The sequence below is a fragment of the Lissotriton helveticus genome, chromosome 6, assembly GCF_964261635.1.
Source record: "Lissotriton helveticus chromosome 6, aLisHel1.1, whole genome shotgun sequence".
NCBI lineage: Eukaryota > Metazoa > Chordata > Amphibia > Caudata > Salamandridae > Lissotriton > Lissotriton helveticus.
In genome coordinates, this window is record NC_136067.1 from 2,125,509,342 (window position 1) to 2,125,581,430 (window position 72,089).

Sequence of the window (72,089 nt, forward strand, 5' to 3'; positions counted from 1 at the left end):
GGACAGTCTTGACTGAGATGCGCCTGGGAAGATGACCTGCTGAACTCTCAAAAGGAAGTTATATTATAACATTGTATTGACTATTAGAACATCCATTGTTGGGTGGAATAAACGTGCATGGGAAAATAAAGTTATGGGAGGGAACGCTAATTTCAATATTCTAAAGAAAAGTTTCATTTTGATATGGTGTGATGACCTCTCCTCGTCTTTTGTCCAATCAAAATTAGGGATCCTTACACTTGCAACATTGGGGGGGGGGGTACACTGCCCTGAAAAATAGTATAACTAGAGTAGGCTTAGCTAGTTAGTTTTGTTCGACTTGTCTGAATAGCTGACCTGTCACTGACCCAACGCCAGGCGCGGTGCATCCATTGGGGCGTAGCCCCGCTGCCCGCAGCCGCCCGCAGCTCCGACGTTTCTGAACTTAAGTAAACTGAATAGTTTACAAGTTCAAACACCGACGCCGTGGGAAAACTGACAATGCATGCCAGTCAGCATGACATCAGAACGCCCACACCCTTCACAGTCTGAAGGGGGTGGGCGGTCTGGCGTCATGTTGACTGACATGCATTGCCAGACATGGGGGCAGCAGGCAACAGCACAACACAAGTGCGCATGAGTGGGGACGGAGGGTGAATTTTCGCACCGTGCCCACTCATGCGCACTTGTGTTCTTACTTGTTAGCGCATGCCCATTAGTAGCCCCTCAGTCTCCTAATGGGCGTGCTGCGGGCAAGGAGTAACTGTGCCCTGGCGCTGCAGATTGGCTATGGGGTTGCCACTCAGTGCTGCTGCTCCTGTTCTGGTTCCTGTTTGAAGATGAGGCGCCAACGCGGAGCAGAGGCGGTCAGGTAAGTTTTCTCAATGTTATTCTCCCTTGGCGCACCCCCCACCGTGACCCCCTCCCCCCGCAACCCCCCCGCCATCCCCCTCGCGAGTACTGCGAGCCGTGACTGTTTGAATGGTTTTAATTAACTGTGAATAAATTAGCACTGGGCACACTACAATCATTGATAATTCCTCTGTACCCCTTGCACTGGGTCTTGGGGGCACACTTTAGTTACTGGGCAGCGCGTGTACTCTACTCATAAAGCAGTAGGCGTCGACTGCTGTCACCGGACTGCACGTATTCGTTTATTACTGCACTACCGCTGGCAGTGATTGCACATTCAGATTACTGGCCAGCCATTTAACCGAGGGACAATGCGCTTCACTCGCTGTGCATGATGTGTGCACTGGTAGCTGCAGCGCGTGGACTCTATAATCGCTCGCTCGTACTGGTGTTCTGGCGCCGGTCCCCGGTGAGGCAGACTGTATTTATGGCAGAATTCAATGCTCAAGCCTTAATGTGGCAGAGATGTCTGGGTTGGGAGCGTGTTCAGGCAGCGCTAGGAAGGATCCTAACAGAAATAGTGACACAAACCCCAAATACCTCCCGGAGGTGAGCTTCTACCTCTGGGCACGAAGAGCTCACATCACTTCTTTGTTCCACTTGGGTACAAACCTGCCAGATAGCAAATCCCTTATTACTAGAAAGCGGATAATAAATCCCTGGGGCAGCGATTTCAGCCAAGACCCATAAAAAGCATCACTGACAATAGAGCATGTGGCGGGTCTGATATGAGAATAAAGCTCGCAAACGAACGAAATTAAATTTGGGCAGAGCGCGAGCAGGCGCATTGACCCACGGTTCTATTCTGACTGGTGCATCTAAACCCACTTTCCTTTGCAGTGAAGGCTGTTGCAGTGACGAACATCCTACAATAACAACACCAGTGTCTGTGGGGGGGCTGCTTGCATTCTTGGGTCTGTGCTGAGCACCCCCAGCTGCTCAGAGGCCCCAGCTGACGTGGTCTTATGTACTGGAGTCTGCACCAGGCAATGTCAGGCCTAGACAGGCTGAAAGACATGAAACCAATTGAGTGCAGTGCATTGAAGGGTGAGTGATGTCTGTGTGAGTGCAGGGTGAGCAGTGCGCCTGTGTGAGTCCAGGGTGAGTGATGTCTGTGTGAGTGCAGGGTGAGCAGTGCGCCTGTGTGAGTCCAGGGTGAGTGATGTCTGTGTGAGTATAGGGTGAGCAGTGTGCCTGTGTGAGTCCTGGGTGAGTGATGTCTGTGTGAGCGCAGGGTCAGCAGTGTGCCTGTGTGAGTCCAGGGTGAGTGATGTCTGTGTGAGTGCAGGTTGAGCAGTGTGCCTGTGTGAGTCCACAGTGAGTGATGTGGATGGGTGAATGCTGGCTTAGTGATGTGTCAGGGAAGGGTGAGTAATGGGTCTATGAGTGTAGGGTGACTGTGCCTATGCGAATGCAGGGAGAGAGATGTATCTGTGCAAGTGCAAAGAGACTTGTCTGGCTACTCCCACAGATGTATTGGCCAAGATATCTCTTTCTCAAATGTGCTTGAGAATGCACCATTTGCCCACTCTTTTTTCAAAGTGTTCTCGTGGGAGAACCCCTGAATCCCCCATAGGTGGTTGGGCCTCGCTCGCTGCGCGCGCTCGCCACAGTGCAGTATTTACGCCCACCACTTTCAAATGTCACCAGCCGCCCCTGCCCAACGCACTCTATAGGCGATCGAGAGCAGAAGTGCTGGCCGAGCACTCTGTCAGAAAAATCGATAGCAATTTCGGTGTTTCTAAGGGAGAAGATTTGATGACCCAATTGGGGTTCGACTGTTAGCTGTAGAGAGGGTTGTAACGCTGGTGGAGCAACTTTAGCTGTGGGTGTCGGTCTTAACCTATGGTGGTCTTGTCCTGATTCAATTTGGCTTTACCTGACCTGATTCTGGTCTGCACCTGTTTTATCCTGGTGGCACCTGTATATTCGGGGTTCTGTCCTTTATCCCAGCCCGTTGCTAGGGTTGGTCTTCACACTATTTCAGGTAAATATAAATAAATGTGGGTATGTTATCGTCTGTCATCCCTTTTCTCTTCCCTACCTTTGTTTAAATGGCAAAATTACGTTTCACAACTTCTTTGCATAATATTGCTTTCATCATTATCTTCCTAATTGAAAGAGCTTTGATCTTGCATATTTGGACTGTGACATTTAATAATTTTCATAGATAAAGAGTTCAAATCGTCCCTGAGTTTGTGGTTATTTAAGGTAAATGAAGTATTATTGTTCTACCTATTTTCTTGCTAACTCCCTTGATCCCTTAGGACTTTAGGTACAGATGATAAGGATTGGTAGGACAATGGTATAGGTCCTAAAACGAAATTCATAAATCACTGATTAGAGTTGGCGCCAAGGTCACCTGGTGGTTATTAGGCTTAGTCATGCGTATGGGCCCAGGTGAGGATGGTAAGACTAGTCGGGTTACCTGCGCGCTCTATCAGCTTCACCAACCTCTGATTGATTGATCACCTGCTCCCTGATCACCTCCTGCCCCTCCCCCCCAGGGGGCCCCATAGCATCCTTTACACCTGCCTCCACCCCAGGGGGGCCCATAGAATCCTTTACCCCTGCCCCTCCCCCCCCAGGGGGCCCAATAGAACCCTTCACCTCCTGCCCCCCCCAGGGGGCCCCATAGAATCCTTCACCTCCTGCCCCCCCACCCCAGGGGGCCCCATAGAATCCTTTACCCCTGCCCCTCCCCCCCCCCAGGGGGCCCAATAGAATCCTTCACCCCTGCCCCCACACCAGGGGGCCCCATAGAATCATTTACCTCTGCTCCTCCACCCCCAGGGGGCCCCATAGAACCCTTCCCCTCCTGCCCCTCCCCCCAGGGGGCCCCATAGAATCCTTCACCTTTGCCCCCCCCAGGGGCCCCATAGAATCCTTTACCTCTGCCCCCCCCCAGGGGGCCCCATAGAATCCTTCACCCCTGCCCCCATCCCAGGGGCCCCATAGAATCCTTTACCTCTGCCCCCCCAGGGGGCCCCATAGAATCCTTCACCCCTGCCCCTCCCCCCCCAGGGGGCCCCATAGAATCCTTTACCCCTGCCCCTCCCCCCCCCAGGGGACCCCATAGAATCCTTCACCCCTGCCCCTCCCCCCCCCAGGGGGCCCCATAGAATCCTTTACCTCTGCCCCTCCCCCCCCCAGGGGGCCCTGTAGTGTTGGGGCCCTAGGCCCACATGGTGAGTAAAGGATGACACAGGACACCAGTTAGGGGATAGTAGATCTGGCCACGAGCACGTGCGCTCAGGGTCTTTTATTAACAGCGTCACCTGACCCAGTGACGTCTGTGGTGGGTGGGTGTTTAGTGTAGGGTTACACATGGAACAACTAGACTGTGTCCTAGCAGGACACTACATTCCTCCCAAACTTTAATGAAAGGAAAACGAATGTCCAACCTGCAAGAAAACAGAACAATAACATTTGATAGCCCCAACAGATCTTCTTCAGGCGATCAGCTGGGAGAATGTTGAAAGTTCCAGGACTACAAAGTCAGTCAGATGAGCTTCACCTCGGCGGTGTACTTCAGATCATCCTTGTCTTGCTGTGTTGACGCTTATATACAGTGTTCATCACTTGAGCATTGGGAGCAGTGGATGACAACGCTTGTTGGTTGTAGGAGACGACTATGGCACGAGAGGTCTTTCCTTGGATTTGCTGATCTTGATGCCTTCACACCTCCGTCCGGCCAAGTAACTTCCGACTTGCCTTCCTTGCCAGACTCCTCTCTCACTGGAGCCTCGAAGACAGGCCTCTCCTGCTTGGACTCTTCTCTCACTAGAGACGCTGGGAGGACCCTCTTGCCGGACACGATGGGACCGGGTGGGCCGTGCGGGCTTCGCATGAGCCGCGCAAAGGCGTCGCTGCCGAACTGCCAACGGACTCACCGCCAAGTCTCTCATGATGTCCTCGGGGGTGTTGATGTCATCCACCAGGATGGTCTTGCCGTTAGGACATGGGTTCAGTGTCTTCAACAGACCGTTTCTCGGTGCCAGGTGTTTACCTGGGGCCTTCATGCTTCCTGTTGCCTGTCGTGGAGCTGCCGCTGCTGCACCTCTCCCATCCGGATTCCTGTCTCACAGGACATGCGGCCGAGGCCCTTGTCCCCTGGACTGCCACTTGATCGCGTGGGCTGTGCGGGTAGCTGCGGAACTTCGGACATGGCCACAGTCGAGTCTTGTGTAGTCCACAAGGGTTGATTGTCTAGTGCTCGGGTATGCTCTGCTTCGGCAAGCTTCAGGCTCACGGGGCACCCATGCGGTTCTTCAGTGGTTGGTCTCCTCTAATGCAGGTTGTAGGGATTACTGGGATCCACACGGATGTTGCGATGTTCCTTGGACAGCAGCGATGTTCCTGTGTGCTGACTGTTGCAAAGCTCCTTGGACAGCACCGATGTTCCTGTGTGTTGTGGTTCTCTCTCTTCCTCTGTGGAGTGATGTTGTGATTCTCCATTCTTCCTCTACGTTCTCTTCCTCGACGCGGTCAGGTCTTCTTTCTTGCTTTCTCATGCTAACCAGGATTCTCCATGTAGCGGGCCCACTACATGTCGTCCCCGTGGTCTTGTCCATGTGGTAGGACACTGTCTTCACTTGGCTTGGTGACTAGACCTGTCGTCGTATCTTCTCTGTTGTTGCTTTTCTTTCCTTGGTGACCAGACTGGGTGGTCGGTTTTCATCTTGGGCATGAGTTGTCATGCTGTGCTATTTTCTTTGTGGTCGCTATTCACCGTCACGGTGTTTTGGCGTTGGCGCGCTTTTGTCTGCGCGGAGGAGGGTTGCGTCACCGCTCCTGGTGCATGCCGCCATGCGTGCTGACGATGGCGTTCTGGTTGCTGTGAGACATCGCTGTCTCCGTTGGGGACTTTTGTGCTCTGTCCCGTGGCGTTGGTGTGTCGCTGTGCAGCGTCACTCTGGCGCTCCTGGCACGTTCCGGCGCAGTGCTGCGCGATCCTGTCGTGCGGGTGTGGAGTTCTGGCACTCCTGTCGCGTTTCTCGCGGCACGGTTCCGTGCTTTTGGCGCGTTCTTGCGTGGTCTCCTGATGTGTTCAGGAGGTTGCATATTGACGTGGCGTCATTCGGGCGTGGCTGTGTCCTTGTGCTTGGACAGATTCTCCTTGTGCTGTTGCTAACTTGCTTGGCTGTATGGGCGGTTCGCCGGTGGGTGCCTTCTACAGGGAGTCTGTTGTCCTGAGGTACACTTGGAGCTGCTAGTGTAAAACTGCAGTGGTCACTCGCCTTGTTGATGGAAGGCCACTAGATGGCAGTGCTGACTTTGGAGCAGGCTCCGGTAGTCTTTCTCTGATTTCAGGCTTTCCTGGTTGTTGCCGGTCCGGGGCTCGGCGCTGCTGAACACCGAGGTGCAGAGCCTCTCCTCTCGGTGAGTGTCCCTTTCTCTTCTTTTAACTTGGGGGCAGTAGGCACGACTTGGGAGCTGTGCCGATTGAAGGTGGAGCCCTTTTGTGTCTGTGTCGTGGAGGGGACAGAGAGAGACGCCGGTCACTTTCAGAACCTGCACCCAGTTTTGTATGCCTGCTGGGCGCGTTCAGGCAAGCTGGCCTCAGTCATCATGGGCTGCGCAGGGGGGTCCTGGTGCAGCATGCCGCTCTGTCTCCTCATGATCTTCGCTCGCAGCAGGGTAAGTGCGGTCTCCTTCTGAAGGGCTGACTTGGATTGCGCTTGGGCCACACCTTGGAGCACTTTGCCGTAGTGAATGTTGAGGCACTCTGTGGTCAGTGCTGGGCCCTCCTTGCTGCCTCTTGACTGAGGGGGGTTCATCAGAGGGCTCTACCGGCTGGATGCAGCCTTTGTCTTTTGCACCCTCGCCTCCGTAGCTATTCACTCGTTGCACACTGCGCGATGGGGGAGGGATGTCGGCGCTGGTCTCCGGGCCGTTATCTGTCCCGGCCACGCATGCACGGATGCGGTGGGGCGAGGCAGGCGGCCACTGCCTGCTGGTTTCCCCTTGAAACTCCGGTAATTTACTTTGTCTCGGCTGCGCCGAGATTGCTGGCTTCTCACTCCTCCTCCCCTACCGCCGCAGTCACACGCTATACGGGGTGAGGAGGTGTTCGCATTTCTGTGCGGGTGGGCTCCGCTTCATTGAAACCGGGCCCGGCAGCTCTCCACACGCTGCGGGCTCCTTTCCCTACCGCCGCAGCAGCTTCAGTTAATCGCTGCGCGGCGGGGTCGCTGAAGGCAGGCCGCGGGTGGGCTCCGCTTGGTTTGCTTAATCAATGGGCCACTAGTTAATGTTCACAGCGGGTGGGCTCCGCTTTATATGTGGTGCTGGTGGCGCTAGCTGGCAGCCGCCATTGGTGCCGCTGTGTGCGTTGCGGGTGGGCTCCGCTTACGATTACAGTCACGGGGGTCGCTTCAGGCTTGCCGGCCCCCTCCGCTCACCTTCGGCTGGCTGGCATCCGTCCTTCACGAGGGTGGGCTCCGCGGAGGTCGTAGTGCTTGGCTACCAGTCCTGGCTCGGTGGCGGTCGATGCAGGTGGGCTCTGCACGGCTCGCTTCTCCAGCGCTGGGGGTCACTTTCGGCCGGCGGGCCTGATGCTCTGTCGCGGTCGTGGCGGGTGGGCTCCGCCCGGCCGGTGCACCTCTCCGGTGGGGTCTCTGCCTCGCGGCCGTCGCAGGTGGGCACTGGGCGGTCCGCTCTTTCTTGGTGGCACTGGATGGTGGCGGCCGACGCGGGTAGGCTCCGGTCGGCTCGTCCTTCAAGGCTGGTGCGGTGGGCCTCCCGGTCGCTGCAGGCTGTGGGGCTCAGACGTGCCCACCGGCTTTCCGGCGCTTTGCGCCCTGCTACAGGGGGTGCCCTGCAGGCGGGCAGCTCTCACCCCCTTTTTCCGGGATGTTTGGCAGAGGCACGCGTGGGCCTCACTACCGACCTCGTCGCCAATGTAGTTTTGGGGCCCTAGGCCCACAGGCCCCATAGAATCCTTCCCCTCCCCCCCGGGTGTCCAGTGACCCCCCTCACCCTGGGTCTGGTTCAGCCCTCACTGGTGCTCGTGAAATCCCATAAACACAAACAGTGATGACGCAACACTCACCCCTGACCCGGGGATCCTGCTCTGTCTGCAGCAAACCCTGAGGTCAGGGGTCAGCTGTCAGGACAATACACTGGTCCCTCAGCGCATGCGCAGACCCCTATGGGCAGCAGTCAGGGTATCATACTGGTCTCTTTTCAAGGTATCTTACAGGCCGTGCTGCGCATGCGCAGACCCCTAAACTGAGTACTCCCTCTCAATTTATAACTGAAGGTGCGCGCATGCGCAGTTATTAACAGTCGATCTTTTCACAACCGCGTAGCCCGAGTTGCGCATGCGCAGATCTACACTCACTACCTGCACTGCGCTCACTTCCCCATAAATCCGTAGCCAGTGGGTGGCGCATGCGCAGATCAGCATTCACTACCTCCGGAAGTGACGTCCTCTGTAGCTGCTGCCAGTGAGTCTGACTCGCAGACAGTGGAGCTGCAGCCCCAGGGGCGCCTCGAAGCGGAGGCTTCATCTGCAGGCGCTGTGAGGCTGGTGAGTCAGAGGGGAGGGGAGGAGGGAGGAGGTGGGGAGGGGAGGAGGGAGGAGGTGGGGAGGGTTCACCCCTGTCATCGACCCTCCTCCCTCAGCATTGACCCCTCAGACCCTGTGTCTCCTCCTCCTGGAGGCGCCTCGAGGCCTTTACAAGCCTCAGTTTATGATCTGCATTTCTATCAACCGTTCGTGAACTCTGTATCTATGTCCTCAGAGCACAAGTCCTGAACAAGCATTGGCAAAGCCAAGAGATTTCACCCATGCACAATCTCCTGGCTTTGCCAATGTTTGTTTAGCCATGCTGCACAGCTCAAAGCAGAGCAGAGCGCTGACACCCCAGAGTGCACCGCGGCCTGGGACTGTGTTACTCTTTGTCATGTTCACAGCAGCTCGCGAGCTTTGCATTATGTCTAAATAAGCATTGACAAAGCCAAGTACCTCTCATGTTATCTGAGAGCTGTTTGGCTTTGTTAATATTTTTTAGTGACGATGCAAGTGCGCTGGCCGCAACATTACTCCAGGGCTTCCAACACCTGGGAAATGTGGGGATGATTTAATAAACACAGTCACTCGTTTAATTACAATACCACGCAAGCAATATTCCCTCTATTTTTATCCTCTGTGTGCGAGAGAGTAAGGTCTCTGTGTGCTGCAGCCAAGGCTATGTGCTCCAAGAACCTGGCCACGCGTGTAGACCAGGGGTTTAAGTGAGATGAAAAAACTAGGGTGTCTCACAAAAAGCCTGACCAATGCATTTAAGGACGTTGGTTAAAAGCAATTAAGATAGTTTAGCATAGTGTGCCACCCAACTGATATTTCGCTTCTTCTGTCATTGCATCCAAATATATAATACAAGTATCTTTACACCTACAAGAAGCCAGGATTATTGGCTTTGTCAATGGTTGTTCGTTGTATAAAGTTGTATATCATATTGTAAATGCTTCCGGTCTTGTGGTAGAGGTTGTGGCTTAATGCTCGAGCTGCCAACTTAGGCGATGTGTTTTCTGTCTCGGGTTAGACTAACATTCTGTGATTCTCTGCAAATCAATGACTCTCCCCATACATTCAAAAAGAAAATCAGGTAAATTGCTCCAATGCCTTTGGGTTGAGTTCCCACTATATAAAACTTGCTACATTTCTTTTCTAAATGCAGGGTTGATGGTTTGCCTTTTGAAAGAATTTATGTTAAATGCAGCCCATGACGTACGCTGTGATCAGGGGAGCAACTAGACTCGACCTTCGGGAGTGGGCTAACACTCCCACCCAGGGATAGCCCTAGCACTGGTCGCACACTGTGCAACAGTCTTTTTTGGCGCCCTATCTCCTTCTTCTCCATGAATTCCATCACTACCACTCACCAACATCCAGGACCATCTGAAAGCACACGTTGTGCTTTTAAACGTCCTGCATTCCTTTTCTTAAAGCAGCACGGCTGCAGGGCTGATTGCGGGCCTTTTGAAAGTATTTATGTTAATCACAGCATCCGTCATGGGCTGCATTTAGCATAAATACTTTCAAAAGCCACACAGCTGAGCTGTATTTAGAAAATAAATGCATCAAGTTTAAAAGCACGTACTTGTTCTTTCAGATGATTCTAAAAGCACACCTCATGTTTGTAGACTTGTTGCATTTCTTTTCTAAATAGAGTGCAGCTTTGAGGTTGATTTTATGCCTTTTGAAGGTATTTGTTAAATGCAGCCCTTGACGGGCACTGTGATTAACATAAATACTGTCAAAAGTCCCACAATCAGCTGAGCTCTAGTTAGAAAAGAAAAGCAGGAAGTGCATGTTATGTTAATTAAACTTTTAGAGTGCAACGGTTACCCTGAGGTGTCCTGGCGCTATGCACTGCATATCAGGAGAAATTATGTCACTGAGTAAACAGCCATGTTTTCAGCCCCCCTCTAAAAGAGAGGAGATCTGCTGAATTTCTCAAATGGAACTGCAGATCATTCCAGGCCTTAGATGCACAGGCGATGAAACTCCTAGCTCCCCAACTGGCTCTTTTAAATATAGGAACTAGAACTTGTTTTGCTCCTGTGGACCAAAGAGCCTTCCAGGAACATACCATTTGAATCTTTGCCTCAGATGGTCCGGCCTATTCCATTGAGGGCTTTAAATGCCGTACAGAGGGCCTTAAAGCGTACCTTTTGTTTCACAGGAAGCCAGTATAGTTGTATTAGTTCTTTTTTGACAAAATTCAGGTGTGCCTGTCAACAACCTGGCCGCCACGTTTTGCGCGATCTAAAGTCTGTTAATGTGCTGTTTTTGGGCGTTCAGACAGAGGCTGTTGCAATAATCCAGAAGTGCCATAACAAGTAAATGTAAATGTACAGGAATTTATATAGCGCAAATCACCAAGCGGTCTCTAAGCGCTTGCTTAGGGAACCCGTCCTGGTATTCCCCTGTGAGATAACCCCGGCAGGGTATCCACAAGGTGAAAGCCAGGCATCCCACCGCGAGGGGCCGTTGTGGAGATTAAGCAAGCTATTGCCCAGAGTCGCAGAGTGTGAACCCGTGAATCGAGTAGGCACCGGAGCGAGAATTGTCGAGTCCATGGACATTTTAGGACTCAAGACCCCGCCGAGCCGGGAATTGAACCCTGGTCCCAGGCTGACCTCTGCTTCCAGGTCTGCCTCCTCTAACCAGTGAGCCACACTTCTCCTCCAACAAGTGCAATGACCACCGTCCTGAGACTTTCTTCTGAAAGATAAAGCTTTATTTTTTGTACGATTCTGAGTATCAGAAAACAAGCTGACACCACCGTGCTTATGTGGTCACTAAACGTAAGTTTGCTATGCACTAACACCCACAGATTTGTTGCTTTCCCGGTGGGGGCAGGGCAAATACCAAAATCTTCTGGCCGTCAGTCTGGTGTCCATAGGTGTGGGTAATTCCCGAATATGATGACTTCTGTTTTGCTTGAATTTAGTTTCAAGCAGTTGGTCGATATCCACCCTGAGATGGCATTCATACAATCATGAAAACGTGCCCCAGTTTCCTTTTCCTCCCCTTCTCTAAGAGATAACACAATTTTAGTGTCGTCCGCATAGGAGGTGAGTTGGAAGCCAAAGGATCTTATCAATCATGCCAGAGAAATCACGTACACATTAAAAAGTGTACTACTACACTACCAACATTCCGAATGGGCACCACCCTTGTGGCTCCTGTTCTGTGTGCCCTCTCACAAAAAAGTGTAACAGTGTGATTTTGGCTTCAGGCAAGGAGTGGTTTCTTAATCAGTTCAGTAATTGTAACACCACCAATGTGGTATACCGTTTGCTGTGTGAATGCAATTTGCAGTATCTTGGATTAACATCACGTAAGATCACGGTCAGGGTACAAGAACATCTAAGTACCATAAGGGCAGGCAAGCTCACAACCAAACTGGTTCAGCACTGTTTCAAGGAAAAACACAATTTCACCTGGACAGTACTTGAAAAAGTGAAGGGTACTTCGCATAATATTGAGAATGTACTTTTGTCCAAATTATAGAGTGGAATAGGGTTAAGTGACACAGATGATGGTTTACCCCATAAAAATCCTGTTTTGCTCTTTGGTGTCCACCGGGGCTCCGAATGGGTGACAACATTTCTTTAAACTCTGGCCTTTTGAGCATATGTTGGATATAGCTTGCCCCTGTCACCCCATGGCATTAGAAAAGACCCTCTTTGTAATGGTGCCTATCATCAGTTTATTGATATTGGGTATGGAAAGGCTGGCGGTTTTAACATTATGGCTCTAGATCCACACTGCCAACTATAGAGCTAATATCTAGATGCATAAGATGTGGTATTAGGAATGTGGTGCTTTTAATGAATTAGTGCCCCTTTTTTTTTATATCTACCGCCTCTATATTTACCATTTCCATTGTATTTGGGAAAATGTTTGCAAAAACATCAGTTTTGGGCCCATTATTCAATGAAACCAGGGAGGGCCCTCTAAGCGCACTCTGTAATGGCACCTGTTGTTAACTTTTGAAAATCGGGTGCGAAAACGTCCGGTTTTGAATATGCAACCCATTACTTTAGATAGGGTCAGTCAGTTTTAAATTCCCAATCAATTATGGCGCCTAACGTCGAGGGCGCTGGTCACGCGACCAGCGTCGAAAGACATCACACGCCAAATGTGTTTTTATCAAGGGCGGGTGATTACGAAGACCACAGGAGGAGACGCAGAGCTCTGTGCAGCCCGATACGGTGAGGAGTGGGGGAGCCGGGTTTGAAAAGCAAGCAGCTTTGATTTTGTCAGGACGTTAGCAACAAGTTTGCCGTAAAGCATGTCATTTTACACGGCAAATTATTTGGCAGCACGAAGAGAGAGAGAGAGCTGAGCAGTGGGACTAGTTTGTTTGTTTTACACGCATGGGGTGCCCGAAGTTTGGAGAATCACTAGAAGGAACCCCTTCATACTATTACATCACAAGTGAGTCTAATTAAAACATGAGGGCTCCATGGCTTTACAGCGCTTTCAGGTCCTTGTAAGCGAGTGGCAAGTTGTGGAATGGCTGTTACCTTATTTTTCTCTCTTGGACATGGCACTAGCGAGTGTAAAGTAATACTTGTGGTATACGCTGTATTCCTCTCACCATATTGATGAGACAATCACAGGAGCAAACCATTTTAAGTACAAGCTCACAATAGGAGTGAATTAATTCACCTCTTCAGCCGGTACGAGAGAAAAGTGCTGGCAGAGGGTAATTATTTTAAATTTCTAGTATGACTCTCTGATAAGGTGTATGGGGAGAGGTGCGTCTGGGGGTGTTTTTCAATGAATGTCAGGGGTGTGGAAATTTTACAAAAATCTACTTGGCCAATGGACAAAATGTTACAGAAATCTACTTGTACTGGTAAGATATCTGCTTGCCTCACCTATTCCATAAATCACTGAGGTGTGTCTGCACGGATATAACCTGCACGGCAATCAGTGCAACATACTTTGCAATATATACTTTCAATGCAAGTCCAATTATGCAGTGCATTGTCACACCCTTTAATTCAACTATTGTACTGGATGGATGTACAGCATGTGTGCAGATGTGTCAGTGTGCACTGCACTCAATTATTAACCAGTATGCATGTGACAAATTTTCAAATTTAGAGAAATAGTACCTAAAAGCAGAGTGCAGGCTGGTGAGACTACATTTCTTGAAGCGTATTTGGCATAGACTGTGCCGGAATATGAACCTGTAGGGCAAAAGGGTGTTCTTCATTCTAGGGACAATTCATAGCTGTAGTGTAAAAAATACTCACATGTGATCATGCTCTGATAAACTTGTGGAGGGGAATAACCACTTCCTGGCAGAGCTTATGAATTGTTTATGAGGTAGCAATTATCACATAGCAGAGGTGCTTAGTTCACTGAAGCAGTATCCACAAGTACGAATACACAGGAGAAAGTAAAGGCCAGTTAAATCAATCTCCCCTTTTACACTCCTGGGCAGGTGTGGTGTCATTATATTATTGTGCACTCACTGCTACATCCCCATATTCTTCTACCACACAAGGAGCATATGCAACACTGGCAGTAGCAGTACAGGGTTCTCTTGTGCACAGTAGTGGTTAGTCATGGCACCAGCAGAGTAAGCTTCCCTAACATGAAGGGATGCAGATCAGCAATGGATGTGCAAGTTTGTCTCACTGAGATTTGTAAAGTACTCTCTTTTTTCATTAAAATCCAAGATCTCTGCCACTTGTCTCTCTCCTTCCAGTGTCCCCAGCCCTCCACTGCCCACTGAAATGTGTGTTATCTTCCGGGAATTCCTGTAATTCTGGTTTAGGATGCTGATATACGAGTATTGGGAAGCCTGGTGAAGGAAACGGTTTTAATGTTGCCGCAACTTGTGCAATCCGTTTCTTTATTTCAGAAGCTGAGCATCCTGAGGGTCCAAGGGATGATACTTGGATATTTGAAAATGGGCACATGCATAAAGAAGGCACAAAGACAGGACCCACATGAATAACACCCATTGGCAAATCATGTAGGGAAAGAAATGCAAACCTTTATGTCTACATAGGACACATATTTACACAGGCGGAAGAGTCACTTTTCCTTATATCTGGTATGGGCTATTTTTTACTGCTGACATAATTGTGCAACAAAAAAGCAACACTACAGCGGTTGCATAAAATTCCGAGGTAGGAACATTGTATATTATCATCCAGTTGTGAATAAAACATGATTGTGAGACCTACAAATGCATATTTTGATAATTTCTGCTTTATATTGAACTTGCTTCTTCAGTTTTTGCCATTTTATATCGTTGCAAATGAAATATGGCCCCCCACTGGTAACTGGTCCCTCGTGCTTTATATACAGAGCAACTCTAATTATGAGATTCTACATCTGAGGAGTTTTCCATATAATTTGCCATATAATCAACCGATGCTGCCTAAACGGCATATTTTAACAAAACAATGTTTATACTAGCTCAAACAGATCAAAAGCTACTAAAAAGGGGGTAACATGTCCTGGCACACAGTGAAAAGCCCATCACAAGTAGTGACTGGTCTCTTTTACATTGCTATTGCTGTATTTGGGTCTTAATCTGAGACTAATGAGGCGAAACATTTATAGAGTGTTAACGTGTACAGATGTCAAAATAATGAAGTAATACTATCAACGAAAATGAGCTGCATTATGCTACATAATTCTCATTTTTGTGGCAACATAATTTAGTCAACCCTGCTGCGTAATTTAGACCTTCCCTGCCGCATAAATTAGACTTTCCTTGCCGCTTCATTACAATGGCTCTGCTTATTTAGCACAAACAATAGGTACAGGAGACGAGAAATTCAATCAAATAAAGGTACAGGCTAACAGAAACGAGCCCTAAATGTGGAGAAAAATCTGTTTCTTGATAGGATTAAGCCTGCAAGTATTGACACGGACGTGAGGCTTTTCCTCTGCAGCAGTGGCTAGATTGAAAGATAAAGTGTGGGCACTGATTAAGCGAGAAGCCGTATAGCAAAGGGGGAGGTAACGGAATAAGGAAAAGGCAAAAAAGACTGTAGAGGAGAGTATTGGTAAAGGAGAACTCATCTTGGGCAAAAATGTGGACATTGCAACGTTTCAAACGCCAAGAGTGGCCCACATCTCCGTGAATAGTGTGAAATACGCTGCACATTTCCTGGATTACAAAGATACTTTCTGCCTTCCGCATACTGTGGTGTTTTCTTTATTCAACTTTAGCTTGATTTGCTTAACACCAGGAAAACAATGCAAATTAAAAAATGCTTCCAATAACAGCACACGCATAATCCTCCAAGGCTGCATTTTCTGTAAGCCTGCCAGGTGTTTGAAGTATTATCGTTTTCTCCGTGCCCCCAAATGCGACCTTGTCCATAAAAGCAGAAACAAAGTAAAGGTCAATATCCCTCTATTAAACTTCGTTTTATCGTGTTTTCACTCCTTACCAACGATGTACTGGCTCCATTGCTAGATTGTAAAAGGAGAGGGGACGACTTATTGTAAAATGTTAACGTGCCACACATTTGACCTGACCCTGCTCCCACGCTCACGGACTCCAGATCATTGCGTGCATAATCAATCACAGTTAACAAAATTTTCTTAAAGTTCAGACCTCTGCAAAACCCATTATCAGACGACTCACCTTCTGGGGAGGCATAGTGTGTCAGACGCCGACTTGTTGCTCCCGATTCCAGGAAGTGCGCAGCAGCGCACCAAAGATAAGAGGCCTGCCTTGGACGGATCCCACTGGACAGGGCGATCGAGCCACGCAGCATTAAGCCGCAGACAAACCACCAGGTCACTAGGCCAACAGCTCTGGGTCCTGGCAGTGGAAAAGTGTTTCCTGTCTCGGCGCCCGCCCTTGCACGTCCGGCAGCTGAGTTCCAAGAGCAGGTGGGCTGCACCAGTGAGGAATCCGTGCTAGAACACGGACGTTTAGCGCAAGACTCTCCCAGCCAATCACTGGCTAGATAGCGCCCAGTCATGGCCTTCCAGCCAGTCAGTGGCCTCCAAAAGCATTCTAGCCGCACTTCTAATTGGCTGTGAGCCCCAGAGGGCCCACAGCTCATATATTTTTAGTGATTCAATGTCTACATGTCCGTCGGACAAAATAGACAATAAATCTTCTTGCCCATTATAAAAATCTACTTGGTTTGGGCGTCGGGCGATACGATTTCCCCACCCCTGAATGTGTTCTTTCAATTTGACAGTCACAGAGAACAAGGTGTCCAACACTGGTGCGGTGACAAGGTGTCCAGCCCTGATGAATCTGTCAAAATTCTAGAGGCAGAGAAACATGCTGGCAATAGGTAATGGTATGCAGAGCTAGCTACCAGCCTTTTTAGTTCAACAGATCACGCCTGATAATCCAGAATAAAAGTTGCGTGCTAGGTGTGCCTGTTGATTTTAATCACTGTTTATCACAAAAGGAGTGAATATTAATTACTCCTTTGCACCTCACATATTTGTTTTTCTTTATTTTGGACACTGGTATTTTTGAAGAAAATGACTACCTATGATGATAAAAGGGGTGCAATCTGGTGAGTACCTGCCAGTGGCCTCGAGGGTGGTGCGCCCGTGACGGGTCATTTTGTTCTCCACACATTTTTTCACGTTTGATTGCCGATGTACTGTGAAAATTGTGAATTCAGACATCATTTTGTGTTCGTGTTGACTGTCCTCTTGAAAGTTCACAAGGAAACTCTCTAGGTTTTAGAATAGGACGAGACATGGTATCACACCCGAAGATTAAGCTGGCAAAGTCTGGTGGAACAATAGTAGAAATTGACATGTAGCCTCTCTATTGTTGAAAACGGATACCCATTTTGATCGTCCAGGGACAGGGTTTGTTTGAATTGAATTGTTTATGAGTGGAGGGCAACCCTGGTTTTCCCTTTTTCCCTCTTGGCTCCTGTTTGGAAAAGCTGGTGGATCAGTGCCAGGATGTCATACCTGACCTGACAGGAGGGAAAGTGGACCAAGGGTGCTAAGCACCTGGGGCTACCGCCCCCCGCTCTCTAACGCCACAGAGGTTTGAGAGCCCTGAGAGGCACAAGGTGTGGATCTCATCCCTGACTACTGTCAGTGGCCACTGTGACTTGCTGTCTGTCTGTTGGGACACACCTGTGAGCAAGTTAAGGTTAGATGCTACCCAGGTGGTGTCCACAGGTGAAGAGAAGAGTTCCCCACGGATTAGCCTGGGGGACCCTGAGAGTGTGGACAGAGGATTTGAAATGGGTTCAGATTGGCATAGAACTGGACTATGCCTCTGCTGTTGCGGGCAAGGTCCATGTTCTATCGTCCTAAGCAGGGAAGCCCATCACGGTAGTGATAGGTCTACCCTGCGTTTTGGCTGGAAGCGGGTTGTGTTGGACTTGGCCCTTTCTGCAGGGTCATCCTTGAACTTTTTGCCTTCCTCCTACATTCTCTCTGACCTGTTTTTGTTGGTTTAATGACTCTGGGCACTTTACCACTGCTGATCAGTGCTAAAGTGCATATGCTCTCCCTACTATAATTTAATGCTATATTGATTGGATTCCATGATTGGCTTATTTGGTTTACTGTCAGACCCCAGTAAAGTGCACCAGGAGTGCCAGGACTTGTAAATGCAAATGCTGCTGGTGGGCTTGCAGCACTGGTTGTGCCACCCACAGAAGAGGCCTGGTAAAATGTGTCTAAGGTCTGCCATTGCAGAACCTGCATGCAGTCTGGTACTGTCATGCCGACTGGGCAAGTGCACCCACTTGCCAGTCCCTAAACCTTCCCTTAACTTCATATTAGTCATCCTTATGGTAGGCCCAAGGGCAGGGTGTATTGTAAGTATAAGGTAGGACAAGCCCTCATGTGTGTGGCATGTCCTAATAGTGAATTACAGACATTTCCGTTTTTAACTATTGTAAGGCTACCTGTTCTCATAGGCCAGAATGGTCTGTTGGAATTGTTACACTCTATGATCCCAACAGACTCAGGGTACATGGTAGCAATTCGAGTTTAGTATGCCCGAATTCAGAATAACAAAATACATCTTTTAGTAAAGTTTTTTTAATGTTCTGTGTTTGCAAATACCCCTTTTAGAAAGTTGGTATTTGCTTGCCTAACCATTTCAGCCCGCCTCTTCTAGGATGTGTATCTGCTGTCTGGTTTCTGTGTGTGACAGGGCTGGGTAATTCCAGGAGACAGGCTGGGCAGCCATGTGGTGAATAGAAAGATTACACCAGGATGGGCGGGAGGAGCGCCCCTTGACTCTGAATAGGGCTGTGCTCTGCCACCACCATGCTGGCTCCACCTCCTGTGGTCAGACCCAGTCGCTCCCTCCTCCCGCCGCGTGGCCCGCCCCGAGTGTGCCTGGCATCCTCCTGCTGTCTCCGAGCTCTGAGACTGGACCCTGCCTGCCCTCTGTACCTGCTCGTTCCAGGTACCTGGATCGCCGCCCTTTTCTGCCGCTCCGTTAGTCGTTCCACCGTCCTTGTGTGAAGTTGTGTTATTGTACTGTGAAGTTTTTCTCCTGTTTTGTTCTTAATTGGTAATTTTGCTCGCTTATTGTGCCCCGCTTGTCCCCGCTTGTCCCCTGTAGCTCCGTTAGTCGTTCCATCGGCCTTGTGTGAAGTTGTGGTATTGTACTGTGAAGTTTTTCTCCTGTTTTGTTCTTAATTGTTAATTTTGCTCGCTTATTGTGCCCCGCTTGTCCCCTGCCCCACCCCGCTCCCTGCCGCTGCTTTCCCGCGGCCCCTCCCACGCTCCGTCCAGCATTACCGCACCGCTGATCCCCCCTCCCACCACCCCGCTCCCGCCTCCCAGCTGCTCCTCCCTCCCACTAGGGTAGATAAGGCGCGGCTCACGGGCGAGGAGCTGTGACCTGATCTGACCTGGTCAGACCCGGTCGCTCCCTTCTCCCGCCGCGTGGCCCGCCCCGAGTGTGCCCGGCCTCCTCCTGCTGCCTCCGAGCTCTGCCCCTGCCTCTGGACCCTGCCTGCCCTCTGTACCTGCTCCTGCCAGGTACCTGGATCGCCGCCCTTTTCTGCCGCTCCGTTAGTCGTTCCACCGTCCTTGTGTGAAGTTGTGGTATTGTACTGTGAAGTTTTTCTCCTGTTTTGTTCTTAATTGTTAATTTTGCTCGCTTATTGTGCCCCGCTTGTCCCCTGCCCCACCCCGCTCCCTGCCGCTGCTCCCCGCGGCCCCTCCCACGCTCCCTCCAGCATCACCGCACCGCTGACCCCCCTCCCACCACCCCGCTCCCGCCTCCCAGCTGCTCCTCCCTCGCCCCTCCCCCCCACTCTCCATTTATGGCAGAGTGCCTGCGTGCGTGCAGCGTTGTCGCGCAGCTGGTGCGCCGATTGTGCGCCGAAGGCGCGCCAAAGGCAAGCCCGTCTGCGCCTGGACCGCGCCCAGCGCCAGAACCCCTGGCCCCCGCCGATGCCCGCCCGCCGGACCTACGACTACGCCACCCTCAGCGCACTCAACACCGGCCGAACCCCCGGCTGTCACCGAGCCACCCCAGGACGCACCCACGGACCCTTCACCTGCCAATCCTGCAAGTTCTCCTGCATCCGGACCTGCACCGCATCTGCCAAGACGAGCACCAGCAGCAACCACCTCAAGTGCATCCTGCTCAACACCTGCTCCGTCCACAGGCACGCCGTCGAACTCTGGAACCTGCTATACACAACAGCACCAGACGTCGCCTTCCTCACGGAAACCTGGATGAACGCCTCCTCAGCGCCCGACATCGCCATCGCCATCCTGCATGGATACAAGATCACTTGGAGGGACCGCATCAACCAGACAGGAGGAGGCATCGCCATCATCCACAAGAACACCATCCGCATCACGACCAGCCCCGACGACACCCTCACAGCTGCCGAACACCTGCACTTCCAGATACACACCGACCCCAAGACCACCCTCAGAGGCACCCTCATCTACAGACCCCCGGGACCACGCACACAATTCAGCGAAGACATCGCCGATTTCATCAGCCTGCACGCCCTCCCCTCCGCTGACAACATCCTCCTCGGGGACTTCCACCTGGAGAACAACAATGACCGCAACACCACCACCCTGCTGGACAACCTCGGACTCAAGCAACTGGTGACCACCCCCACCCACTACGCCGGCCACAAGCTTGACCCCATCTTCTCCTCCAGCAAGGACATCGCCTTCAGCCATACCACCGGACTCCACTGGACGGACCACAGCTGCGTCCACTTCAGCTTCAGAAGGACCACGACCCACCACCGCCCACAACAGGTCCCCCGCAGAAGCTGGAACAAGATCACAGCCGACCAGCTCGCCACATCCCTAAACCAGAACCCTCCCGCCAGCTCAACCAACCCCAACCAAGCCGCCGACAACCTCATGAGGTGGATCAGCTACAGCGCAGACAACCTCGCCCCATTGAAGACCCCCCCCCCGCCAGACCCGGCACCAAGAAAGCATCCTGGTTTACCGACGAACTCAAGAGCTCCAAGAAGAACTGCCGAGCCCTCGAGAAAGCCTGGCGCAGAGACCCAACTACAGACAACATGATCACCCTCAAGCTCGCCACTCGAAAACACCACCAGCTGATCCACACCACCAAGAAAACCGCATTCAAGGAACGACTTGACAATAACGCCCACAACAGCAAGGAACTCTTCAACATCGTCAAAGAGCTCTCGAACCCTAGCGCCGGAGACAACAACATCACCCCATCGCAAGAACTCTGCAACTCTCTTGCCTCGTTCTTCCACAGCAAGATCGCAGACATACACAACAATTTCAGCACGCAGCCGACGCACCCTATGCCCGCACCAACGCCCCCCACCACCACCATCCGCGCCTGGACCCCGGTCAACACCGAAGACACCATCCGCACGATGAACTCCATCCACTCCGGATCACCAACCGACCCCTGCCCTCACCTCGTCTTCAACAAGGCCGACTCCTTCATCGCACCCCACCTGCGGGACATCATCAACGCCTCCTTCGACACCGCCACCTTCCCAGAGAGCTGGAAGCACGCCGAACTCAGCGCCCTACTGAAGAAACCATCAGCGGACCCCACCGAACTCAAAAACTACAGACCCATCTCGCTCCTTCCTTTTCCTGCCAAAGTCATTGAGAAGACCGTCAACAGACAGATGGCCGCCTTCCTCGAGACTAATGGATCCCTCGACCACTCACAGTCTGGCTTCCGGGCCAACCACAGCACCGAGACCGCCCTCATCGCAGCCACCGACAACATCAGATCCCTGCTCGACAACGGGGAAACAGCGGCCCTCATCCTCCTGGACCTCTCCGCAGCGTTCGACACGGTCTGCCACCGCACCTTAGTACAACGCCTCAGCAACATCGGAATCCAAGAGAAGGCACTGGAGTGGATCATCTCCTTCCTCGCCGGAAGAACCCAGAGAGTCCGCCTCCCCCCGTTCAGATCCGACGGCACCGAAGTCATCTGCGGCGTACCCCAAGGGTCATCACTCAGCCCCACGCTGTTCAACGTCTACATAAGCCCCCTTGCGGCCATCACACGCCAACACAACCTCAACATCATCTCCTACGCCGACGACACCCAGCTGATCCTCTCCCTCACCAACGACCCCACCACCGCCAGAACCAACCTCCATGAAGGGATGAAAGACGTAGCCGAGTGGATGATGAACAGCCGCCTGAAACTGTACTCAGATAAGACGGAAGTCCTCATCCTGGGATCTTTGCCCTCCGCCTGGGATGACTCCTGGTGGCCCCCTGCCCTGGGCAGCGCACCCAAGCCAACAGACCACGCACGCAACCTGGGCTTCATCCTGGACTCCTCCCTCTCCATGACCAGACAAGTCAACGCCGTCTCCTCGTCATGCTTCAACATCCTCCGCATGCTACGTAAGATCTTCCGGTGAATTCCCACCGAAACCAGGAAGACGGTCACCCAGGCCCTCGTCACCAGCCGTCTGGACTACGGCAACTCCCTCTATGCCGGAACCACAGCCAAACTTCAGAAGAGACTCCAACGCATCCAGAACGCCTCAGCACGCCTCATCTTGGACATTCCCCGACACAGCCACATTTCCGAACACCTGAGAAACCTGCACTGGCTCCCCGTCAGCAAGAGAATCACTTTCCGACTCCTCACCCACGCACACAAAGCTCTCCACAACCAAGGCCCAAGATACCTCAATGACCGCCTGACCTTCTACACTCCCACCCGCCAGCTACGATCGACCAGCCACGCCCTCGCCGCCGTCCCCCGCATCCGAAGAGTCACAACGGGAGGAAAATTCTTCTCCTACCTGGCTGCCAAGACATGGAACTCCCTCCCCATCCACCTCCGCCTGTCCCAAGACCACCTCTCCTTCAGGAAGCAACTCAAGACCAGGCTGTTCGAGCAGTAGCGGACCCCCTTCCCTCAGCGCCTTGAAACCCTACGGATGAGTAGCGCGCTATACAAATGCTTTGATTGATTGATTGATTGATTGATAGCGTCCGATGTCTCTGCCCTGCACCCTGAAAGCAGAAGCCAGCATCATGTCAACAAAGTGCTCAGGAACTGGACTGAACAAGGCAAAGGCCCCCTGGCCTGAAAGAACAAAAGAAATGCAGTGTAAATATAGGAGCCCTTCTCCTAAGAAATCAGATCCTGCTTGAACCACGAAAAACCTCTGCCCGGCAAGAAGGACCTGGAAAAGCTGAAGGACGAGTACTGTCCCTGACCTGTGGGATTGGCCTGCAGTGGGTTCCTTGCTGAGAAAGGAGAGGAAAAGACTGAGAGAGACTTTGCAGAACTTGTGCTTCAACCAAATCTCCAAGGGCTTTTGGGTGAGCTTGCCCCCTGAACGGAGTCCCAGGAATATTGGACTCCTCCTGCCTCAGACATTGCCCAAAACTTGCCCTGCCGCTGGAGCCGCGATCGAAGTGCGACTCGAAACCCTGTTTACTCAGCAGCCGTGGGCGCCCCGCACCGTGTGGCTCCGCTCTGTACGAGTCGTAACCTGCACTGTCCATGCCGGGCCGCCTACACCCCTCTGCACCCTCCCCCGTGAGCCGCACAGCTCGTCTCGCCGCCCCGGCGGCTGGCAGTTAAAGACCGGAGCGCCCCGCAAGGAGAATCTGCCCCGTACGCCAAAGCATACTGGCTCCCCTGGCACCGCACTCCCGAACCCGCAGCCGCGCACTGAAGAGTACGGCTCGTACGCTCGAGGCGTACCGGCCGTCCCGTACTGCGCCACTGGGTTCTGATTGGCATCCCTGCTCCAAGGCACGACGCGCATCCCGTACCGCATTGTGAAGCGGCTACGACCCGGACCGTCCGCTTTGTCCTGCAGCCCCGCTCAGCCCCGCTCAGACGCCCCGAACCGAGGCATCTAACCAAGCCAGGCCCGCACCGGAGAAGAGCCCACGCACGCTCCTGGGACACCTTCACCTGCCGCATCATCCGCGTCGACCCCTACGAACTTCAAGGTACTGTGAGAGGCGCCCCTGACTGTGTGCGCATTGGACCTGCGAGTCCGCAACGTTTTTTTACTCTTTTAAGACAAGAGAGAACCGCGCAGTCAGCGCGACACGCAGAGACCATTAAGACACGCATTTGTGAAGTAAAACTTTCCTTTCTAATAGTATTGTGGCCTAATTGTAAAACGTAATTGGTTCTTATGCTAAGCCTTATATAAAGTAATTATTTTTGATACAAAACCTTGTGTGGTATCCCTTTTGTGGTGTTATCATTGAATTACTGTAGGCACTTACAAATGCTTAACCCATAATGCTCTGAAGTTTAGCCTTGTCTACTCGCGCCACGCAACCTAGAGGGTGAGCAGGGATTATTTTAAAGAGTAAGTCCCTTGCCCTGACTAGAGGAGAGGGTCCCTGCTTGTCACAACTCCTTACCTGTGCCAACCAGAGACCCCCAATTCTAACAGTGGTACATTGCTGCACTCCATAGCCGCTGTCCATTGCTGCAGTCCATTGCCGCAGTCCGATACTGAAGTCCATTGCTGCACTCCATTGCTGCAGTTGTCTATTGCTGCAGTTGTCTATTGCTGCAGTTGTCTATTGCTACAGTTGTCTATTGCTGCAGTTGTCTATTGCTGCAGTTGTCTATTGCTGCAGTTGTCCATTGCTGCAGTTGTCCATTGCTGCAGTTGTCCATTGCTGCAGTTGTCCATTGCTGCAGTTGTCCATTGCTGCAGTCGTCCATTGCTGCACTCTGTTGATGTACTCTATTGCTGCAGTCGCCCATTGCTGCAGTCGCCCATTGCTGCAGTCCTCCATTGCTGCAGTCCATTGCTGCAGTCCATTGCTGCAGTCCATTGCTGCAGTCCATTGCTGCAGTCCATTGCTGCAGTCCATTGCTGCAGTCCATTGCTGCAGTCCATTGCTGCAGCCCATTGCTGTAGTACATTGCTGCAGTTGCTGCAGTCGTCCCTTGCCGCGGTCCATTGCTGCAGTCATTCATTGCTGCAGTCGTCCACTTCTGCACTCCATTGCTGCACTCCATTGCTGCACTCCATTGCTGCAGTCGTCCATTGCTGCAGTCGTCCATTGCTGCACTCTGTTGATGTACTCTATTGCTGCAGTCGCCCATTGCTGCAGTTGTCCATTGCTGCAGTCGTCCATTGCTGCAGTCGTCCATTGCTGCAGTCGTCTATTGCTGCGGTCCATTGCTGCACTCCATTACTGCACTCCATTGCTGCACTCCATTGCTACCACTCCATTGCTACCACTCCATTGCTTCGGTCCATTGCTGCAGACGTCCATTGCCGCAGTCCATTGCTGTGGTCCATTGGCGCTCTCCATTGCTGCACTCCATTGCTGCATCCATCCGTTGCTGCAGTCCATTGCTGCGGTCCATGGCTGCTTTCCGTTGCTGCGTTCCGTTGCTGCGGTCCATTGCTGCGGTCCATTGCTGCGGTCCATTGCTGCTCTCCATTGCTGCACTTCATTGCTGCAGTCGTCCATTGCTGCACTCCATTGCTGCAGTCCATTTCTGCAGTCGTCCATTGCTGCACTCCATTGCTGCGGTCCATTGCTGCAGTCGTCCATTGCTGCACTCCATTGCTTCCATCGTCCATTGCTTCCACCGTCCATTGCTTCCATCGTCCATTGCTGCACTCCATTGCTGCACTCCATTGCTGCACTCCATTGCTGCACTCCATTGCTCTCTTTTTATCAGAGGGTAATGTCAGAAGCTAGATGGTTGTTAAAATGTGTTCAAATTCAAACTGGAGCCATAGTTTAAAGATCTTTAAAGGGTCTGGGGTGCTTGTTTCAAAATGTGGGGCTTGATGCGGGAGGGGGCAAGGGAAAGTGGAGAAGACTATTGGTAATAACCCATCGGGGTTATTGGCGACACCGAATTCTGTTTTCTGTTACATTTAGTATTGAGAATCTGATAAGGAGCGCCTATCACCAAGACCCAGCACTATATAAATTAGAATACAAATACAGTGATTGCGTTTTATTTTAATTTGATTAAAATATGATTTACTGTCCCACTTTCGCATAAATAAATGTCTGCTACGGCTTAATTTCCTTTTTCTTGTGTGTGTTTGCTTGAAGGGAGGGTGGGTGTAGTTTCTCTTGCCTGTCAGTTGCGTGAAGTCAGAGGGGGCCGCATGCTGTCACTGCTGCCTGGGCATGGAGTGTAAAGATGGAATCCATTTCCGCGGTGCTTCCTTTTTGTTTTATAGCTATAAGGGTGTCTAATAAACTACGTATCTCTGGAATCGCCATGGTTCATTTCTGCAGTTATTTTTCGGCTTTAATCCTCTTGGCTATTTCTTGGCCAGAGGCAACAATTGTCTCGTTCTTTATTAACCTAATTGTAGCAGGGAGACGTATAGTGTGTACTCTGTCAACACGTGGACAGGCTAGTCTCTGTGTTGCTTCTCGTCTAAATGCGGTTTTGTTTGGCTTGGTGTACGTTGTGGGAAGCATGGCACGCATCTGATGCCTTGGGCAATATTTTATAAAAAATCAAGTATTAAAAGAACTGAGGTGGGGAAGTCTTGTTGGAGATTCGCGTCTGCTGTGGCGCATCCTTGCAACGTCACTCAGATCTATGTTTACACAGAGCTTCGAGTGATGGGTTCCCTGTCTGTCTCATGTTGCTCTGCTGGTAGCCTCCCCTCACTTTCATATGGGGTCAGAGGGGCATCTGTTCGTTGTCATGAGACTCGGGCGTCCGTGGCTTGAATTCCAAGGCACGTCACTCATTCTGCCAGACTGAGATGCTGCTAGTTGACATCCTTCTCCAGCGTTTCACTCCCTCGAGGGCCTTCACTCACCTTCCACGTGACACATTCCAAACATGCGCAGAAACACAAACCTGCACCCGGCTCATTTTTGGATTCCCCTTCGTTGCATAAACCAGTACATTTCAAAATCTAAGTACTTTTAGTGTGTGTGTGTGTGTGTGTGTGTGTGTGTTTTATTTTTTCACATACACTGGTAGCTTCTCCCAGTGTCGGTAAACACTGGCAAAACAAGATACACACCACTTTGAGGACTAGCGTGCTATGAGGACCGATCTCCCCATGGCATGTGTGTGTGTGATAATTACAGCACCTTCGTAACACATTTGTGCAATCAGCCTCTCACTAACAGGAAAACAACAGTCTTGCAAATAAATAGGAAAAACTATGAAAAAAAGCCTTATTCTTGAAGATATGCAGATTTATTTATTTATTTACTTGTGTGTATAGACCACGTGGCACATTTGCATTCACCCCTGCATACATTAATAACTGACCAGGTTAACTTCCATTTGCTTTACCTCAAGATCTGAAGCTTCCTCTTGGAGTCAATCAGCTGTCATCATAAGGAATTCCTATCAGTGTTTTTTTAAAACATGTGATTCAGGCATTCGGTGGTATGGTTTTGTTCATATGAGGCATTCATCTATTTGGGTGCTGTACACATCTGTACCATGTAGAAGGCAGAACTACTTATTGTGGTAAAGGAATTTGCAACATATTATAACTGAACACATTTGCTGATATATTTAGAAATGTGTGAATAATGTAAGGCAGAGGTCTGTTGGGCGGGCCCCCCTTGGGGGCCTCAAGTGATCTCAGGGGGGGGCGCCAGGCTCTGGCCGGAAGAAACAGTATGCTTTGTTTTCAGCCTAACAAAATGAGCAGCAGTGAGCACGTCTTTAATGGGCCATCATTAACATCATTTGTCATTTAATTCCTGCGGAAAAAAGGTGTCAAAAGGGAAGGGACTTCAAATTTTCTCCAAGACCCCCATTACCATTTCGAAACATCTCACTGTGGATACTTCTACACATTAGTAAGGCCTGCCTCACCAGAATAGTATGTTTGGAAATCATGTATTTGTTTGCATTTCTAGAACAGTGACAGAACTTAGCTGCAATGTTTAAATACGTTTAGACATATTTAAACATTGCCAGTTTAATAGAATAATTGTGAAATTTTTGAGACGGGGGCCCGGCTAAAAAAAATTCTACACAGGGGGGCTCGGAAGTAAAAAGTTTGAAGACCTCTGATTTAAGGTATAAACTACCCTCTGATTTACATTACAAGGACATTACAAGATAAAGTCATGGACCTCCCAGTGACTTGCCATATACTGTTTACATATGATGGGAATATTTTATTCATATTACAGTTCTTGGTCATGCACTCCATCTTCTTTCACTCAGTGCTCTTTTAAACTTTTGTGGCACCTTTTTAATGAAAAATACGAGATGAGAATGTAACAGTTGTTTTTCACTTGTAGCCAAAATGTTATGTAGCTTAATGATCAAAACCGTGTATATGATGTCTGGTAACACCTACATATATTCCTGTTGTCGTATAGCAACTCAAGCAGTGCAGTAAGTAAACATGTTTCAGTAAGTGCATCCTTATCAGCTATTGAAGAAGAATTTCCAGGGGAAAAAGATCTGAAGAAAGAGAGAGGGCTATGACCAGTCTCACTTTATTTAGGTGACATTGACTTTTCTGTCAAGCGACCTGGCTTTCATATTCTCTACAGTATGCTGCTGGGGCCACTGTGACGTCTCAGCTGGAATCTATACATTATTACAGTGGAGTAGATCTGTTGTTTTCTTATTGCAGTTGGCCACAATTAGACAGTAATAACTTATTACAGTTGAGTTGTGACATGATGCCTGCTGCCAGAGCCAACAGCCAAGGTGAAAGGCTGGTCAAAGAGCACCAATACCACTCAGACGGCAAGTGCCAAACCACTGTTCAAAATGGATAATGTAAGCATCACCTTCTTCCCGTACTTTACCGTCAAAGTTTAAGCTCAGAAACGCAGTTTCACAGCGGTCAAAAAAGCCCTGCAAGATAAATAAATTAAATACTCCATGCTATTCCCGGGTAAACTCCGAGTGGAATCCGAGGGGAAAACATGGTTCTTCCTCTCTCCGAAGACGTCTGGGAATGGCTTGACGGGTGGAGAAGAGTTGGACGATCACCGGAGAGTAACAACAGCAAGAACCTCCGTAACAACCAGCGCGCTCCACTGGTGTCACATGAACATCACTTGGAAGGCGACCTTGTAGAATGATCCGGAGCCACCGTGCTGGATTCTATTCATCCCTATTGACTCCACTGGGTCCCATACAAACTGTCTGCGTTGTAATCCGTGACCTATATGATTCAACTTCCTGGGAATCCATTAAGAACATCAATTGGAGCTACTTTCCCTGCCGAGAACATGCCACAGTGACCTTCTCTGTTTATATTGCATATTTGTTACCAGTCTTCTTTACAAAGTTTACTAGACCAAAGATCAGTCTATTCTTTACGTTCTGTATTATGCTATAAAATACATCATATTGAAGAAGGCGAGGGGTTGTGGTGGTTAGCCAGGCACCCTACACTAGATGGGGCGAACAACAGCCACTTTGCCTGGTTGGGGTGTGGAAAGTTGTAATTCCACTGGCTGGGGGGAAGGGAGGGGGGTTATTTTAACGCTGAGAATTCAGAGTAAGAAGCCTTCGCCTGACACAGATTCTATGCTACGCACGTTGACTATATGCTGAAAAGAATGGAGTGAGCGGAACCCTGTAAGTGTCGATATATCAGATCACTCCTTTGAATGTGATGGGCTATTTGCAGCAAGTTTATCCACACTATTTATCCCGTCGACTCTCAACCACTGCCTAGCATTACAGACACAAGAGCTATGAAGCTATCCATAATGACAAGGAACGTTAATGGGTTGGGGAGTAAGATAAAAAGGGGAATAGTTTTACAGTACCTCAAACAGCAACTTCCATATCTAGTGCTGCTCCAAGAAACGCACTTAGTAGGTAATAGTTGCAAGGCTCTTAACAGATGAGGACACACACTTCTAGTCTACGCAGGATTCACGTCAGGCTCCAGAGGCACGGGTTTACTCATACGTAAAACTCTTGCCCTTCCACCCACCCGGGTGTGGAGTGACCCGCAAGGTAGATTTGCTGTGTTGGAGGCGATGTGGGAGGGCAGGCAACTTAATATCGTATCAATATATCTCCCACCTTCACTTGGTAGAGTTGCACTGCATGACCTGGGCAAGATTCTTGTAGATATCCCCGAGGGTACTCTTATATTAGGAGGTGACTTCAATATGGTGATGGACGAGACATTAGACAGGCACCCCCAAAGACCATTTCCCCGACGGACTAAGCAGTTGGCCGATTTTGCTCAAACGCTGGGTCTTACTGACATTTATTTATTTAGAAAGTTTTATAGAGTGCGAATAAGATACTCGCGGATATCAGAGCGCTTTACACACATGGGGGTATAAAGACAAAGAATCATTAACAAAGCATTTTGTGCAAAGATGCATATGGGTTATAAAGACAAAAGCATCATTAACAAAGCATTTTGTGCAAAGATGCATATGGGTTATAAGGACAAAAGCATCATTAACAAAGCATTTTGTGCAAAGATGCATATGGGTTATAAAGACAAAAGCCTCATTAACAAAGCATTTAGTGCAAAGATGCACATGGGTTATAAAGACAAAAGCATCATTAACAAAGCATTTTGTGCAAAGATGCATATGGGTTATAAAGACAAAAGCATCATTAACAAAGCATTTTGTGCAAAGATGCATATGGGTTATAAAGACAAAAGCATCATTAACAAAGCATTTTGTGCAAAGATGCATATGGGTTATAAAGACAAAGAATCATTAACAAAGCATTTTGTGCAAAGATGCATATGGGTTATAAAGACAAAAGTATCATTAACAAAGCATGTTGTGCAAAGATGCATATGGGTTATAAAGACAAAGAATCATTAACAAAGCATTTTGTGCAAAGATGCATATGGGTTATAAAGACAAAAGCATCATTAACAAAGCATTTTGTGCAAAGATGCATATGGGTTATAAAGACAAAAGCATCATTAACAAAGCATTTTGTGCAAAAATGCATATGGGTTATAAAGACAAAAGCATCATTAACAAAGCATTTTGTGCAAAGATGCATATGGGTTATAAAGACAAAAGCATCATTAACAAAGCATTTTGTGCAAAGATGCATATGGGTTATAAAGACAAAAGCATCATTAACAAAGCATTTTGTGCAAAGATGCATATGGGTTATAAAGACAAAAGCATCATTAACAAAGCATTTTGTGCAAAGATGCATATGGGTTATAAAGACAAAAGCATCATTAACAAAGCATTTTGTGCAAAGATGCATATGGGTTATAAAGACAAAAGTATCATTAACAAAGCATTTTGTGCAAAGATGCATATGGGTTATAAAGACAAAGAATCATTAACAAAGCATTTTGTGCAAAGATGCATATGGGTTATAAAGACAAAAGCATCATTAACAAAGCATTTTTGTGCAAAGATGCATATGGGTTATAAAGACAAAAGTATCATTAACAAAGCATTTTGTGCAAAGATGCATATGGGTTATAAAGACAAAAGTATCATTAACAAAGCATTTTGTGCAAAGATGCATATGGGTTATAAAGACAAAGAATCATTAACAAAGCATTTTGTGCAAAGATGCATATGGGTTATAAAGACAAAAGCATCATTAACAAAGCATTTTGTGCAAAGATGCATATGGGTTATAAAGACAAAGAATCATTAACAAAGCATTTTGTGCAAAGATGCATATGGGTTATAAAGACAAAAGCATCATTAACAAAGCATTTTGTGCAAAGATGCATATGGGTTATAAAGACAAAAGCATCATTAACAAAGCATTTTTGTGCAAAGATGCATATGGGTTATAAAGACAAAAGCATCATTAACAAAGCTTTTTGTGCAAAGATGCATATGGGTTATAAAGACAAAAGCATCATTAACAAAGCATTTTGTGCAAAGATGCATATGGGTTATAAAGACAAAAGTATCATTAACAAAGCATTTTGTGCAAAGATGCATATGGGTTATAAAGACAAAAGCATCATTAACAAAGCATTTTGTGCAAAGATGCATATGGGTTATAAAGACAAAAGTATCATTAACAAAGCATTTTGTGCAAAGATGCATATGGGTTATAAAGACAAAGAATCATTAACAAAGCATTTTGTGCAAAGATGCATATGGGTTATAAAGACAAAAGCATCATTAACAAAGCATTTTTGTGCAAAGATGCATATGGGTTATAAAGACAAAAGTATCATTAACAAAGCATTTTGTGCAAAGATGCATATGGGTTATAAAGACGAAAGCATCATTAACAAAGCATTTTTGTGCAAAGATGCATATGGGTTATAAAGACAAAAGCATCATTAACAAAGCATTTTGTGCAAAGATGCATATGGGTTATAAAGACAAAAGCATCATTAACAAAGCATTTTGTGCAAAGATGCATATGGGTTATAAAGACAAAAGCATCATTAACAAAGCATTTTGTGCAAAGATGCATATGGGTTATAAAGACAAAAGCATCATTAACAAAGCATTTTGTGCAAAGATGCATATGAGTTATAAAGACAAAAGTATCATTAACAAAGCATTTTGTGCAAAGATGCATATGGGTTATAAAGACAAAGAATCATTAACAAAGCATTTTGTGCAAAGATGCATATGGGTTATAAAGACAAAAGCATCATTAACAAAGCATTTTTGTGCAAAGATGCATATGGGTTATAAAGACAAAAGTATCATTAACAAAGCATTTTGTGCAAAGATGCATATGGGTTATAAAGACAAAAGTATCATTAACAAAGCATTTTGTGCAAAGATGCATATGGGTTATAAAGACAAAGAATCATTAACAAATCATTTTGTGCAAAGATGCATATGGGTTATAAAGACAAAAGCATCATTAACAAAGCATTTTGTGCAAAGATGCATATGGGTTATAAAGACAAAAGTATCATTAACAAAGCATTTTGTGCAAAGATGCATATGGGTTATAAAGACAAAGAATCATTAACAAAGCATTTTGTGCAAAGATGCATATGGGTTATAAAGACAAAAGCATCATTAACAAAGCATTTTTGTGCAAAGATGCATATGGGTTATAAAGACAAAAGCATCATTAACAAAGCATTTTGTGCAAAGATGCATATGGGTTATAAAGACAAAAGCATCATTAACAAAGCATTTTGTGCAAAGATGCATATGGGTTATAAAGACAAAATAATCATTAACAAAGCATTTTGTGCAAAGATGCATATGGGTTATAAAGACAAAAGCATCATTAACAAATCATTTTGTGCAAAGATGCATATGGGTTATAAAGACAAAAGCATCATTAACAAAGCATTTTTGTGCACAGATGAGCAAAACCTATGATTACCCATATAGTCAAGGCAAGGCAACACGGTGCCTGGGTGGTCTGGCTGATCATTGCCATAAAAGGAAAAATAGTGAGTCTCGAGATTTCCTTAGCCTATATTCATGTGAATTTAGCCAAGAGGATCGATTTTACTTCTTTTTTTAAGGATGCCGTGGATGAGATAAGTCTGGTTTCTGGAGGGAGAGCATTTCAGATCCTGGGCGCCATCCCTGAGTAGGATCGTTTATATGTTTTTTTTCTTGTGGAATCTTTGTGGTTTCAATAGTAGATTTTCTGCGCCTCTTGTGGCTCTAGAGCCACCCGAGATTGTCAATTTCTGTGCGAGGTAACTGGGCGAGTTGTGATGTAAAGCCTTATGCTTCATGCACGCAATTTTCAGGTGTATTCTAGCTTCGTATGGCAGCCAGTTCAAGGATCTTAAGCCAGAAGAGATGTGTGAGCGTTTGTTTGAGCCAGTGATGAGTCTCGCTGCAGCATTAATAGAGGCCCTTGGGGGTGCGGCTGTTGATATGGGGAGGCCACAGAGGGCGACACTTCCATAATCTACTCGAGGGATAACTAGAGCTTGGACTGCGGTCCTGAAGTCATTGGCTGGCAGGAAGGGTTTCAGCTTCCTCAGAGTATTGATTTGGAAATTAGCTCCCTTAGTTGCATTACTGATATGTTGCTGCATATTGAGATTGCAGTAGAGGGTTATGCCTAATGATTTCGCTGAGTCCACGATGGTTGGTTGAACGTTGAATGCAGTAAGATGTTTAAGCCAATCCTGAATGATGGGGACTTTGGCGGATGGAGCTATTAGGAGGAATTCCGTTTTTAGAGCGTTAAGTTTGAGATGGTTCTCTGCCAGCCATGTCTGTGTGTTCCTAAGCGTTGTGTTGAGTAGTTTGATGTCTTCAGGGGTGTTTATTTTCAGGTAGAGTTGGGTACCGTCTGCGTACATGTGAAATTGCACGTTAGATGTTTGCGACAGTGAACAATGTCGGGGATAGGGAGGATCCTTGTGTTAAATGCTACCGCTTCACATCCATCCACAGTTAAAGGGTGAAAGAAGGCGTTAAGGGAGTTATGATATATAACTGCCAAATCCCCACCTTTTTCTCAGTGGCCGATCACTCGTAAAACTAAGGTAACCAGGGGGAGTGGGATTAACTAAGTCCGGGCCTGAGGCCACATCCGTCCATGATTCGGTCATAAAAGCGATTTTGATATTTTCTTCCTGTATTAACATCGCGCACTCCAGGCTGTGCTTTACCAGCGACCTAGCATTCAAAAGGAGGCAGTCAAAGTTACATCCCTCTGCTTTATATTTACCTCGATATGTTCTGGATAAGGCCTTAATGGGGGACATTAGTACGGCTGGGATCGCACTCATGCAGCCTGAACAGGCACGCTGGCTTGATGATTGGTCCTTATCCAGATTTAGGACTATGCAGTTGGGTTTTCTCCCTGGCCCAATCAAGTTTTTCAGTGTATCTGCACTATATATCACCCTATGTAGTTCCCCGCTAATGTAACCGGCAGGGTTCGTGCCACTAGGCACGGGACAGGCGCGGACGGGCGCAGACGGGCTTGCCTTTGGCGCGCCTTCGTCGCGGTCGCGTCATCACAACCTTTATGCAGCAGGGGAGGAGAAAGACTAGACTGCTCGGCCTTGGCCCACCACAAGATGAAGATGGCGGCCGTCCGGTCGCAATTCCCCCCTTCTTGTCTCCGACCTCGTACCAGGCTAAGGGCACAGAAACTCGTAGATCAGCCTGCCCCTCCCGCCACTGAATCGGAAATGAATGAAATTGGGGGTAAGTTAGTAAAATACCTCCATTAAAAGGGAGCAGCACACAGGACCCGGTAAAAACACAGTAACACATAATATAAGCTAAGACACGATAAAATCAGTATGTCCTCCCTAGCTCCCGGCTCACGCCAAACGTTTTTATGCTATTGTGAATAAAAACGGAATAAAAAGACCAAACTAGCACTATGCATAAAAACAGCTGCAGTAATGTAACAACATGTATGGCACATAGTTCCCGAAAGTTTTCAGGATTTCACCCCAGAATCAAGGCTGCAGCTGCGCTCTATGTTTGCCCAATGCAATGAATTCCAAAGAAATCCTCAGATTATTTTGTTAGAACATAAAGGAAGAATCACTTTGAACAAGACGGTTTCCATGATCAATTGCGATCCGAGACATTCAGCAATCGCAGACATGTCAGGCCCTGTATGAGGCTTATTGGCGGGGTGTGCTCGGCATGGATTTAAGATAAGGAAGCTAGAGGGAGAGATATTCAAAATCAAACATCTTTGGAGGTATTGTGAGTTTAAAAAGAATGTAAAACAACTCTGTACTGCGGTTTAGCGCCTAGACACCTCCGGGTAATTGTTGAGCTTTCGAAATACCTATCAAATCGCTATGTACATTTAGCATCCCACAAACAACTTTCTCACCAGTGGCCCTTTATCAAGCGCAGTGAGGCCACAGTCGTGGAAAGAACAGACGCGCTCGTAGTTTGCGCACCTCCAGCTTCACTGTTCTCAAACCGTGCTTTGACATCAGCCACCTTCCCAGGGGGCCTTTACAGGTCATTTGCATTGATCTTCCCCTTTCTTGGAGTGATTGAAATTCAAAACAAGCATTGAAAATGCAATAGGTCTCGCCTTTCATTAAGTTAAAGCCATTTGCTTTGCCATACAATACCATCAGCAAAGCAAATGGCTTTTTTAATTTTATACAAAGATAACTACATGGGACCGTTGGGTATAACAAGTACATCGGCATGGTGTAGCTTTCACCGCAATGTCCACAACCATCTGCTATTCTGCCACCAAGTCAGAGTTTCCCTACAATTCAGGGGCAAGCCAGCTTTTGGCCCTGGTAGGAGACAATTCCATGGGAAAGGATCATAGTAAAAGACAACTGGCGATTTCCCCTCTACAAGACTGAAATGAAGAAAACATTTCGAGAACCTTGTTTTTCTGAAATTTTGGAAAATGCAGCTAAATACATTTTAGACATGTAATCAAGTGTCACTTTTAAATGCTTTATTTGTGAAAGTACCATTTTTAAAAAGCAAGGTGAAAGGGAGCACACTGCCGGACGTACTTGCACGCCATTTCGCTCAGCTGCGTTAAGGTAAAAGCAGTGCATGGTAACACTTCAGCAAATGTCTTTAGTTTTCACCATTGTTGGTGCAGCAGTGCAGTGTTTCTCGAGAGATGTGTTTCAGGATAGTTGTAAAAAGTTGTTTTCGAGGTGCTGGCAATGCCACCCACTGTCTTTGCATGTCTCTACTTACTAAGAGCAGGTCCATCACCCACAGCTAGTCACCCCATCAGCTCAAGGGAGCTTTTTTAAAAAGCACTATCCATCCCTGAGCCCTAAATCTCATTAGTATCCCTTAACCATGTCTGAACCCTAAAGGCCCCCACTATCCCTTAGCACTACCCTCCTCCTAACCCTAAAACTACTTAGTACACCTTAGCACTAGCCAGAACTCACCCCTAAATTCTCCTTACTACCCATTAGCACGTCAGAGCCCTGTACCTTAAAAAAGCCTTGCTGTCCCTTACATTACCCATGTTTGAATCTTTAGCACCACCTATCCCTGAACCCTAAAAACGTACTACACCCATAACGCCTAAAAACACCAAAAAACGCAAAGGTGTAGTACCTTTTCACATTTGAAGTATATATTCTAGTTGCAAGGTACATCCGTGTTATGCTGACCCAGTTTGTCCACCTGGGGGACCCCCCCGCCGACACCTCACTACATCGATTTACAGAGGAGGATTCTTACAAGTTGTTGCTCCTCATCAGCGGCTTTATCCTTTTACATTTTAATATACGTTTACTTTTAATAGCCTCCTTTCTATCTTTTCTAAACAAGATCTTTTCTCAGTTTTGGTTTGTCAGCATCTTCTTTACTGAAGGTCATATTTCGGCAATCTTTTCACTTGCTGCTTGGGAGCAGGATGTGGTGTTGCATAGATGAAGCCTGCACTGAATATTGCCTCCCTCCAAGTTTAATGCACATCCTTTTTGTGACTAAAGGAATGATAGAGGTGATTAGTGGGCCGAATTATGGCCCATCTCTCAGTTTATGATCCACTCGAATTTCATATATCTTAAAATTCCCCTTTTCCAGTTTAGGAATATGTGCATAACCTTGTGTGCATGTGTACAAAAAGCCATAAGCAGTTACATGGCGCTTGCAGGTTATGATTGTATGTCTGTCCCGTAGAGGACTAGTTAGATGTGTAACTACAGAACCTCAGTCATATAATTGAACATAATGCATTGTGTACGAAGGCAATCCAGAACTGTACAAGAACACAGTGTCAAGACGTTTCAACCCATTGGAATGTGCTCATGCTGTGGTCTTCCTCAGGGCAGGACCTCCTTATGAGCGGCAGTCACTGTGAGGTTTAACTTCGCTCTGAAGCTGGATGATTCCTTGTTAGTACCTAGTACAGCGCCAGCTGCCAGCACCAGAGTTCTGCTAAATAATGAGCAAACCTGCATGCTACTTGTTCCATCTCAGCTTATTTCTCAGATGGGTTCCAACAACATGAGATAGATCACTGCATTGACATGTGGGGAATTGGTTCTTTTCACTCGTTGCACAATTCCTTTGTTTTAATCATTTGCTTTGGTGCTTTATGTTGAATTTTCTTTTCAACCAGACTTGCCTCTGAAAATTCCTGTATTTATTGTTTACTTTACAGCTTACCTAATATTCTTTCACAAATATATCCTAGAGGTTTAGTAATAATTGTATCACATCACCTGAGCACTTACAACTTTGAGAAGTACATACAGACTGATGTTCAATGAAAATGTTATCTGTGTGGCATAAGCTTACTTGAGCTTTCTCTTTATGTGCTAGTTTATGATGAAAAAAAGAAATCCCTTTTGTCCGGACAAGTAAGAAAATATCCGGAGAAACGGATTCTTTATTGCAAAGACTTTCGAGTTTTCCACTTTTGGTTAAAATGTACGAAAGAAGAGGAAGTTAAAAGGGTACGTTTGAAATGGCAGGTCACATTTGAGTTTTTTTTCTTATTTTCTGCTCTTGTCATTACTTTTCTCTTGAGTAGTTTAAAGTCTGTAGTCTATTCAGAGATCAATCTATCTGCCTTTAACCACCTCAATTTGGAATAAAGTAGTGTAAGCATTAATTTTTGCTTGGCATTTAAAATAGTGCAAGTATTCATGTTTAGTTTATACTTTTACAGGTCACTGTAGATGTCAGGCTTGGCTTACTCTGTTTTTACACCTATATAGTGCAGGAATTCACAAAATGCAGGCGACTCTGCTACAGAGCCCATCCGAAAACTAACGAGCGCAATCTGTGCGTGCAAATCGACCACAGGTCTTGAGATGCTGGCCTATTGCTTCTACTGTACTAGACCACTTGAGTATGGGTCGCGGGGGTCTTAAATGTATGTGGGGTGTGTGCTTACGATTTAGAGTGTTTGCGTGAGAGGGCATATGTGTGTGTTTTATGTGTGAGCAAAAGTGAGTGAGTCAGTAACATATAGTGAGTAAGAATGAGTGTATTTCAGTGGCTGTAAGTATGAGTGAGTCAGAGACAGATAATGTGTGGGTGAAAGTGACTGTGAGTGAGTGAGAACTTGCATGAGGGAGCGTTGGACAGTGTGAGTGAGAATGAATAACAGTAATTGAGAATGAGTGTGAGTGATTGAGAATGAGTAAGAAGGAGAATATGTGAGTGAGAGTAAGAATGAGTGCAGGTGAATATGAGTGAGAATTATTGTGTACGTGCAAGTGAGTGAGAATGGATGGATGGATGAGTTATAATGTGAGTGAATTAATATAAGTAAGACTGTGGTGTTATGTCTGAGAGTCTGCTGTTGGCCCGGGCACACTCAAGGTAATACTTGGCTTATGGGGGACCCATGACAAGATACTAGTGTTATCATGCTGAATGCATGACTGGCACCTGTAACACATATCTGCCAGAGGCATACTGGAGGTATGTTCTGGCATAATGAGCACCCATGGCAAAATAATCATATTGGCATACTAGAGGAAACTCTTGGCAGGGCATTAACGCAAAACTTCTGGCACTGCTGCATCGCATATCAATGTTGGCATATGGGAGCAGCCATCAATCAATCGGTGTTCTTATAGAGCGCGACTACTCACCCATTAGAGTCTCAGGGCACTCTGGGAGGGAGAGGGGAGAGCTGAGGGGATGTGGATCTGCGGTTCAGGGTTCAGCCGAAGAGCCAGGTCTTGATGTCATTCCTGAATTGCGGCAGCGATGGTGTTTGCCAGACATGCAGAGGCAGGAAGTTCTAGGTCTTTGCAGCGAGGTAGGAGAAGGATCTTCCTCCAGCTGTGATCTTGCGGATCTGTGGGATGGTGGGCAGAGACAGTTGGTTGGAGCAAAGAAGTCTGGTGGGAGTGTAGAAGAAGAGGCGGTGGTTGAAGAATGCACGTCCAGCATTGCAGAGGGTTTATAGGCATGCGAGAGGAGCTTGAAGGTGATTCTTTTGTTGATAGGTAGCCAGTGCAGGTCTTTCAGGTGACCAGTAATGTGGTTGCTGAGTCAATCAATCAATCATTTGTAAAGCGCACTACATACCCACGAGGGTCTCAAGGCGCTGGGGAGGGGGGGGCTACTGATCGAACAGCCAGGTCTTGAGTATCCTCCTGATGGTCAGCAGGTCCTGGGTCTGTCGTAGGCTCAGTGGGAGGGTGTTCCATGTCTTGGCGGCGAGGTGGGAGAGGATCTCCCACCGGTAGTTGTTCTGAGTGGGATGTTCAGGATGAGTTTGGCTGAGGCGTTCTGGATGTTATGAAGTTTCTTTTGGAGTATCTGGGTGGTACTGGCGTAGAGTGAATTGCCGTAGTCGACTGCTGCTGACAATCGTGTGGATGACTATATTCCTGGACTCGGCAGGGATCCACATGAAGATCTTGCGAAGCAGGTGGAGCGCGTGGAAGCAGGAGGACGACAAAGCATTGATTTAACAGTTAATTTGAGAGCAAGAAGTCTAGGATTATGCAGAGGTTTTGTGCGTGGTCCATGGATGTAGGGGGCTTACTGAGCGCTGCGGGCCACAAGGAGTCATCCCAGGCATAGAGTAGGTGGAGCTCAGGATGAGGACTTCGGTCTTGTCTGAGTAAAGCTTGTGGTAGCTTGCCATCCAGGTGGCGACAGCTTTCATCCTGTTGTGGAAATTGCTCTTGGCGGTTGTGGGTACTTCAGTGAGAGAGAGAATCAGCTGGGTGTTGTTGGTGTAGGAGACGATGTTGAGTCCGTGGCATCTGACAATGGCTGCAAACGGGGCCATGTAGATGTTGAAGAGGTTGGGGCTCAGGGAAGATGATTTCTGTGGGTTCTGAATTGAAAGGTGGATGTCGACTCTGTGTTCGATAGGTGAGGATGGAGCGGATCCATTTTAGGGCTTTGTTGTGGATTCCGCAGTCATGGAGTTTTGTGCAGAAGCTTGATGGGAGATGGTGTTGAGGGCGGACGAGAAGTCCAGGGGGATGAGGGCAGCAGTTTTGACTAGTTTGAGGTGCAGATGTTGTCAGTATCGGCGACGAGAGCGGTCTCAGTTCTGTGGTTGCTTCTGAAGCCCGATTGGGAGGGGTTTAGGATGTGGTTCGTCTCGAACTCAGAGAATTGGGAGTTGATGGCTTTCTCGATGACTTTAGCTGGGAAGGGGAGCAAAGCGATAGGTCTGTAGTTCTTGAGTTCCGCCGGGTCGGCAAAGGGTTTCTTCAGCAGGGGGTTGACCTCTACATGCTTTCAGTCTTCAGGGAAGGTGGCGGACTCGATGGAGCAGTTGATGGTTTGGCAGAGTTAGAGTGCGATGGAGGTGTTGGCTCTGTTGAAGATGTGGTGATGGGAGGGATCCTTGAGGGTCCCAGAGTTCATGCTCTTCATGATCCTGAGGGTGTTGCCAGAAGTGAGGGTGGTCCAGTTGGGTAAGAGTTGGTTGAGCAATTCCAGTTCTGTGTCTTCACGCCGTTTGTCTGGGCGTGTGAGGAAACCGCGAGGGAGATGCTGGCTGCTGGCTGCTGGCTGCTCTCGGCTTGGCAACCCCCCGACTCTTAGCCCCCAGCTCGCTGCCCCCTACCCCGTGCGACCTCCACACAAGTGGGGGCATGCCATCGACGGGCAGAAGCGAGGTAAGCAGGAGCGCTGTAGGAGCTGAGCTGAGCGGGCGAGCATCAACACTCACACATACGCCCAACACAGCCCCAAATGCAGCGCAACAGCAACAGCAGCAACAGCAAGGCAGGAGACGAAGCCGGCTGCGGGGCACAAGTTACCACGGAGCCCAGAGTGTGTCTGCCCCTCGATTACCAGTGCCAATACGACCGGTTGCGGCAGAAATCCAGCCTGCGATCTGCGATCCGCGCCCCGAGGCCCGGGGAGAGGCTGGGAGAAGCCGCTGCAGTTTTAATTGCGGCTGCCATTCGGGACCGGACCGTCATCCGCAAGCACCGCCTGTCCGCTGCCCTGTCCAGCTCTGCCCTGCAGGTGACGGTGGTGAGAGAGGTTCCAGAGGTGAGGTGAGGTGTGCCCTGAACTGAGGCTTGGTGCGGTCAATGCCGAAGGACGCCATAGGACGCCATAGGAGTGTGGAAGAGAGGTGTAGGGGGGCAGTGTGGCTTGTGGCCTGCGGTGGGCAGAAAGGAGGTCAGAAAGGGGGCATAGTTCACAGACCAGGTCCCCAACCCTGAACCCACTCCATTAGCCACTATCAGTTCCGCCCCACCACACCCCACAAGAGAGTCGCTTGCCATCTCCTAGTGCTTCCCGGCCATCACCTTCAGGGGCAAGAAGGGGCCACTAGGGTCTGAGAGAAGGCAGACAGCGGTAGATAGCGGACATTGGACAGCAGTGTGTGCTGAGTGTAAGAAGCGCAAGGAGGGGTCCCCTGCTATCCCCTGCAGCCCTAACACTCCAACTGGGCTCCCCAGCCTTTCCTCCACCCAGGGGGACAAGAGCAGGACCAGTGGAGGTAACTGAAAGCAGCGAGCAAGCGTCTGTGCAAACCCCAGAATTAATTATAAACAACTACCAACTGCCAGCCGCCGCCGCATGTAAATCTGTTGATAGCAGCCGGAGCCACAGAGTAACGCAAGGAGGTGGAGGCAGATTGGCTCAGCGGTAAAATTAGACCAGACATAACCACATCAGTTCCTTTGGCAGCAAGGGGTGGCTTACGTCAATACTTTTTGGAATACCCACGAAACGGAAAACCAAACCCAAAACAGACAATAATAACTCCCATAGTAGTGTAGCCAATTTACCAACGATTCCACTAATACCACAAATTTACTCGATATTTGGCTCAACGAATCCTACTGGCAAATTCTCGTTTTTGAAAGACCCAGTTGCAGCAATCTACTCAATCCCAGCAACGGCAAATGGTCTCCAAAACCCACTGACACCGTGCTAAGTATTTACACAGACGGTTGACAAATCAACTTCCTCGTCTCACCCAATGCCTAGCACAGTGCACACCATCGGAACTGAAGAATTAGGCACGAGTAAACCAACAGCTCAAAAGGCTCAGAGCCCAACATGCCAGGGGACCAACAAGTACATATAGAATGGGGAGGTCATGGCCAGGAGCAAGAGCAAGCAAAGCACAAAAAATCGCATGGTTTTACGGACAGGATTACGGATAGCACTTAATGCATATAACTCAAACTAGAGTAATAAGGACAACTACATTACCAGTATCACTAATCAGTGACACTAACCTGGACCAACTAGGGGTGGGGAACCCCCCGGGTTCAGGGTACGACTGAGGATGCAATGACACAAGTAAACCAGACTCCGTGTACAAAGAAAAACCCAATAACCACTCCACACCTAGACAAGAGTCACGATTAAATCAAGAAAAGGTCGATTTCAATAAAATGGATGAGGTGTATGACTCGTGGATGGAGTCTCAGACATTCTTTGACAACAAGGAAATTCTACAAGCACTGAGTACAACGTCCACTCACGATAAACAAATTAAGAATACAAGAGAAACAGACCCTAAGCAAACCAAAGCAATCAACAAGCTCATAACTTTATCCAACGACGTGCAAGAAAAAACCCTAGCTGGCAACCATACATTCAAACAATCAATGTTAGAAACAGAAAAGGAAAACATAATTGAGATATCAAGTGGGTTGGAACAGGTAGTACAAGTTCCCACGGATCCACTTAATAAAATATGCCAAGTAGCTCGACAGGAAACAATAATAGACATATCGAGCGTGCCGGAACTGGCTGATCTAGCATCCTCAAAGGCATTTAACAAAACATGTCAATTGACTAAATTAAATTCGGAACCTCGAGTTGTCACGGCAAGGGAAAAAGCTGAGGAAAACATAAAATGTTCAATGAACACACTAAATTACAACACCAACCGGTGCCAGCAGGCTGATAAACCCCTCAAGGGAAAACATGATTCCAATCACAATTTGGAATCCATAATGAAATTACATGGTGCTCAGGGGAAAATATTAGAAAAATCCATCAAAACGCTGAATATGCAGTCCGATAAACTCGATATTCAAATAAATCGAATGAGTCTAATTGCTGAGCATATTTTAGATGTAAACAAAAAACTAGTTACCATGACAAACACACTTGCAAATTTCCAGGACCAAACCAACCTTCGGGCCCAGCCCCCAAATTGCACATGTAGCCCTATACTTGAAAAATTAAGGGATCTACCAATAATACTTAAAAACATCTTACTGGAATGCAAACGTGCAAACCGTGAGTCGGTTAACACGGAACATCATGGCACCATTAGTACACTTGAAGAAAGAGACATTATCACCACATAGCACCAAAGAGTTACGTTCAACGATGAAATAGTTAAATCAGAAAAGAGGATTGAAAAAACTTCCCAAAAACGTCACAACAAATAATAGACTCAAACCTTCTACAAAAAAAAGGCAACAAATATAAAATCTGGAGAATTAATTGAGGACCCAACACTACCAAAGGACCAATCCCCAGATCCGATCAAATATAGTCATCCGTTGATCACTGAAATGGATCAACAAAGGCAGGAGCAGATAAAAATCATAAACATCCAACAACCAGTCTTAACCAAACGACAAAAAAGTGCTAGAAAAGCCAGAAATCAACATTTAATTAGCAGACCTGCTAACAAGCAGGCCTTGGTCAATTATCCAATTTTTAATCTTCCCAAGAACCTAAGAAAACCCCAAATCCAAATTACTACAGAGGAAGAACATCAGTTCACCTCAACAGAAGTTCAATCCTGTGGGAAAGCACTTGTGCCAAGATTAATTACGTCAGTATGCACGGAGGAGTGCGATGATGACGAACTCGTGATCCACTCGCCAGAAAGGAGTAGTGCAAACTGGAGTCTTGAGAGTGGTGACTACGAACTACCGAGAACAAATAGAATAGCTGGGAGCCCAACGGGCCAATCCAAAAACATTGGGAACAAATTAAAACAAGTAGTTCGGTCAACACAGCCGGAATATGTACAGACCACAATGGTCTTAGAGAATAGTTCTAGAGGGACGGGTAAACAAGGACACCCAATGGAGGTGATAGACAAAGCTAACTACAAAAAACAAAAAGTATCCCTCGTTCAGCAAACAACGGTCAGTCCCAGAGCAATTCTTAGCAAACGGGACGCTAAAAACCCTAGGCAAGTCACAGTGAAAGTTGACGAGAGCCAGCAAGATCAGCTATTAGTCAACATGATCATGGAACATGACGGCCCAAAGATTATTGGTGGCACGGAAAAAGAAACAAGGTTGTGTCCAATCTACCTGACGACCACCGATGAACATGCTACAACCCTTAGGTCTAGTAGACTGAAGAGAGATAATTTGAAAGTACTCGCAAAAGTAAACGAGTCTTGAGAGCATACTGGGATGGATAATAATAAGAACAACGCAAAAAACCTACCCAACGACACAAATGTTAAAGACAAAAAAGCCGTAATGAGACGCCGTACAAATGAGCAGGTATTGACTTGCTCCGTGCAAATACATGACAAAACATTGAACACAAAAGGAAGGGTACTACTCATTCCAAATTATAAATCGCAAGGCCCACAAAACTACCTGATTAGAGGAAACATCCTATGCCTAATGGCTGAAATCCCAAGTCTACAACACATAACATCTGCTGACCTATTGGCAATAGAATTCGTAAACTCCGGAAACAACATCGTAAAGGAAGGCACCTTAGCGACTTGGAGGAATGCAGAAATTGTTAATGACATACTACATGAAACTGCCAAATTTGATGAGTGGGGAATCACTCTCAAAGAAGAGGTAACACCAGGTTACCCATCCCCTTTCCTAATGACTGGCGTCTCAAGAGAAAATATTTCAGCAAAAAAAAGCACCATATACTCAGTATTGCAAGGTGCCAAGGGAGCGGAAAACTCAAAATCTGAACATCAATACAGACCAAACTGCGGAACCAGAGAGGAATGAAATTATAACCAGGGTGGTAAAACCGATCAAGTCTCCATAAAAATTCTATCTTAGAACATCGCTGGATCAAAAGACATCTTAAGTGACAAAGGAAAAACTGAGTCTTGGGACACGCATGAAATAATTGTATTACAGGAAACATGGCTAACAGCCCCCGTCGAAGTCCAAGGTAGCATAGGCCATCATGTTAGTGCTACCCGAACTCAGCACTATGGGCGAGCTAAGGGGGGTCTGGCCGTTTATATTTCTACGGCACTAAAAATCAAGTCCTCCCAACTATCCTCGACCACCCCAGACATGCAAATAATAAAATTGGAAATGGGTCTACCTGTCAGTATAGGTATCATTATTCTCATTAATATATACGCTCATCCAAAAACCAAAATAAAACAAGAGCTTTTAAAAAATGTCAGCGATGTAATAGCAGAACTTCGTCTCAAACACACAACCTGGGAGATAATTCTCACAGGAGATTTTAATGCCAACTTATTACACACCCATGAAGAGGAATAAAACATCATCACTGCTACGAACTATGGGCAGTAGAAATGCAGGTGATCCCGTTGGCAAAAAGAATTGATAAAGTGGGTCGGCAATTAATGTGGGATCTCGAACAGCTAGGTATGCGCGTGTTAAACAGGAGAATAAAACCGGACAGACCTGCCAATTGCACCTACACTGGTCCTAGTTCAAGTTCAATTCTGGACTACACCATAGTCTCCCATCCCCTCTTAGGGCTAACCAAGAAGTTTCAAATCATATGCTCTCCTGATAGTGATCATTCGGCACAGCACATTGAAATCAAAATAACTCCTCCCAAACATCTAGAGGCCCCAATAATAGCAGAGGAAATGTTAACAATAAATCTGAAACGTTTAAGGTGGACGAGTGTCACACTACCGCAAATAGCGTTGGAAGCAAAAACTCTAATGCAAACACTCACCCCGGAAAACCAATTGACCGTTGAAACATGGACCACCTTCCTGAACAAATTACCAAAGGTAGGAGTCAACATCAAAATGACACATAATGGAAACAACAACAGTCACCTCAGCCAGACATCACGTGCTTTGAGAAGGCGTTTGAGACAGTCCCTGAGGAGAGCACAAGGGCATAGCTCTCAATCCAATGTATGGCAGGATGTATGTTCCCTAAAGAAATCATACAAGAAACAAATCTGGAATGAGAAAAAAAATGAGGACATCAATTTCTGGACAAAAATCAGATTCCAGAGCATTCTGGTCGCAGGTAAATTCATTGAACAGAACCGCAAATACTGTAAGTATGACCTGTGTTTCGGAAATGGCATGGGTACAGTATCTAATCGATGTATTTTCAATAAACCCCATGACGCAGCCGTCATCAACAGTAACCTCTGCAAATAAAAGTCTAAACGCAGAGATTCAGTCCACAACAGCTTCTGACTTGACAAACATCCTGCATAAGAAGCAGGAAGACTTAGGCCAAACATCCCGAGCTTACCCGGATGTAGAAATACTGCGAATAATAAAGAAGAGTAGGCAAGATAGTGCGCCAGGACCGAACGGCGTCCCCCAGGCAATTTACAAGCAAGATCCATATTACTGGGCCAGCAACTTTAACAAACTGTTCCGGATGATCAATGTCACCAGCCGGATTCCGGAAAGCTGGAGAGGCGCGATCATCAATACAATATACAAGGGCGGGGACCGTAAAGATCCAGCAAACTACCGCCTGATCGCGCTGATCGACGCCGAGGCTAAATATTACGCCTCACTGGTGCTAATCGACCTTGCAAAATGGTCCAACGATAACAATAAAATCCCTGTAAATCAGTCATGGTTTCGGCGTGGCATAGGTACAATGGCAAATGTCATAGCAGTAAGCCTGATAGCTGAAAAAGCCTACAAGAGCGTCAAGCACTACATCTATGTTTCGTGGACTTCAAGGCGGCCTTTGATCGTGTTAGCCGACAAAGATTATGGGCCAAACTAAAGCAACAGGGCCTGCCGGACATGATTTTAAACCCAATAATGGACCTCTACACTAACACCTGGATGCAGGTTAAGATTCATAATGGCCGAAGGCTAACACGGAAGATCACAACTAGTGAAGGATTAAAACAAGGCTGCGTCTTGGCTCCTCATCTGTTTAATTTATTCATGGCTGATTTGACACCAAGGCTAGATGGGATCAATGCACACCCTCCCACGCTAGGAACTTTGCCCCTTATGCATCTATCCTACGCAGACGATGTTGTCCTCCTCAGTCAAGCGAAAATAGGACTGCAACGTCTCATGCATGAATTGGCTGAATATACCAAACAGAATCTAATGGAAATAAACAGTAAAAAAAACTAAGGTCATGATTATAACGCATTGTCGCTCTAAACAGCTGAACTTTACAATTGACAACAAGAACCTGGAAGTAGTGGAAAGCTACAAATATCTGGGGATACATCTGGATAGACGGTTTACCTTTTCTATGCACTTTGACGCTATCGAAAAGAAAGGAACAGCCTAACTGCATGCATTTTGCAGCTTATCCAATCAGCTAAAAGGTTCTTTGTTCACCCCCCTCCTCACAGTTATCAAAGCTAAACTACTTCCTACGATAGTTTATGGCAGTGTGGCACATAGCGGAAGAAGTGCACCGCTATTAGACAAAATCCAAATAAGAGTGTACAAACGCGTATTTTGCTTACCATGCGATGCTTCACCAGCACAGGTACGCCTCGAATTTGGATTGCAGTCCCAAATATTGCATAAAAGATATGAGACAATTACATTTTGGTATAATATCTGGCTCAATCGCCAAATAGAAATTAACTCTGCTATTTGGGAAGCTCTGCAAAGCAACTCCAAATCCCAGTACTTGAAGTACCTAAACTCCTCCCTGAAAATTACTGAGATGGCTCAGTGTGGCAAAGGAAGTTACCAGTATTATCTTTTAAGCAGACCATAAAAAAGGCAGTCAACATGCACTCGTTGGTCAAAGACAAAACAACTTTAAGACGCCGCGCACATGCTTGGATGATAATACAATCCTACAAAAAGCCAGCACCAGCTGCCTATTTTGGCCTTGCTTTTCCGTCGCATTTAAAACTAAAGTACCTAAAGCTACGTATGGGAAAACTGCCAACAAACGCCGACCAACCTGGCTGGAGGATACCGGGCCCGAAGGATTGTAATCTATGTGGCGCTGCAGTACAAGACATCATCCATCTGTATTTGTCCAGTACTGGAGCATGATCGCCGGAGTTTACTTAGGGTAAAGTTCAAAGAAATAGGAATTCGCACATGCCGCTCAGCGATATTAAATGCGTTGGACTCAGCGGATCCACAATTCATTTGTCGAATAATTAAATATGTAAGCAATTTTGAAAAACTTACTGAAAAGCTAACACAAGCCTGAACTTTTTGAACTTTGAATTTGCACTGGCCGATTTAGCATCTGTTTCCCAAACCACTATGACACCGAGAATACTTGTGCTTTTATCTTTCTAATTAATGGTTGTTTTAAAATTTGTATTTCTCTGTATAATAGTACGCAAAGGAAAGTATTTTTATTTATTGGTATTTTGTAACGGTTTTTATTAACTATACAACAAAGAATTTTACCACAGTTGGGTAAGGTCTGCTGGGGTCTGGAGCCGTTGGGTGGAGTGGTATTGGCTGGGTCGTGGGTTGCGAAGCTGTCCTAGATCTCCTTGATCTTGTGGTGGAAGAAGGTGGCGAGGTTGTCGCAGAGGTGTTGAGTGGATGGAGATGGAGTGTCTGCATATGAGGGCACCACTGAAAAAATGGTGGCCCTGGCACACTGGAGGTAGTTTTTGTCATATTGGGCACCCTTAGCCCATTTAGAAAAAACTGGGGTCAATACTTGGTGAGCGTCCGGTTTCACTGGCCTCATACGCCATGAAAGGCCTTGAATATTTAAACAAGTGTCTTTCCTGAGCTTACAACTTTTTAGCACATTAATATGCAAATAGTGCTTTAAATGCAATATTTTACTTGCTTTTTTCAAAATGTCTAAAGGGGCCGTATGAAAGTCCTTAGAGGAGGTCTGGCTCACTCTCTTCACTTGCTACAATTCAGGGCATATATTACTCCCCACCACTTTCAAAGATCATATCAGCACCTAATATAGCTGGCATCTAAAACTGACAATTTTCTGTTTTGTGTTTACTTTAACCATGCAGTTATGGAATTTCTGCGATGTCCATTATTGTGATATCATGATGGTTAAAGTCATGTGGCATCACTTCCTGGGAAGATTCATGGTCAAAGGTCATATGATGTCACGTCCAGTGATGTTATAAAGGTCAAGAGTGTGTGACTGGCATTTAGTGAATTTACCTCAATATAAACCAGAAAGACTGAGGGAGAAACAAAGGTACACTTATTGGAAATACTCTGGAAAGTTGTACATCCTCGAAGGACTGCCTGATAGAACACTCCCTCCCATCCTGCCTTCTTTCTGTTAACTTGTCAGCTTATCTCTTGTTTATTTAATGATTTGAAAAATGAAGTCGCAATGGTGAACGTGCTAACATAGTTTTCTCTCCAACAAATACGAGAAAGGTGTGTGCTTTTGGAAAATGGTAAAATCGTTATGTCTGTGTTTTTTCTTAACATAAATACAGTATATAAACTGTAGATTCAAATTTTTGGATGGATTAATGTGTGATAATTAGCCCTGCCGTTTTTAGGTCGAGATTGCGTGGACTGCGCACATGCGCAGTCTCGCTCGCGAGATTTAATGATTTAGAGTGGCTTTCACTAGCGGGCTTTAAGCCCTGCCCCTCTTTCCCGTTGGCCGGCGTCACCGTTTATGCTAAACGGTGGCCAGCCATTAGGAAAGAGGTGTTGATGACTTACACTTTTCTCTAACTTTTCTCTTTTTCGGCCGTCCCACTTGGACGGACTGCCCTGACTTCCTGCTTGCGTAAAAGGTTTGTTTTCTTTATGTGGCTAAACACATGGCCCAAAATACAATAATGAAAAGAACTCCCTCGTGACCTTCAAACTGTTATTTCAGGGTACAACCGCTGATTGTTAGGGCAACAACACATCACAATATTTTTACTTTTTCATTATTTTTTATTTGAATTGTTTTTTCTTTCATTTTATTTCTTTTTTTTACTATTACACAGTTAAAAAAAATAAAAAAAAATTCATTTCAAAATCATTTGTTTTCATCTAGGTTCATATTACAAAACACAATTCATCAATAACAATGTTTTTTTTAACTTATATTCCAGGAAGAGAACACCCTAATCACAAACATTCACTCACACTCATCCCCATACACAACTTTATTTACTCATATTCATAAAACAGTCTGATATTCTTCTTTATCTGTTTTACAAGGATTTGGCTAACGCGTTTTGGTTGAAAATAACAGCAATGAAGACCACCTTCATCAGGACCCTCCAGATAAATCAACAAATGTTCTCTACAACCTGGAGTATTAATCTGAAAAATATATATAAAGACATGTTACTCTTATGCCCTACACTTCTATAACATTTAAAAACAGATATTGAAAGGACCGACATAGTACCTCACACTCTTACCAACATACATTCTACACCATCTTTAGTTCACCTTATATCCCATGAATGTGAGTAAATTCCATCTTCCGAGGTAGAAAATAGACAGAGAATGTATAGCAATTTTAGTTTTCTATTTCACATAAAATATGCTTTCACTAATAATGTCCGTTATTTAAAATTTAGTTGCAATGGACTTTCCTCTTGCGATTCTCACTTATTGTAGTTGAAAAAACTATCTCCACTTACAACTTGTGCTGCCTTCAGCCTTTTTTTATAAAAATTCTGCAGACAGGATATAGGAGCGTACCACAATCTTGTTTCTTATTTCATCTAAAAGAAAAGGAACAGTACTATCAAAAGCTGCTATCAAAGTGGATTTGCTAGATCATAGACTGTGAGCTTAGTTTTTATTACCTCTCGTATTTCCATACACACGTAGGGAGACTTCTATTTCAATAACTCTTACGTGGAGACCTCTATTTTGATAAATCCCGCGTGGTTGGCTTCACACTATGAACTTGGATATTATGAGGGTGTCAATCTCTTCGCCTCACATCTGACCGTTGTGTGCGAACGTATCATCAAATAAGTATTCTGAGCCTAGATGTACAAGAAGAATGAATTTAGAAACTGATTTGGGGACTAATTCCAGGGACATTTACAACCGTCACATATTTCGTCAGTTGTCAGTTAGTTACCTGCGCTTCTCTTAATTCTGTCGTTCTGGGTTTTCTGAACCATTATGGTTGTCAACCTTAATCCTGGCTTCAAAGTTGCTGTCCGAGAGTAAGAGAAAAAAGATTCCGATATCCTGACCATATATATCGTTTTGTTGTACAGATATATGTCCCTTTGTTTTTTTGTGCACGATTTCAATGCACCATCCTGCATTTGTCATAATGTTACTTCTTGAGGCGGTAGCTGGGAGTACTCCACAATTATGAAGTTGGTCTCAGCACCATGCATAAGAGCATATTAATCTCCTTTTAGTTCCCTAACTTCACCGCAACAGCACTGTGCTCATTTTAGAGATAACCGGAATTCTGTTTGATGATTACACCCGTGTTTTAGGTTTCCAACCAATGGGCTCAGCATCCGTTTAAATTGATTGCAAAAGCTAGTGTCGGCAATACATGTCAGGGAAATTTCTCGATGAGGCACATCAAAACTTTTTATACGCGATACACATTCCGACTTATTAAAATCATGTTTGCCAGGAGTAGCATGTCGTCTAGATAGACAATCAGACGCACTCCCATCTCTCGAAGGCGAGAGATCACCGGCTTGAGCAACTTGGTGAACACCCAAGGGGCTGAGGACAGCCCGAAGGGAAGCACCTTGTAGCTAAACCAATGCCCTTTCCAAGGAAATTGCAAAAACTTTTGATGAGATGGGCAGATGGGGACTGTCAGATAGGCATCTTTCAGGTCCAATCGTACCATCCAATCGTTCTCCAATAGAAGATCTCGTAAAAGATGGATGCCTTCCATCTTGAAGTGGCGATACATATCAAAGGGGTTGAAATCTCTCAGATTTAACACAAGGCGCTGGCCGCCTCCTTTCTTTTACACAAGAAAGACGTTGCTGCAGAAGCCCCCCGGAATGAAGGGTCCTACAGCAATGGCCTGTTTTGTCAAAAGCTCGTCCAGTTCTGAGTCTATAAAACTCTGTTCGAGATGGGAAAAAAGGAGAGGACGAGGGATGAAGGGTTGCAGGGGGCAGGTCACCATCTCTATCTCGTAGCCCTGGACGGTCCGAAGGACCCAAACATCTGCTGTGAGACTTGTCCAATTCCTGACAAAATGCCGCAACCTTCCCCCTAGCGTAATCAAAGGAAGTGAGGGACTTACCGGAAGACTAATTATCGAAGTTTTTGTATCCTCGGTTGACCCCTCTGTTATAGCGGCCCCTGAAGCCACGGGATCTTGAAGGGTAAAATCCGGCTTGCTCCGGTTCCTGTGTACATCCTCTGCCCCGTCTAGGGGCGTACCCTCGTTGAGGACTGGAATTTGAGTAGCGGCCGGTGGAGCGTCCCCTGCCACGCCCGGCCCTACCAGAGACCTGATGTAGCACCCGCTTCAGCGAGGCCTGAGACTTGTCTAGGGGCGCAAAAGTATTGACAAACTTTGCAATGTCCTTAACAAAATTGTCACCAAACAATTGTCCTTCCGCCAAAGAAGCCAATTCCACCAGTTGAGGATCGATTTGAAGAAGGACCGACTCCCGTCGTTCAGAGGCAAGAGCGCAGTTTGCGTTTCCAAGCATACAAATGGCTCGTTGAGCCCAGCCCGCCAAAACTTCAGGGTGAATGGCCTCAGCAGTCTCTTGAGCCTGAAGGGCTAACTCAAGTATTTTGGCCAAAGGGCCCGAAAGGTCCAGGACCTTATCTTGGCACGCTCTGAGCGCGCGATCAATCCCTTTCTTGGTGTCCTTCTTATATTTCTTCAGAAAGGTGGTCATGGAAGGGTCGATGTCTGGTGTGACTGCCACCTTGTGAGGTAAATCGGGACGGAGGCACTCGGACTTAAGGCGGGCACGAACATCCTTGTCAAAACCCTTACGTAGGTGGGTCTCCAGATATGCCGCCACAGCAGGGGGGGGACCCAATCTGAGGACCTAGGGTGGACAATATCCGCTGGATCAAAAGAAAAGGGAGTCAGAATGACCGGAGAGGAGTGCTCACGCTTCTTAGTGCGTTTGCGGGGCGCGGCACCCGAAGAATCAGTATCGGTGCCGGTATCAGTAGTGGTATCATTGGGAGGGGGAGAAGACGGGGAGGTATGGGGTTTATCCGCAGGAAGGGATTCCTTGGATTTATAAATCTTTTCATAAGAGCGGGCATGGGGCCAGGCCGGGTCAATAGCCACCTTCTTAGGGGGGGGGGACGGGAAGTGTCCTATTGGGAAGGGAAAGAGGCTTACCAGGGACCAGTAATTCCAGTTTCTTGGCCAGGGGAAGGAGGGCCGCAGAAAGGGCTTTGTCCAATTTTGCATCCAGCTTTTTATCAATAATATCTTCCATGGATTCCTCCTCATAGAAATCCTGCTGGCCCTGGTAGTCATACGCAGCACCCTCCTCCTCGCAGTACTCAGAGTCTGCCATCATTACCAGGAATCAACAAATCCTACTCCAGTCCCCAGAGGGAAGCTTAGGTATCAGCCCAGGTGAGGGCGTCGAAATGGGGAGTGCCAGGCGCAGGAGCCGGTAATACCAAGGAAAAAGCAGAGTAAAGTCCCAATCTAGGACTAATGGAGGGGGTAGCCCTTACCAAGAACAGAAAGGGCTCACAAAAATTAATGAAGTGCCTCCTGACTCACAGGGAGGCAAGGGTTAATTGCATGTAAGCTCCGTTGCACAAAGCGGAGAAAAAACGCTGCAAATAGACTCCAGAAATCGCCCTCGGCTCCTGGCCAATGCTGCGTAGATCCCCACTTCAGCCGGGGGCAGAGCGTCAATCAGGCACCTTCGAGAACTGCGCGCGCACTACCGGCGTGCGCGAGCTCTCTGAGACGCACGCAGGGCTTCCCGGGCTCCGGCGTGCGTCTCACTCCCCGAGGGGGGTCGAAACCCCTCACAGGCGCGGACCGCGAGGAGCGGCCGCCGAAAGCAGCGAGAAGGGAGCGAGAGCGGGGGGCCTACGGGCGCAACACGCGCCACCAAGGGAGTCGGGACGCGGAGCGGAGCTCCGGTCCCAAGCTAAGAGCAGAGCGGGCAAACCAGTACACAGTAAGCAATGCGCGAGCGCGGTGCAATTAGAGTCACAGTCGCAAGAGCAAGCAAACAATTAGGCATAAAACAGAAACATTGAATAATCACAATCAAAAGCGCCAAAGCGCTATCAAAAGGCAAGGGCCTTGAGTCAATAAGAATAAGCATATAAGGTATAGAGCACTTATCTGGGCTGCGGAGCAGCAAAGAAAGAGGAGGCCAGATTAGTGCCTCTATACTTTATATGCTTATTATCAATGTGATTGGCTGATGTAAGAGAGGCGTGGTTCAAAGCCTCATGGGAAATGTTGTTTTTTACATTTGTAGTTTCATTTTCATTGGCTGCTGTTTGTGCAGTAAAGAAATGAGAAAGCATAATCAGAAGCCTCCGGTCCTGCCATAGAATCTGAGAGAGTGGCCTGGAGGCATGGCGAGACTCGAGTCTCTCTCATGCCATGGCCGCAAAATTGTGCCCGCTTTTCAAAAACATGTTACTATGAAGCCTATACAAGGTGAGGGTTTTATTGGTGCGATTATAACGGTGAGACACAGTATTTTTCTAAAAGTCGTTTTTCTGCACTCTGCAGATAGAATGATGAATACACGAGATTAGCTTTGCAGAATAAAAGCTCCGCACAAACTTCTAATTGGATGAGGTTTCAACTGCAGGACTTCATTGTTCCCAAAACACACCAGAACATGTTCTCTTCCTAGTACAACGGGTCAGGCCGGCCTCCGTTCATTTAAAAACAGCCCGCACGCATTAGAGACGAGGCCGTTCATATGACAGTGTCTGTTGTCGCTCACCCATGCAGTGAGCTCGGCTCTGTGAGGATTGGGGTCTGGGAGGCAGAGATGGAATGGAACAGGTTCACTCATTTATATATTGCATCACTTAAAGCTTTGTTAGCAAAATGCAGTCAGCTGCTCGAGTGAACTTTCAAAAATAGTATTTTATGTCAAAAACTCAAAGGAACATACTTCTTACAGGATTTAGATATTAAACATATTCATTTAGGGATAAGCTGCAGAAACCCGGCACTGAAGCAATAACAGGGCACATTCTTTGGACAAATGTCTACTGAGTTGGGAGTCTGACTTGGAAGTGGCTAACAGTGTTTATTCCAGTTCAGGTTTCAAAAGATTTTTGTCAAACTGGATTGTCCAACCATTGGTGATTTATTCCTTAAAAATAAATACTTTTATTGAATCAGAAACATTTTAGGAAAGAACTGCTGGTCTATAAACAATAATATAACAAAATATTGTACACCACTTTTGCAGCTCATGCGACAAAACTTCCGACAAACTGCTTCTGCATCGAATAGAGTTTCATCTTTCATTATTTTCTGAATTTTGTATTATACATGCAAAGCACACATAGTGTACCATCAGTTTGTGTCACGTGGTCTCTGTTGCAGACAGTGTTTCCTCTATTACGCGCTACACACGAAGAACACATTGTCTAAATGCATTTCCTCTGTCTTGGCTGGGTCCTATGGTGGCAGAGAGAGGCCCTGGCGTCCTGATGCCATGCTCTCCTGATGCCATGCTCTCCTGATGCCATGCTCTGAGGTGGTTTGACGTTGCCAGAGCTGCACCCTGTTTATTGTGGTGCATTTCCTCTGTCTTGGCTGGGTCCTATGGTGGCAGAGAGAGGCCCTGGCGTCCTGATGCCATGCTCTCCTGATGCCATGCTCTGAGGTGGTTTGACGTTGCCAGAGCTGCACCCTGTTTATTGTGGTGCATTTCCTCTGTCTTGGCTGGGTCCTATGGTGGCAGAGAGGCCCTGGCGTCCTGATGCCATGCTCTGAGGTGGTTCTACGTTGCCAGAGCTGCACCCTGTTTATTGTGGTGCATTTCCTCTGTCTTGGCTGGGTCCTATGGTGGCAGAGAGAGGCCCTGGCGTCCTGATGCTATGCTCTGAGGTGGTTCTACGTTGCCAGAGCTGCACCCTGTTTATTGTGGTGCATTTCCTCTGTCTTGGCTGGGTCCTATGGTGGCAGAGAGGCCCTGGCGTCCTGATGCCATGCTCTGAGGTGGTTCGACGTTGCCAGAGTGGCACCCTGTTTATTGTGGTGCATTTCCTCTGTCTTGGCTGGGTCCTATGGTGGCAGAGAGAGGCCCTGGCGTCCTGATGCCATGCTCTCCTGATGCCATGCTCTGAGGTGGTTCGCCGTTGCCAGAGCTGCCCCCTGTTTATTGTGGTGCATTTCCTCTGTCTTGGCTGGGTCCTATGGTGGCAGAGAGAGGCCCTGGCGTCCTGATGCCATGCTCTGAGGTGGTTCTACGTTGCCAGAGCTGCACCCTGTTTATTGTGGTGCATTTCCTCTGTCTTGGCTGGGTCCTATGGTGGCAGAGAGGCCCTGGCGTCCTGATGCCATGCTCTCCTGATGCCATGCTCTGAGGTGGTTCTACGTTGCCAGAGCTGCACCCTGTTTATTGTGGTGCATTTCCTCTGTCTTGGCTGGGTCCTATGGTGGCAGAGAGGCCCTGGCGTCCTGATGCCATGCTCTGAGGTGGTTCGACGTTGCCAGAGTGGCACCCTGTTTATTGTGGTGCATTTCCTCTGTCTTGGCTGGGTCCTATGGTGGCAGAGAGAGGCCCTGGCGTCCTGATGCCATGCTCTCCTGATGCCATGCTCTCCTGATGCCATGCTCTCCTGATGCCATGCTCTGAGGTGGTTCGCCGTTGCCAGAGCTGCCCCCTGTTTATTGTGGTGCATTTCCTCTGTCTTGGCTGGGTCCTATGGTGGCAGAGAGAGGCCCTGGCGTCCTGATGCCATGCTCTCCTGATGCCATGCTCTGAGGTGGTTCGCCGTTGCCAGAGCTGCCCCCTGTTTATTGTGGTGCATTTCCTCTGTCTTGGCTGGGTCCTATGGTGGCAGAGAGAGGCCCTGGCGTCCTGATGCCATGCTCTGAGGTGGTTCTACGTTGCCAGAGCTGCACCCTGTTTATTGTTGTGCAGTTCCTATGCCCTGCAGGTGTGCGACTACAAAGGATGGCAGGCCTGGAAATGGTCTGTTGTCCTATGTGGAAGGCAGCCACACGCACAGCAGACGACCATTCCTACAACGAGAGGCCATATTGTGTCATTCCATTTCTGGAGCTTTGCACCCTTTCTGGTGTTTTAAGATCTTAGAGTTTCTTGTTGCTCAAATGGTTGTGATTTCTAATATCTATATGTTTCGATCGTCTTTTGTGCTTGATTTTGCTCGCAAGAAAGTGTCACTCATAGACATTGAAATGATGAAAATGTCACCAGGCAATCTGAAACCTTGGCAGCTATGCGGATGGCGAGCCAGCCCCACAGGTGGGGTGACCAGGAGCCCCGGAGAGCCAGCCTCACAGGTGGGGTGACCAGGAGCCCCGGAGAGTCAGCCTCACAGGTGGGGTGACCAGGAGCCCCGGAGAGTCAGCCTCACAGGTGGGGTGACCAGGAGCCCCGGAGAGTCAGCCTCACAGGTGGGGTGACCAGGAGCCCCGGAGAGTCAGCCTCACAGGTGGGGTGACCAGGAGCCCTGGAGAGCCAGCCCCACAGGTGGGGTGACCAGGAGCCCTGGAGAGTCAGCCTCACAGGTGGGGTGACCAGGAGCCCCGGAGAGTCAGCCTCACAGGTGGGGTGACCAGGAGCCCTGGAGAGTCAGCCTCACAGGTGGGGTGACCAGGAGCCCTGGAGAGTCAGCCTCACAGGTGGGGTGACCAGGCGTCCCGGAGAGCCAGCCTCACAGGTGGGGTGACCAGGAGCCCCGGAGAGTCAGCCTCACAGGTGGGGTGACCAGGAGCCCCGGAGAGCCAACCCCACAGGTGGGGTGACCAGGAGCCCCGGAGAGCCAGCCTCACAGGTGGGGTGACCAGGAGCCCCGGAGAGTCAGCCCCACAGGTGGGGTGACCAGGAGCCCCGGAGAGTCAGCCCCACAGGTGGGGTGACCAGGAGCCCCGGAGAGCCAGCCTCACAGGTGGGGTGACCAGGAGCCCCGGAGAGTCAGCCCCACAGGTGGGGTGACCAGGAGCCCCGGAGAGCCAGCCTCACAGGTGGGGTGACCAGGAGCCCCGGAGAGTCAGCCTCACAGGTGGGGTGACCAGGAGCCCCGGAGAGTCAGCCTCACAGGTGGGGTGACCAGGCGTCCCGGAGAGCCAGCCTCACAGGTGGGGTGACCAGGAGCCCCGGAGAGCCAGCCCCACAGGTGGGGTGACCAGGAGCCCCGGAGAGCCAGCCCCACAGGTGGGGTGACCAGGCGTCCCGGATTTGCCTGTCTTGGCAGATTTTTGTAATTTTGGCTCCTGCCCCATGTTTTAAAGGGGGGTCGACTGAAACCAGTGAGACGTGAGATTGGGTGACCTAAACCTGTGCTAGTTAGCTGCTGTTAAAAGGAAGCAATTTAATTAACAGGTATTCTGCCTATTGGTTTTAGAAATTACATTTTATTATTTTCTTCGTGCTTCTGTGTTCCAATGCTGTTGATAAGAGTTGTCAATCTGCGCAGTTGATGTAAAATTGAAGCCCTATTTTTGCAAAATGTCCCGGTTTTTGGTTCTCAAGATCTGGTCACCCACCCACGGGCCTTCTCCGGTGGGGGGCACCAGCCCTCGAGCTGGCACCGCCCAGGCACTGATGCATCGCTGCCCCTGTGGGGAGGGGGGGAGGGTATGGGATCTTCTTTCATACCCCCACCCCATCTCGCATGGCACCTCCCCCATCCCGAGCCCTCCATCTCCCTCCCCTCTGTATGAGGGGGGCCCCCTCCTCCCCACCAGCCACAATCCTGTGCTTAAACTCTATGGCGGGGCTGACCCCAGTGTCATGCTGCCCCTCCCTCCCCGCCTTCACGCCCCCCGCCCCCGCCCGCTCCAGGCCGGTTCTGCTCTGGGGGGGGGGGTCCAGAAAGGCCCCCGGTCCAGCCACACCCCCCTCCCTTGGGGGAGGGGCGCGAACCAAGGGGCATAACAGACAGTCATTAACATCAATTATCCATCGGGCGGGGTGGGGGTGACCAGAGGGTGTTTTGGGACTGCCCCCCCTCTGACCACTCCCCCCTGGATGACGCACTTCTGACGTCACTAATAATGGCGGGCGACCACATAAGTCCTGACTCCTGGATGCCAGACTCCGGCAGGCGAGTCATTTTCAGACCGGAGTGCGGTGTGAAGTGAGCGCGCCGTGTGATCTGCGGCAGGTGAGCGCGCCGTGTGATCTGCTGCAGGTGAGTTGTGGTGCTGTGAAGTGAGCCGTGTGATCTGCGGCAGGTGAGTTGTGTGAGGCGAGCGCGCCGTGTGATCTGCAGGTGAGTTGTGTGAGGTGAGCCGTGTGATCTGCTGCAGGTGAGCTGTGTGAGGTGAGCCGTGTGATCTGCTGCAGGTGAGTTGTGGTGCTGTGTGAGGTGAGCCGTGTGATCTGCTGCAGGTGAGTTGTGGTGCTGAGTGAGCTGAGCGCGCCGTGTGATCTGCGGCAGGTGAGCGCGCCTTGTGATCTGCTGCAGGTGAGTTGTGTGAGGTGAGCGCGCCGTGTGATCTGCTGCAGGTGAGCGCGCCGTGTGATCTGCTGCAGGTGAGCGCGCAGTGTGATCTGCTGCAGGTGAGCGCGCCCTGTGATCTGCTGCAGGTGAGCGCGCAGTGTGATCTGCTGCAGGTGAGCGCGCCCTGTGATCTGCTGCAGGTGAGCGCGCCGTGTGATCTGCTGCTGGTGAGCGCGCCGTGTGATCTGCTGCAGGTGAGCGCGCCGTGTGATCTGCTGCAGGTGAGCGCGCCCTGTGATCTGCTGCAGGTGAGCGCGCAGTGTGATCTGCTGCAGGTGAGCGCGCCCTGTGATCTGCTGCAGGTGAGCGCGCCGTGTGATCTGCTGCTGGTGAGCGCGCCGTGTGATCTGCTGCAGGTGAGCGCGCCGTGTGATCTGCTGCAGGTGAGCGCGCCGTGTGATCTGCTGCAGGTGAGCGCGCCGTGTGATCTGCTGCAGATGAGTTGTGTGAAGTGAGCACGCCGTGTGATCTGCGGCAGGTGGGCGCGTTGTGTGATCTGCGGCAGGTGAGTGAGCCGTGTGATCTGCTGCAGGTGAGCGCGCTGTGTGATCTGCTGCAGATGAGTTGTGTGAAGTGAGAGCGCCGTGTGATCTGCTGCAGGTGAGCGCGCCGTGTGATCTGCTGCAGGTGAGTTGTGTGAGGTGAGCCGTGTGATCTGCGGCAGGTGAGCTGTGGTGCTGTGTGAGGTGAGCCGTGTGATCTGCTGCAGGTGAGTTGTGTGAGGTGAGCGCGCCGTGTGATCTGCAGGTGAGTTGTGTGAGGTGAGCCGTGTGATCTGCGGCAGGTGAGCGCGCCGTGTGACCTGCTGCAGGTGAGTTGTGGGGGGGCAGACACAGACACTCAGATTCTTTTCAGGGGGGGGCTGTGCTTGTACTTGGTGCAGTTTTCAGCCGCGTGTTCCAGCCGGAGTATGATGTTTTTAGTAATATCCGCGGGTCCATAAAGCCTCTTCTAATTGTAGTTGAACAGACCGTCCGTCCTGGAGCGAGGCTTGCTTTTTTAACCCTCCTGTCCTGGCCTTGTCTCTGATCCGGTGCTTGTAGCGCCTCGAGCCCTGTGAGTTCAGTTCAAGAGTATTATTGAACAGTAACATTCCCAATCTCCCTCGGGTGTCTATAAACAATTTATGTTAAAAAATATCACCGCTCAGACGGCCACTCCTGTTGGGTACTAGGGTTGAAATGGAAAAGAGGCCCCCAGAGCCCCCAAAGAGTGTGGCCCCTGGTATACCACGTGATGAAGTTAGGGGCAGTGACATTGGTGTGTTTACATAGACCTTAGCCTAGAAATGCACAGCACCTATAGAAATACAGCGCAGTGAAAGTACAGTCAAAATAAAGAGCGAGGTACATTTATTGTTCAATGCTGATCGTAAATGAAATGTTTATCACCACGGCTGTAATGTTGGGGTTGGTTCATTGGGAGAGGTGTGGCGCCGCGGCCAGGGCGGCTGACGCTGGAATCTGGGGGTCAGGGTTCGATCCCCGGCTCCGGCGGCAGGTTAGCCCAGCACCTTGTGACTCTGGACAATAGCTCGCTTAATCTTCCCGACGGCCCCCAGCGCCTAGAGACCCTTACGGGTGATTGTGCGCTATACAAATGTGGATTATTATTATTAAGCATCAGAGCAGCGTTCATTTGATAATCAAGCAACTCGCGTGACTGTCGGAGCGCTTAACACTGTAGGTTGAGAGACCTGAGGGTGATAAGCGACCCTACTCCCGCTCGGAGTACCTTACTCCCACTCGGAGCACATATCGGATGTACCCTACTCTCACTCGGAGTACATATTGGTGTACCCTATTCCCACTTGGAGCACATATTGGTGTACCCTACTCCCACTCGGAGCACATATTGGATGTACCCTACTCTCACTCGGAGTACATATTGGTGTACCCTATTCCCACTTGGAGCACATATTGGTGTACCCTACTCCCACTCGGAGTACATATTGGATGTACCCTACTCCCACTCGGAGCACATATTGGTGTACCCTATTCCCACTCGGAGCACATATTGGATGTACCCTACTCCCACTCGGAGTACATATTGGATGTACCCTACTCCCACTCGGAGCACATATTGGTGTACCCTACTCCCACTCGGAGTACATATTGGATGTACCCTATTCCCACTCGGAGCACATATTGGATGTACCCTACTCCCACTCGGAGCACATATTGGATGTACCCTACTCCCACTCGGAGTACATATTGGTGTACCCTATTCCCACTCGGAGCACATATTGGATGTACCCTACTCCCACTCGGAGTACATATTGGATGTACCCTACTCCCACTCGGAGCACATATTGGATGTACCCTACTCCCACTCGGAGCACATATTGGTGTACCCTACTCCCACTCGGAGTACATATTGGATGTACCCTACTCCCACTCGGAGCACATATTGGATGTACCCTACTCCCACTCGGAGCACATATTGGATGTACCCTACTCCCACTCGGAGTACATATTGGATGTACCCTACTCCCTACTCGAGCGATTCACACGCCGACCGCAGGCTTCCTGACCCCTGGCTGGTACGCCGACCCGTATTCATTACTTGACCAGCTCCTGTATTGTTCCAGGTCCCTGGCCTTCAATATAACTAAAAATTACCGCGATCACGAAGTGACGCTTCATCCATCCGTCTAGAAGACTCAGTTTCCATGATGAAAAGACGACTCCCGCCGGATCCTTCGGATCAGGGCTGATTATTCACCCGCCCACAGCACCTCAAACGAGACAACCTAGTCCTGAAGATGGTCCACATTGGTTAAGGACCGAAACGCCGTCAACTCCACAGCACAAACTATAGGCGCACCCCGTTGTGACTCCAATTAAATTGCGAATTGTGCAACATAAAGTCACTGATTCCTTGTCACATGTTGAGCTAGTCACTGTACATATTTCACCTTGCTCACCCTGCGCCGTTTATCGCTGTTCACTTTTTCACTTGTGTTGCCACACATCACTTGTAAATACTGAGCACCAAGTCTTATTGGTTGTCAATTGAATTTTTGAACTGTGTGCTGTATATAACTCCTGTTATATGAATTTGTCCTTTCATGACTTAAATATCAAGATACTAAAAATTAATTTTTTGACTTTAAATTTTTGTGAATAAGTGTCTCCTTTTTCTGACCTATGTAATGCATTGTGCATGCAATATAAATTGCCTTTCCATTCATACCTTTTGGGATATTGTTTTACCCTTATACTACTCCCACTCGGAGCACATATTGGATGTACCCTATTCCCACTCGGAGCACATATTGGATGTACCCTACTCCCACTCTGAGTACATATTGGATGTACCCTACTCCCACTCGGAGCACATATTGGATGTACCCTACTCCCACTCGGAGCACATATTGGTGTACCCTATTCCCACTCGGAGCACATGTTGGATGTACCCTACTCCCACTCGGAGTACATATTGGATGTACCCTACTCCCACTCGGAGCACATATTAGTGTACCCTATTCCCACTCGGAGCACATATTGGATGTACCCTACTCCCACTCCGAGTACATATTGGATGTACCCTATTCCCACTCGGAGCACATATTGGTGTACCCTATACCCACTCAGAGCACATATTGGATGTACCCTACTCCCACTCGGAATACATATTGGATGTACCCTACTCCCACTCGGAGCACATATTGGTGTACCCTATTCCCACTCGGAGCACATATTGGATGTACCCTACTCCCACTCGGAGTACATATTGGATGTACCCTACTCCAACTTGGAGCACATATTGGTGTACCCTATTCCCACTCGGAGCACATATTGGATGTACCCGACTCCCACTCGGACCACATATTGGATGTACCCTACTCCCACTCAGAGTACATATTGGATGTACCCTACTCCCACTCGGAGCACATATTGGTGTACCCTATTCCCACTCGGAGCACATATTGGATGTACCCTACTCCCACTCAGAGTACATATTGGATGTACCCTACTCCCACTCGGAGCACATATTGGATGTACCCTATTCCCACTCGGAGCACATATTGGATGTACCCTACTCCCACTCGGACCACATATTGGATGTACCCTACTCCCACTCGGAGTACATATTGGATGTACCCTACTCCCACTCGGAGCACATATTGGTGTACCCTATTCCCACTCGGAGCACATATTGGATGTACCCTACTCCCACTCGGAGTACATATTGGTGTACCCTATTCCCACTTGGAGCACATATTGGTGTACCCTATTCCCACTCAGAGCCCATATTGGATGTACCCTACTCCCACTCGGAGTACATATTGGATGTACCCTACTCCCACTCGGAGTACATATTGGTGTACCCCACTCCCACTCGGAGTACATATTGGTGTATCCTACTCCCACTTGCAGCACATATTGGGTGTACCCTACTCCCACTCGGAGCACATATTGGATGTACCCTACTCCCACTCGGAGCACATATTGGATGTATCCTACTCCCACTCAGAGCACATATTGAATGTACCCTACTCCCACTCGGAGCACATATTGGATGAACCCTACTCCCACTCGGAGCACATATTGGACGTACCCTTCTCCTACTCGGAGCACATATTGGATGTACCCTACTCCCACTCGGAGCACATATTGGTGTACCCTATTCCCACTCGGAGCACATATTGGATGTACCCTACTCCCACTCGGAGCACATATTGGTGTACCCTATTCCCACTCGGAGCACATATTGGATGTACCCTACTCCCACTCGGAGCACATATTGGTGTACGTTACTGCCACTCAAAGTACATATTGGATGTACCCTACTCCCACTTGGAGCACATATTGGGTGTACCCTACTCCCACTAAGAGCACATATTGGGTGTACCCTACTCCCACTAAGAGCGCATATTGGGTGTACCCTACTCCCACTAAGAGCACATATTGGATGTACCCTACTCCCACTTCGAGCACATATCGATGTACCTTACTCCCACTCAAAGTACATATTGGTGTACCCTACTCCCACTCGGAGTACATATTGGATGTATCCTATTCTCACTCAAAGTACATATTGGTGTACCCAACTCCCACTCAAAGTACATATTGGATGTACCCTACTCCCACTCGGAGCACATATTGGTGTACCCTACTCCCACTCAAAGTGCATATTGGATGTACCCTACTCCCACTCGGAGCACATATTAGTGTACCCTATTCCCACTCGGAGCACATATTGGATGTACCCTACTCCCACTCCGAGTACATATTGGATGTACCCTATTCCCACTTGGAGCACATATTGGTGTACCCTATACCCACTCAGAGCACATATTGGATGTACCCTACTCCCACTCGGAATACATATTGGATGTACCCTTCTCCCAATCGGAGCACATATTGGTGTACCCTATTCCCACTCGGAGCACATATTGGATGTACCCTACTCCCACTCGGAGTACATATTGGATGTACCCTACTCCAACTTGGAGCACATATTGGTGTACCCTATTCCCACTCGGAGCACATATTGGATGTACCCGACTCCCACTCGGACCACATATTGGATGTACCCTACTCCCACTCGGAGCACATATTGGTGTACCCTATTCCCACTCGGAGCACATATTGGATGTACCCTACTCCCACTCAGAGTACATATTGGATGTACCCTACTCCCACTCGGAGCACATATTGGTGTACCCTATTCCCACTCGGAGCACATATTGGATGTACCCTACTCCCACTCGGACCACATATTGGATGTACCCTACTCCCACTCGGAGTACATATTGGATGTACCCTACTCCCACTCGGAGCACATATTGGTGTACCCTATTCCCACTCGGAGCACATATTGGATCTACCCTACTCCCACTCGGAGTACATATTGGTGTACCCTATTCCCACTTGGAGCACATATTGGTGTACCCTATTCCCACTCAGAGCCCATATTGGATGTACCCTACTCCCACTCGGAGTACATATTGGATGTACCCTACTCCCACTCGGAGTACATATTGGTGTACCCCACTCCCACTCGGAGTACATATTGGTGTATCCTACTCCCACTTGCAGCACATATTGGGTGTACCCTACTCCCACTCGGAGCACATATTGGATGTACCCTACTCCCACTCGGAGCACATATTGGATGTATCCTACTCCCACTCAGAGCACATATTGAATGTACCCTACTCCCACTCGGAGCACATATTGGATGAACCCTACTCCCACTCGGAGCACATATTGGACGTACCCTTCTCCTACTCGGAGCACATATTGGATGTACCCTACTCCCACTCGGAGCACATATTGGTGTACCCTATTCCCACTCGGAGCACATATTGGATGTACCCTACTCCCACTCGGAGCACATATTGGTGTACCCTATTCCCACTCGGAGCACATATTGGATGTACCCTACTCCCACTCGGAGCACATATTGGTGTACGTTACTGCCACTAAAAGTACATATTGGATGTACCCTACTCCCACTTGGAGCACATATTGGGTGTACCCTACTCCCACTAAGAGCACATATTGGGTGTACCCTACTCCCACTAAGAGCGCATATTGGGTGTACCCTACTCCCACTAAGAGCACATATTGGATGTACCCTACTCCCACTCGGAGCACATATCGATGTACCTTACTCCCACTCAAAGTACATATTGGTGTACCCTACTCCCACTCGGAGTACATATTGGATGTATCCTATTCTCACTCAAAGTACATATTGGTGTACCCTACTCCCACTCAAAGTACATATTGGATGTACCCTACTCCCACTCGGAGCACATATTGGTGTACCCTACTCCCACTCAAAGTGCATATTGGATGTACCCTACTCCCACTCAGAGCTGATATTGGATTTACCCTACTCCCACTCAGAGCACATATTGGTGTACCCTACTCCCACTCGGAGCACATATTGGATCTACCCTACTCCCACTCGGAGTACATATTGGTGTACCCTATTCCCACTCAGAGCACATATTGGATGTACCCTACTCCCACTCGGAGCACATATTGGATGTACCCTATTCCCACTCGGAGCACATATTGGATCTACCCTACTCCCACTCGGAGTACATATTGGTGTACCCTATTCCCACTCAGAGCACATATTGGATGTACCCTACTCCCACTCGGAATACATATTGGATGTACACTACTCCCACTCGGAGCACATATTGGTGTACCCTATTCCCACTCGGAGCACATATTGGATGTACCCTACTCCCACTCGGAGTACATATTGGATGTACCCTACTCCCACTCGGAGCACATATTGGTGTACCCTATTCCCACTCGGAGCACATATTGGATGTACCCTATTCCCACTCGGAGCACATATTGGATGTACCCTACTCCCACTCAGAGTACATATTGGATGTACCCTATTCCCACTCGGAGCACATATTGGTGTACCCTATACCCACTCGGAGTACATATTGGATGTACCCTACTCCCACTCGGAGTACATATTGGTGTACCCCACTCCCACTCAAAGTACATATTGGATGTACCCTACTCCCACTCGGAGCACATATTGGATGTACCCTATTCCCACTCGGAGCACATATTGGATCTACCCTACTCCCACTCGGAGTACATATTGGTGTACCCTATTCCCACTCAGAGCACATATTGGATGTACCCTACTCCCACTCGGAATACATATTGGATGTACCCTACTCCCACTCGGAGCACATATTGGTGTACCCTATTCCCACTCGGAGCACATATTGGATGTACCCTACTCCCACTCGGAGTACATATTGGATGTACCCTACTCCCACTCGGAGCACATATTGGTGTACCCTATTCCCACTCGGAGCACATATTGGATGTACCCTACTCCCACTCGGAGCACATATTGGTGTACCCTGTTCCCACTCGGAGTACATATTGGATGTACCCTACTCCCACTCGGAGCACATATTGGATGTACCCTACTCCCACTCGGAGCACATATTGGTGTACCCTATTCCCACTCGGAGCACATATTGGATGTACCCTACTCCCACTCGGAGTACATATTGGTGTACCCTATTCCCACTTGGAGCACATATTGGTGTACCCTATTCCCACTCAGAGCCCATATTGGATGTACCCTACTCCCACTCGGAGTACATAATGGATGTACCCTACTCCCACTCGGAGCACATATTGGTGTACCCTATTCCCACTCGGAGCACATATTGGATGTACCCTACTCCCACTCGGAGTACATATTGGATGTACCCTACTCCTACTCAGAGTACATATTGGATGTCCCCTACTCCCACTCAGAGTACATATTGGATGTACCCAACTCCCACTCGGAGTACATATTGGATGTACCCTACTCCCACTCGGAGCACATATTGGTGTACCCTATTCCCACTCGGAGCACATATTTGGTGTACCCTATTCCCACTCGGAGCACATATTGGATGTACCATACTCCCACTCGGAGCACATATTGGATGTACCCTACTCCCACTCGGAGTACATATTGGATGTACCCTACTCCCACTCGGAGCACATATTGGTGTACCCTATTCCCACTCAAAGTACATATTGGTGTACCCTACTCCCACTCAAAGTACATATTGGATGTACCCTACTCCCACTCGGAGCACATATTGGATGTAGCTTACTCCCACTCGGAGTACATATTGGATGTACCCTACTCCCTACTCGAGCGATTCACACGCCGACCGCAGGCTTCCTGACCCCTGGCTGGTACGCCGACCGTATTCATTACTTGACCAGCTCCTGTATTGTTCCAGGTCCCTGGCCTTCAATATAACTAAAAATTACCGCGATCACGAAGTGACGCTTCATCCATCCGTCTAGAAGACTCAGTTTCTAGATGAAAAGATGACTCCCGCCGGATCCTTCGGATCAGGGCTGATTATTCACCCGCCCACAGCACCTCAAACGAGACAAACTAGTCCTGAAGATGGTCCACATTGGTTAAGGACCGAAACGCCGTCAACTCCACAGCACAAACTATAGGCGCACCCCGTTGTGACTCCAATTAAATTGCGAATTGTGCAACATAAAGTCACTGATTCCTTGTCTCATGTTGAGCTAGTCACTGTACATATTTCACCTTGCTCACCCTGCGCCGTTTATCGCTGTTCACTTTTTCACTTGTGTTGCCACACATCACTTGTAAATACTGAGCACCAAGTCTTATTGGTTGTCAATTGAATTTTTGAACTGTGTGCTGTATATAACTCCTGTTATATGAATTTGTCCTTTCATGACTTAAATATCAAGATACTAAAAATTAATTTTTTGACTTTAAATTTTTGTGAATAAGTGTCTCCTTTTTCTGACCTATGTAATACATTGTGCATGCAATATAAATTGCCTTTACATTCATACCTTTTGGGATATTGTTTTACCCTTATACTACTCCCACTCGGAGCACATATTGGATGTACCCTATTCCCACTCGGAGCACATATTGGATGTACCCTACTCCCACTCGAAGCACATATTGGATGTACCTTACTCCCACTCGGAGCACATATTGGTGTACCCTACTCCCACTCGGAGTATATATTGGATGTACCCTACTCCCACTCGGAGCACATATTGGTGTACCCTATTCCCACTCGGAGCACATATTGGATGTACCCTACTCCCACTCGGAGTACATATTGGATGTACCCTACTCCCACTCGGAGCACATATTGGTGTACCGTGTACCCTATTCCCACTCGGAGCACATATTGGATTTACAGTACTCCCACTCGGAGTACATATTGGATGTACCCTACTCCCACTCGGAGCACATATTGGATGTACCCTACTCCCACTCGGAGTAAATATTGTATGTACCCTACTCCCACTCGGGGCACATATTGGTGTACCCTATTCCCACTCGGAGCACATATTGGATGTACCCTACTCCCACTCAGAGCACATATTGGATGTACCCTACTCCCACTCGGAGTACATATTGGATGTACCCTACTCCCACTCGGAGTACATATTGAATGTACCCTACTCCCACTCGGAGCACATATTGGTGTACCACACTCCCACTCGGAGTACATATTGGTGTATCCTACTCCCACTTGCAGCACACATTGGGTGTACCCTACTCCCACTCGGAGCACATATTGGATGTACCCTACTCCCACTTGGAGCACATATTGGATGTACCCTACTCCCACTCGGAGTACATATTGGATGTACCCTACTCCCACTCGGGTACATATTGAATGTACCCTACTCCCACTCGGAGCACATATTGGTGTACCCTACTCCCACTCGGAGCACATATTGGTGTACCCTATTCCCACTCGGAGCACATATTGGATGTACCCTACTCCCACTCGGAGTACATATTGGATGTACCCTACTCCCACTCGGAGCACATATTGGTGTACCGTGTACCCTATTCCCACTCGGAGCACATATTGGATGTACAGTACTCCCACTCGGAGTACATATTGGATGTACCCTACTCCCACTCGGAGTACATATTGGATGTACCCTACTCCCACTCGGAGCACATATTGGATGTACCCTACTCCCACTCGGAGTAAATATTGTATGTACCCTACTCCCACTCGGGGCACATATTGGTGTACCCTATTCCCACTCGGAGCACATATTGGATGTACCCTACTCCCACTCAGAGCACATATTGGATGTACCCTACTCCCACTCGGAGTACATATTGGATGTACCCTACTCCCACTCGGAGTACATATTGAATGTACCCTACTCCCACTCGGAGCACATATTGGTGTACCCCACTCCCACTCGGAGTACATATTGGTGTATCCTACTCCCACTTGCAGCACATATTGGGTGTACCCTACTCCCACTCGGAGCACATATTGGATGTACCCTACTCCCACTTGGAGCACATATTGGATGTACCCTACTCCCACTCGGAGTACATATTGGATGTACCCTACTCCCACTCGGGTACATATTGAATGTACCCTACTCCCACTCGGAGCACATATTGGTGTACCCTACTCCCACTCGGAGTACATATTGGTGTATCCTACTCCAAGTTGCAGCACATATTGGGTGTACCCTACTCCCACTCGGAGCACATATTGGATGTACCCTACTCCCACTCGGAGCACATATTGGATGTACCCTACTCCCACTCAGAGCACATATTGAATGTACCCTACTCCCACTCGGAGCACATATTGGATGTACCCTACTCCCACTCGGAGCACATAATGGATGTACCCTACTCCCACTCGGAGTACATATTGGATGTACCCTACTCCCACTCGGAGTACATATTGAATGTACCCTACTCCCACTCGGAGCACATATTGGTGTACCACACTCCCACTCGGAGTACATATTGGTGTATCCTACTCCCACTTGCAGCACACATTGGGTGTACCCTACTCCCACTCGGAGCACATATTGGATGTACCCTACTCCCACTTGGAGCACATATTGGATGTACCCTACTCCCACTCGGAGTACATATTGGATGTACCCTACTCCCACTCGGAGTACATATTGGATGTACCCTACTCCCACTCGGGTACATATTGAATGTACCCTACTCCCACTCGGAGCACATATTGGTGTACCCTACTCCCACTCGGAGCACATATTGGTGTACCCTATTCCCACTCGGAGCACATATTGGATGTACCCTACTCCCACTCGGAGTACATATTGGATGTACCCTACTCCCACTCGGAGCACATATTGGTGTACCGTGTACCCTATTCCCACTCGGAGCACATATTGGATGTACAGTACTCCCACTCGGAGTACATAT